Source organism: Enhydra lutris, unplaced genomic scaffold (assembly GCF_002288905.1).
Source record: "Enhydra lutris kenyoni isolate GAN:26980312 unplaced genomic scaffold, ASM228890v2 scaffoldscaffold27, whole genome shotgun sequence".
NCBI classification, from domain to species: domain Eukaryota; kingdom Metazoa; phylum Chordata; class Mammalia; order Carnivora; family Mustelidae; genus Enhydra; species Enhydra lutris.
This window is the reverse complement of record NW_019154111.1, coordinates 27,367,285-27,432,988: the sequence shown is the minus strand read 5'-3', so window position 1 is coordinate 27,432,988 and position 65,704 is coordinate 27,367,285. Positions and strand designations below refer to the sequence as shown.

At 40.2% G+C, this 65,704-nt stretch overlaps 2 protein-coding genes across 3 annotated transcripts; both read left to right on the top strand.

Annotated features, from left to right (window-relative positions):
* Positions 1-19,625: 19,625 nt before the first annotated feature.
* LOC111152066 (interferon related developmental regulator 1) lies at positions 19,626-41,464 on the top strand. Of its 2 annotated transcripts, none has more exons than XM_022510356.1 (12): positions 19,626-19,969; positions 24,532-24,636; positions 24,783-24,867; positions 25,522-25,646; positions 27,359-27,516; positions 30,381-30,431; positions 30,548-30,726; positions 30,816-30,924; positions 33,970-34,104; positions 38,299-38,427; positions 38,857-38,952; positions 41,166-41,464. In XM_022510356.1, the coding sequence occupies exons 1-12, from the start codon at positions 19,879-19,881 to the stop codon at positions 41,253-41,255; spliced, it is 1,353 nt and encodes a 450-aa protein (XP_022366064.1). In that variant the 5' UTR covers positions 19,626-19,878; the 3' UTR covers positions 41,256-41,464. The 2 variants fall into 2 exon arrangements, with proteins under 2 accessions (XP_022366064.1, XP_022366065.1); XM_022510357.1 differs by lacking the exon at positions 41,166-41,464 and adding an exon at positions 39,665-40,079.
* An 8,566-nt stretch (positions 41,465-50,030) lies between these two features.
* LOC111151853 (leucine rich single-pass membrane protein 1) lies at positions 50,031-55,723 on the top strand. Its single transcript, XM_022510068.1, has 3 exons — positions 50,031-50,154; positions 51,854-51,982; positions 55,593-55,723. The coding sequence occupies exons 1-3, from the start codon at positions 50,031-50,033 to the stop codon at positions 55,721-55,723; spliced, it is 384 nt and encodes a 127-aa protein (XP_022365776.1).
* The last annotated feature ends 9,981 nt before the right edge of the window (positions 55,724-65,704 follow it).

Here is a 65,704-nt window from a genome sequence, read left to right as displayed (position 1 = left end):
GGGGCTCAATCCCAGGACCCTGAGACCATGACCCTGAGACCATGACCCGAGCCGAAGGCAGAGGCTTTAACCCACTGAGCCACCCAGGCGCCCCAACCTATACCCTCTTTAAGCTGATAATAGCTTCAGACACACAGAACCTGAACCCAACCCTGCCCATCCCCTTTCAATTCATTCTTCTGATTAGTAGATTAATCTTATAAGAATCATCAACATCATGTCAGTCCTCTCCTCAGAAGCTATTGTTTTCATGTCAGTAGCCTTTTACCAACCTGGCAATTTTGCCTCCTCTTTCTAAAACTTTCTAAAACTGTCTCCCAACAAATGTTTATAGTTTCAGAAGAATAACTTGACCTGTCTGCCAAAGAGCCGGTACATCATTTACAAATGCCCTTGGAAGACTTACCTACTAAAAGTTGCAATTACTCTGTTGAACTTTCTTGTTCATTACCACTCTTCTTTATTTTTCTTTTCTTTTTTCTTGTTTTTATACTAGTTGTGGCTTTTCTACCTCACCCACTTGTCTAATGTCAGACTTGCCTGTTCAGTATTAACTGGTGTTTGGAATGTCTCATGCCTATAGAAAGCTTTCTTGCACAAGCCAACATCACTTTGCATTTTGGCCATGGTGTATGTCTACACTGTGATTATGCTTTAATATTCTGTTTTTGATAATGTTGAATCAAAGATTGTTTGCTCTCCAGAATGTTCATTCTGGGCTATAAACCTTTGAACATTAGTTATGCAATAGTTCCAAGATTTGGACTATAATGTTGCTGTCATCTGCAGTGACAGCTATCTAGGACCATTCCCTCATTTGGAAGAAGAGTTGTATTCATTGTTGTTGGCTACATCACCACTTGATAATTTATTTCTGAGGGGTTTTCTGCTCTCTGAGCAGCTGCTGTTCCATGTATGAAATACCTAATTTCACTTCCTAAGCATTTTCCCCATAATGCACCTTCTGCTTCAACAAATTCTCACTCAGACATACTAAAATGGGACTCATAATAATCAGTTTATTATTTTAGCAGCCTCAGTAAACAAGGCAGTCTCACTGTGTTCTTTTTCACCATGTTCTTTTTTCTTTAGGGATAAGGCAGGCCTAGCATTTTTCTATAAAAGAACATACTGTATGGCCTCATGTTACAAAATTTCAGCTTGGTTAAATTGTAACAGACAGTCCTTCAATTTTTCCTGTAAGAAGATCACTTATTATGGATTAAAAACTGTTACATTAAAAAATCAAGAAAGAATGTTAACATCAGGAGACTACTGTGAGATGGAAAGCATGATGGTGATGTTTCACACCCAATCTTTCTCCTCTTCTTCTCAGTATCTTCCTGCTGCTTCAGTCTCTCCCTCTGTCTCACGTTGGCAGGTACAGATCAGAGGTGTAGTGGGCTTGACGGCACCTGCAGAGGCCCAAGGACTTCTCTTGTGTAAACAGATTTAGGTCTGCCTGCCTTAATTCTGTAGAAGGAGTAGTGAACCCAAGGAGAGCAAAATATGAGAACACTAGGAAATGTGGAGCAGATGCACCATAGGGCAGGATGAGGACTTGGAGCCCACTTCGTTTTTGGAGAAATACTGTTTTCTATAGTGTTATGTCCTTTTCTGTCAGCACAGTCCTTCTGATCTTCGTGATGCTTTGAGGGATTCAGCTAGGAAGCAGAGGGGGAAGGCTGGCAGCAGCCCGGGGAGGGTAGTTATGACATAGGGAGCTGTCACCTGCTAAGAGCCAAAGGGCAGCCTGGCTCTGGGCTCTGGGCTGCTCCATGGGGACAGACAGTGGGCTGTGCAGATGTGCAGAGCAGGCCAATGCTCTGGAAGAATTCTCCCAAGTACCTGGAAGGACAACCTGGAACAAGAAAAATTTCCTTTTTGTCACACATGACAGTAGCTTTAGCTTTGATCCTTGTTGCCCTTGGAAGACCAGAGAAGTCTTTTAACATCTGGCCTACCCAGAACACACAGTGATGAATGCATGTCCAGAACGGGGCTAACTCCCCACCTCCCTTCCACATACACACTCCCTCCCAGCTGCTGCTCATGCCACTTCTGTCTCTTCCATTTGGAGTTGCCCCAGTGGAAGAGGAAGAATAGAAGATATTTTACATAAACAGAACAAGGAGGATGTCAGATGCTGACCACCTGTTTGTAGCTTGGTACCCCCAAAAGTGGCCCTGGGCCCTCCTGAGGTCTGGTGTTTAAAATAGAATGTTCTCTCAGCATCCTGTTTCTTATAGGTCAGCATCATATTTCTTTTTTTTTTCTTTTAATTGACTATGCTTGCCATTTTCCCCCCTTTAACATTTAATTACTTGTTTGTTTGTTTATTAAAGATTTTATTCATTTGACAGAGAGCCTAAGCAGGGAGAGTAGCAGGCAGAGGAAGAGGGAGAGGCAGGCTCCCCGCTGAGCAGAGAGCTTGATGTGAGGCTCAATCCAGGATCCTGGGATTATGACCTGAGCCAAAGGCAGGCAATTAACCAACTGAGCCACCCAGGCACCCCTAACATCATATTTCTCAGCCAGTTAATACAAATGCCCCCCAAAGACCGGTGGGAGTGAAAGGGCCATTCCTCAGAGCTCCTTTAGCTCAGTGTTTTACATAATTAGTCCTTGATATGGCTGGACCTTGTTAGGTTGATTTATTATTTCTTGCCTTTCTTCTCCCTCCCTTCCACCTTCTCTCTACCCTCCCTTCTTTCCTTCTTGCATAATTGGTCCTAGAAAATTTTTTGTTCATAATTTTTCAAGTAGTGTTGCTGCTGCTCCCTATGTCTTGTGTTCCCTGTTGTGGCCAGAAATCTGCATCCATCATTAAAGGCTTAGAGGGGATACAGGAGGCTGAGTAAGCTTAAGGATAGGTCTTGAGGTTACTGCTTAGACTGCCAGGAAAGGCTTGTATGAAGACCTGTAGCATTGTTTTTACTCTGTGTCTTATTATATTTTGAATTAAGGATATCAATATAAGGATGTATGACGAAATTTAAATTGTTAATTCAACATGACAGCCCTGGACTTTTTCCTCCTCTTTGATTGATAGTTACTCCAGTATGGCTTATGGACTCTACTTTCCTATCTGTCTTGGTGAACAACAATGACACACATCAGTATGGAAAATTTAGGTGAGATCACCAGGAAGCCAGGTTACAGATGAGGTATAATCATTTATCTTTAGACTCATGGTTACAGTTTACCCTCCCTCCACCCAGAATTCATTTCTACAGAGCCTTCCTTCCCTTGGTGCTGTAATAATGGGAGGGTATATCCAGGGCAGTAGGAACCTCCCTTGTCCTGACCTCCAGAGTCATGGCTCCTATACTCTCTTATTTACGACAAAGATCAGAGGTGCTACCTCCCTCTGTCTAAGTGGGTGGGAGCAGACAGGTCACAGTTATGGAAGTAGTATTTGAAATAAAGAGGAAAGGGGCTATTGAGTGTCCTGTATGTTCTCTGTGATCTTTTAAAATCTATTTTTACATGGAAACTTGAGTCATCTAAGGCCTCAGAGTCTTGGAAAGCAAGCACCTCCATGTTAGTCCCTGACATAGATGTACTTGTTCATAAATATTTTATCCGTTTTGGTATCCTCCACTTCCTAAGTACTCAGTAAGTATTTACTAAACAAATAAGTGACTCTTGCTGCCTATAATCGTGTTACGTTGGAGGTGTGAGCCCATTTTTATGGTAGAATGTTAGTCATCAAGCCAGCCATGTAGCCATGTCCTCTCTTGCCTATTCCAGTAATCACATGATAAATACAAGGGTGTGAATGCCCATAGCACTTTTTGCATCCTATTTTTTTTCATATTTATTTGTTTTGAAAGTCAAAAATTAGTTATTTGTGACTACTATGTACCAGGCACTGTAACTGTGACTGGCACTTTTGTACATTCTTTCTAATTCTCACAATAGTGCTCTAAGGGATTATCTTCATTTTTTATTCATTCACTGGTCCATTCAACACCAGCCAGGCTCTGTGTTAGATGCTAAGGACAAACGGTGAATGAGACAGATAGCATCCTACCTTCATGGTGCTTAGAAGCTTAGGCATCCAGAAGTAACTGGTAGTTAGGGATCATAATAAGTGGCCAAGCCTGAATGTAAATCTGCCTGTTTCCAGAATGCTGAGAAATAGTGGCAGTCTGCTACAAAGAACTTGCTAAGTGTCAGTCCTTTCTAACTCAACTCAGTTTTAAACCTTCAGACCAATCCCATGTTACCTCCATTTTCCAAGTGAGGAAATGGGACTCTGGGAGGTTAAATAACTTGCTCACGATCATAGAGCCAGTAGACAGCAGGACCAAGACCTGGATGAGGTTGGCCTATCTCCAGAGGCCATTTTGCTTCTACTTGACCATGCTGTTGCCCTACATAGCAGAGAAGACAAAGGTCCACAGGCCCTGCCCTGTAGGATTTTATAGGCGAGAAAAGCAAAATATAATTACAGTGCAAAGCAGAATAGCATAAGGCCACAAGAAGAACATAAAGAAAGTGCTTTGAGGTTGAGGAGGAATTATTTTAGTCTAAGGAGTCCTTGAAAACAGAGGACAAGAAAAAATGCTCTATTTGATAGATCTACAGGGTGTCATCTTTCAAGTAGAAAATAACTTATTATTCTGAGTGAAATATAAAAATAGAATTTAGAATTATTTCACTTCCTTAATTTTTTTTTTTTTTTTTTGGTGTGTGTGTATTCATTATTCATTATATAAAATTTATTGAGTGGTTGACTGGGTATAGCACTGTAAGAAACATCAGTTTCAGAGATGTTAAATAGTTAAAAAATGTGGATCTTAGAATCAAATACAAATACATATTCCGAACAAGAATATATACAGTCTTTGTTCAAAGTATTTTCTATAGGAAATGTATGGAAGAGTCCTGGGTATACTTTCACTTCCATTGGCACCCAAGTGGGGCTGCTGTTTGCAGTTGTATAATTTGTGTGATACACAAAGGTATCCAGCTGAGGAGGTGCCAAGGGGTTGAAACCCAATTACATTTCCCATACCAAACAATGCTCCCCATTGGAGGACTGCCTCCCTCTCTCCAAGAGGAAGGGCATCTTGGTGACTTTTTAAATTTTGTAGAAGTTAGAAAAGATTCTCTATGTGCTAGCAGTGACCTGGGTCCTAGAGCAGGAATGCTGGTAAGAGCTCTGCAGCAGCCGGAGTTGAAGTGTATTCGTTATTCTGAAATTGAAGGATAATTGACATACGGTATTATATTAGTTTCAGATGTGTAGCATAGTAATTTGATACTTTTATATATTATAAAATGGTCACCTTGATAGGTCTAGTTACCCTCTGTGACCATGCAAAGTTATCGTGATTTTATTGAGTGCACATTATCATCCCTGGGACTTATTTATTTCATAACTAGAAGTTTGTACCTCTTAATCCTCTTTACTTATTTCACCCACCCTCCACCCATACCCCTGCTCCCCCCCACCACAACCACCAGTTTGTTCCCTGTATCTATAAGTCTGTTTCTCTTCTGTTCGTTCATTTGTTTCTTAGATTCTACATGTAAGTGAAATCATATGGTATTTGTCTTTCTCTGTCTGAATTACTTTATTAGCACAATGTCTTCTAGATCTATCCATGTTTCATTATTTTATATGGTGAAGTAATATTGCAATATTATGTATATATGTTGGAATATTATGTATATATGTACACGCACATAACACATCTTCTCTATTTAATAATCTATCAATGGACACTTGGGTAACTTCCATATCTTGGCTATTGTAAGTAATGCTGCAGTGAACATAGCAGTATATATATCTTTTTGAATTAGTACTTTCATTTTCTTCAGATAAATACCCAGAAATGGAATAGCTAGTTGTATGGTAGTTCTATTTTTAATTTTTTGAGGAACCTCTATATTGTTTTCTATAGTAGCCTCACCAATTTACCTTTCTACCAACAGTGCTTGGAGTTCCCTTTTCTCTACATCCTTGCCAATACTTGTCTTTTTGATAATAGCCATTCTGACAGGTGTGAGGTGTATCTTGTGGTTTTGATTTGCATTTCCCTGATGATTAGTGATGTTGAACATCGTTTCATGTGCTTTTTGCCCACCTGTATGCCTTCTCTGCACATTTTTAACCAGGTTTTTGTTGTTGTTGTTGTTGTTATTACCGAGTTGTATGAGTTCTTTATATATTTTGGGTATGAACCCCTATCAGATAAATCATGTGCAAGTGTCTTCTCCCATTCAGTAGGTTGATTTTCCTTTTGTTAATGGTTTCCTTTGCTGGGCAAAAGTTTTTTAGTTTGTTGTAGTCCTAATTGTTTGTTCTTTATTTTGTTGCTCTTACTAGAGGAGACATATATAAAAGAATGTAGATAAGATCAATGTCAAAGAACTTACTGCCTGTATTTTCTTATAGAAATTTTATGGCTTCAGGTCTTATATTTAAGTCTTTAATCCATTTTGATTTGATTTTTGTATATGGTGTAGGAGAGTGGTCCAGTTACGTTTTTTGGCATATTGTTGTCCAGTTTTCCCAACACCATTTGCTGAAGAGACTGTCTTTTTCATTGTACATTAAAAAAAAAGTTATTTATTTATTTATTTATTTGAGAGAGAGAGAGAGAGAGAGAGAAAGAGAGATGGTGGTGGAGATAGCAAGAGAGAGAGCATGAGCAGGGAGGAGAGGGAGAAGCAGCTTACCCACTGAGCAGGAAGCCCAATGATACAGGGCTGGATACCAGGACCCTGGGACCATGACCTGAGCAGAACGCAGACACTTAACTGACTAAACTACCTAGGCGCCCCCCTCATTGTACATTCTTGCCTCCTTTGTCATTGATTAATTGACCATATAAATGTGGGTTTATTTGTGGGCTCCCAATTCTATGCTGTTATCTATGGGTCTATTTTTGTGCCAGTACCATACTGTTTTGATTACTATACCTTTGTTTTATAGTTGAAATCAGAGAGCATAATACCTCCAGCTTTGTTTTTTCTCAAGATTGCTTTGCCTCTTGGGGGGGTCTTTTGTGGTTCCATAAAGATTTTAGGATTATTTGTTCTAGTTCTATGAATAATGCCATTGGTATTATGATAGGGATTGCAGTGAATGAAGTGTACTTAATATGACAACGTTTTTTTTAATGTCTACTAATAGACCTAAAAGTGATATATGACTTTATTAAATCCTAAATTAAACTTAAGATTAAATTAAGTAATTATTAATATCACTGTAAAATCTATTAATGAAAAGTTTTGTTGATTCCATGCTATTACATAAAGACAAATTATAATATGGGATAAAATATAATTTCAGGGAGTCCACAGCGCATCTAAATCCCATTTTTGGACCTCAGATTAGAATACCCATAGAATTGTATGGAATAGTTCAAAAATAATTGAACACTTAACAATATAAACATGGGGTTAAAACCTAACACTTTCCCTATGGCTAGACAGTTAAAAGGTCACCCATGGTTTAATACATATGTGATTGTACATTACCTGGTTACTGAGTAGTCCACTTTGGAAGGTGTTCAATATTTTTTGAATCATCCTGTATCAGATTATCAACTTCCTCTGAGAGGTTTTAAGTGCCAACTTGACAGTGTCAGTTTTGGGTGCTCTTGCACCATGAATATGTATTTACTATGACTCACTTTGCAAGTTGACATTTATGGGTTGGATTAATGATGAACAGAGTAATTCTTTATTGGATGACAATAATTTTACTCTAGATTTCAATGAGTGATGATGGCATTACCTCCCTACAGCAATACTCAAAATCAGATTGAAAATATAACTTCCCCCAGATCGGATCATCTCTTAAATGTTAAGAATGCTCATAGTGTCCATGGAATTGTAAGCTATTCTACTGTGAGAGAGAATAAACTTTCCCAGGAAACAGTTATTATTAAAGCAGAGCCTTTAAATGTTTCCCTCATTAGACCTGCCAGGGTGCAGCTGTGAAACATGCATCTGACAACATGGTTTCCATCACTCGCTGGAGGCTGTCTTCCACTTCACAGACTGTTTCATGAAACTGTCATGTGAATTGCTTGTTTTTCTGGCCAAATGTTGTCTTTAAGAAATACTGTTTCATTAGAGAGTTTGCTGAGAGGAGACTGGCTTGAGGTTTTTTTTTTTTTTTTTAAGATTTACTTATTTGAGAGAGAGAGAGTGAGCACCCGTGAAAGGAGGAAGGGAGAGGGAGAGAGACAATCCCAAGCAAACTCTACGCCAAGTGCAGTCTGACGTGGAGCTCAATCTCATGACCCTGAGATTGTGGCCTAAGCTGAAACCAAGAGTCCAAGGCTTATCTGACTGAGCCACCATGTGCCCCTCGCTTAGAATTTTTATCGTAATCTAGAGACTACAGGTAGAGGGGCTAGGGGACCACTAGTTCACTAGTTGAAATGCCAAGTGATCTGACTGCAACTATATATACATGAACTCTATCAGCCAGTATAAATTAAAGTTGATCTTAACAGCAGTGCAGTTATCTGGTCAGTTTAGATAATAGCTCTTTGTAAAATTTTAATTTTATTAATAAGAACATTCATATGTTAGTGTATCATTTATTTTGAAGTGTTTTATTCATTTTACTCTATTGATACTTTTCTTCGTGAAGGCATCACATAACATTGACTAATTATAAACCACATTTCCTTAATTTTTTCATTTTCAAAACTTGCAAATATTCCTTCAAAGAAGACATGTTTTAACCACGAGTAAAAACTGAATATAAGCAATGCAGTATGAAGTCACCAGGGCAGGGCGCCTGGGTGGCTCAGTTGTTAAGTGTCTGCCTTCTGCTCAGGTCATGATCCCAGGGTCCTGGGATTGAGCCCCACATCGGGCTCCCTGCTCAGTGGGGAGCCTGCTTCTCCCTTTCTCACTCCCCCTGTTTGTGTCCCCTCTCTCTCTATCAAATAAATAAAATCTTAAAAAAGAAGAAGAAGAAGAAGAAGTCACCAGGGCACATGGCAAGCATTTTGCTTCATTTTCCAGAGCAACAAGGATAAAAGTGATTGCAGGCAGGATTTGTGCGCTAGGGATGTTCATGATCAGTGATTCAGTGGGTGGCAGTTTTCCTTGCCCAACACATAGATGAGCCATAATAGTTGTTGACATTTTGTTTATTTGATAAATATTTTCAGCGTGCTTCACCTGTGTCAGTCAGAGTTCAGTGGTTGGGACACAGATCAATAATGCAGGGCCTCTGTGTGTTGCATCCCAGGTAGTCAGCGCTTCACGAAAGAGGCAAAAGATAGTGTAGGAGCACAGAGGAGGGAGGGATCAGTTCTAGCTACAGCGTTGCCATGAAGTTTGGAAATGCAGATAGATTATTTTATCCTATAATGTAATAATCCCAACAAAACTATTATGTGTTTGCCTGTGTTTCTGGACTTGGTGGCAAGTTTTAAGATGGTCAGGAAAGACTATAGGAAAAGATACTTGATTTGGGCCTCAGACGTCAAAAGAAATTCACCATATTAGAAAAGGGCCTGGGAGGACATTCCCAGTTGAAGGAAATGTTTCTTTGGGAAGCTATGAGTTATCTTGCTTAGCTGGTATGTAGAAGATGAAGTGAGACCGATGTATAGGAGGCAGGTATTGGAAGTTTTGTAAACCATGTTAAAGTGTATGGATTTTATACTATAGGCAGTCAGGGGCCAATGAAGGGTTATGAGTTAGGCAGTAACACAGTCATTCAATCAAAAAGTGTTCGTGTAGTGCCTACTACCTTTTAGGCCAGTGCTAGATGCTGAGCTACAAAAATGAATTAGATGCAAGTAACTCATAGCCTGGTAAAGAAAAATATAGAGAAGTTGGTGCAATGGAAGCCATAGATTTTCTATAATCATAATCACAGCATTATTACATTTATGGAATATTTACTGTGTGCCTGGCATGTGCTAAGTGCTAACATGCATTGTCTTATTTAATTATCCCAATAATTCTAAAAGCACTATTGATTGGTACCGCTTTTTAGAAGAGGAAACTGAAAGCACAGATTCAGTAACTTGCGTCTGGTAAAGGGTGGAGCCAGGGTTCAAATCTTAACAGTCTGACTCCAGAAAATGCACTTTTTACCACATCGGAGGGGACAGTCCATTCTGCAGGGACAAAGGTGGGATTTGGAAAGTCTACATGGGGATAGTGATGGGTTTGCCTTAAGGAAGATTACTCTTTTTTTAAAGATTTTATTTATGTGCAAGCGAGCACATAGGCAGGGAAGCAGTAGACAGAGAGAGAAAGAGAAGCCAGCTTGCTGCTGAGCAAGGAGCCTGAGGCAGGACTTGGTCCCAGGACCTGGGGATCAAGACCCGAGCTGAAGGCACAGGCTTAACCAACTGAGCCACACCCAGGCGCCCCAAGGAAGATCACTCTTAATTAGGAATGGCAAAGAGGGAGAAAGAAAAGGATACTAGGGGGGAAAGCCCAGAAAGCACTCTCATACAATCATAGTGGGAGTGAAGGAAAGGAAATTCTCCAAATAAAGAGTTTTAACAGGGTGTCCTTGGACAGACTTCTGTGGAGGCGGCATGAAGTGGGCAGTGGCACTATGTTGGTACATTCTAAGTACAAAACAGCAGATGACAGGAGTGAGGATTTCAAAGACATTTTCTTTCTTGGAGCATATGGAATTTTTAGGGTTGTAGGGGAATAGTTGAAGAATTATTTTTATTCAACTCACTTTTAAACACATATAAGAATGTTAGAAATTGCCAAATGCTACCATCATTTTCAAGAGATTGTTAGATATAGCAGTATCAGTCGGGATCCTTTTAGCCCCAAGTCACAGAAATCTCCAGTTAAAATTGACTTAAATATTAAGTACTTTTATTATCTCACATAATGAGTGCTCTAGAGGTGATAGGTGATGCTACATGGTAATTGAATATCTCAGAAATCTCATCCAGTTTCTATAATCCTTCTGTCTTATAGTTCCTGGTATGTTAGCTTTGTTTCCTGTCATTGGTCTCAAATGACAATATCCAGAGAAAGAGAAGACCACCTTTTTGTTTGTATTTCTTTTGGAAAAGAGAAGTCTTCCTGACAAACCCTCAACTCTCACACTTCGTTGGTTAGAATTATGTTGTGTATCCAAGACTGAACCAACCATTCATAGGAGGAATCAGTCACGGGATCATTCATGACCCAGTGCTTGGTGCTGGGGCCAGGTCCATCTTTCCCTGAAGCCCATGGCCTCTCAAATGGGGTTGGAAATCTGGACAAAATTGCAGTTTTATGAATGAGGAGAGAGAGCTGGATAGATTTGGAGTAGGCAATCGATGGTGTCTGTTTTAAATTAACTACGAAAGTCTTAATTAAATGGAATGACAAAATAATTATTAAATGTATCTTATTAATAAAATTTTCAGTCTTATAGCCATGTGTTCAGTAGCCAATTTTCTCTTATTTTTAATAAAATAATTATAATTTTAGAACACCTAATAAAAATATTTCAATGCAATAAACCTGTTAAGGTCAGTTCAGTTTGGTTTAGGTTTTTAAACTAACTCTTCAGAATTCTTTTGGCTGATGATGGTTCATGGTAAATATCACTGATGATGAATGAAATTTGGCAGTTCACTCATTCTCCATAATTTAGGAAAATGCTAAAACACTAACATGCCTCTAAAGTGTTGGAGAATCTGTTCCTACTTCCCACCACCTTTCATCTGAGAGTAGAGGCTCTGCAAGTCCCGTTTGCAACTGACTGAATAGTTTTCCTGGGTCTCCAAGAAACAATCACTCAAGGAAACGGGAGTGCCAAGAAGAAACTATCAGTTACTCCAGCCTGCAAGAAATGGAAACTGACTAAGCCTAAACCTAGACCTAACTTAAGCCTAAAGAAACGGTTTACTTTAAAAGTTCAGGGTTGATCATGGAACCCAAATTCAGCTGAGTCTTAGGAAGTTCTGTTCTCTGAAAGTGGAACTACATCGGGAGCTGGGAAGTTTCAACTCCTGTCCCTGCTTCTCACCGTCGTGCTGTTTGGTTCTTTTCTTTCTGCAGACTGACTTTGTTGTTTTTTCAAGTCTGTGGTGGGCAGATGATAGCTAATTTATATTCCTTGATATCACGTCCCCTCTGCTCAAAAGACTAGTCCAAACTCTGAATGTCTCTACATTCTAACTCTGAATTTCCCAGGAGAGAGAATCTAATTTACAAATGGAGCTGTGGCTTAAATTGAGTATCTTGCACAAGATCACCCAGCTAGTAAGTGGAAGATAAGGCCTTTTGACTCTAGGTCAGTCTGGATCTAAAACCTGATGACTTTCCAACAAAATATGTGGCCACCAATTAGATTTTCAGGAGCAGTGCTGGATACCTTGTTGATTCAGTCTGGTCTTGTCCTTGCTGGTAAACCTGATTTGGGGTCTTGGTACAGATCAAGGTCTAGGTATTAGTTCCTAGCCAAAAGACCTAAGACCTTGCCTTGCTGACTGGTATCTATAATTCTATCATGAGAAGAGTCATGTTTTTTCTTTGGCTTAACACATGGAATATCTCATCTTTACAGAATATCTGACAGGTTACAAGGATGATATAATGATCTCATTTTATTTTTACAACAATCCAGTGACATAATAGGCAAGTTTATTTACTCCTATTTAGACATAAGGAAATGGAGGTTCACAAGAGGAAGGTGATTTCTTCCAGAAGAGAGAACTGACCTCCCTGGGGAGCCTGTGAACTAGTTGCTTTGAGGTAGCTGAAGCATCTCATTGGTCACATCCCTGTGGAACATTAAAGTATCCCTTCCAAGGGGGTGCAGGACAGCCACAGGCCACTTGGTGCTGAACTGCATAGACTGGGAATTTTGTCAGGACAGACACTATTCTCTACTCCTCTCTTTGTTCTCAGGTTCTAGCATCATATTTTGTGAATTGCAGACACTTGATGAATGTTTATTGAAGGAATATGGGACTTCTTAAAATGATAACTCTAATATTGGAGTGATCTGCCTTGAAAGTTGTGTGATTCTTAGCACTGGCAGAGTTTAAGAAAAGATGGGTAAATATCTCCTTCCTAATATTAAAGACTAACATTTATTGAGTGTTTACTCTGTGTTGGGCACTGGGCTGAGTGCTCTACATAGTAATATTTCATGTATTCCTCATTACAAGTCAATACAATAGGCTCTGTTATTATTCTCATTGAAACCAAGACACAGAGAGGTGAAGTGATTTGCTCAAGAATCCATTCAAGTGGCCAGGATTTGAATCCTGGTAGACTGAGTTAGAGATCAGGATCTCAGTTGTGTTGCCAAAGCATTTCCTAGATGAGACAGGAGTTTAAAGTAGATGACCTCAAGTCTTTTTTTGATTTTAAGATTCTCTGGTTGGTTGGCCAGAAGTTTGGTGCTCCCAGAGAAACTGGGGAAGGAGAACCGACTGTAGGTTTTAGATTTTTTTTTTTTTTTTTTTTTTTTTTTTGACAGAGAGAGCACAAGTAGGCAGAGAGGCAGTGGGGGAAGCAGGCTCCCTGCTGAGCAGAGAGCCTGATGCGGCAGCGCTTGATCTCAGGACCCTGAGACCATGACCTGAGCCGAAGGCAGAGGCTTAATCCACTGAGCCACCCAGGTGCCCCTGTAGGTTTTAGGATAGAGGGGTCAGCAGAGAACAAATTGATTTTGATTTTGATAAGGTTTGGTATGAAGTATCAGAGGATATCCAAATGAAAGAGTCCAAGCTTCTTTGAAGCTTTTTCTTCAAAAAAAAGAAAATCCATATGTATGCTGTTTTCATGAAAAGCCCTTTCAATACATCGTGTGATAAATGTTACTGTCTGGCCATGTATATTATAGTATTTATGCCTCACAGTCCTCTTCTAATAGAGCCTTATACTGTAGTATTGATAGAACCACAACTTTGTGAGATAAGCAACATTCTGAGAGGACAACTGACAATCTTATTTTTTATTTTTCAGGAATTTCATTAGAGAAAGTGTATGCAATTTCAGAACCAATAAGAGATATGTCTCCTGGGGCGCCTGGGTGGCTCAGTGGATTAAAAAGAGATATGTCTCCTACATAACAAAAAGAAAAAAAGCAAACAAAATATATTTGGAGGCTTAGGAGTTTTAACTAATTTTGCCACCGTATCCCTTCTTATTTTTTTAAAGATTATTTATTTATTTATTTATTTGGCAGACAGAGATCACAAGTAGGCAGAGAGGCAGGCTGAGAGAGAGGAAGGGAAGCAGGCTCCCTGCTGAGCAGAGAGCCCAATGCGGGGCTCAATCCCAGGACCCTGGGATCATGACCTGAGCCGAAGGCAGAGGCTTTAACCCACTGAGCCACCCTGGCGCCCCCTTCTTATTTTTTTAAAAAGATGTTTGTTTGTTTGTTTATTCATTTATTTATTTATTTATTTGACAGAGAGAGAGAGAGAGAGAGAGAGAGAGAGAGAGAGGGAATACAAACAGGGGGAGTGGGAAAAGGAGAAGCAGGCTTCCCGCTGAGCAGGGAGCCCAATGTGGGGTTCGATCCCAGGACCTCATGACCTGAGCTGAAGGCAGATGCTTAACCACCCGAGCCACCCAGACACCCCACTGTATCCCTTCTTAAAAGAAATAAACAGGGACTTCATATTTATCATGTTGTATTATCATCTTCCCTGGCAATAACACAAAACTTGCAAACAGATAAAGAAAGCAACATACCTAAAACGTAACAAATGATAATCACTTTAAGCATTATTTGGTTGAATAACATTGTTATTTAAAAATATAATTCTGCCAGAGTCTTTGAATTATCAGAAAACTCTAAATCTGCCAAACGATCAAACAAACAATAAGTCAACAACAGTAGGCATGTAGGGACACTACAAAAGCAGGGAACAAGACAAGATTCTGCCCACATGGCATTTCCTAGCAGGACTACATACATAACCCATGACTCTTGGGAAGAAGCATTCAGGTTGCCATGTGGCCAAGGTCAGCCAAGGACAACCTTGGAAACAGATGGGCCTGGGCTTTAATCACAGACATACTATTTACTAATGGTACAACCATGGGAAAGTGACAAAACCTCTCTGAGCCCAGTTCTTCATCCACAAAATGTTACAACTAATCTGTCCTGCATATGGTCATTGTAAGAAGTGTATGAGATGTATGAGGTGAACCTACAATTAAGTGTTCTTATCACACTCACACACAGGGTAGGAGGAAATTTTTGGAGGTGATGGATATGTTTATGGCATTGATTGTAGTGATGGTCCCACTGGTGTATACTTATTTCTGAACTCATCAGGTTGTATCCATCAAACAAGTACAGCTTTTTGTATATCAATCATACTGTAATCAAGTGGTAAAAAAGAGAAAAAAAACCTACAACAGCACCAGCAGCGGAGGGGACTTCTGATAATTATTAGTATCATCCTTTCCCCCCACTTCAGTTTCTATCTTTAAGAAAACTGCTCTGATATAGAGGAAATCCACCCCCTCACTGAATTAAACAGTATTATCTATGAGAGCCACTCTGTACAAATGGACAGGTTGTTCCCTGATGAAGGGAGAAAGGGGGCTGAGTTCCAGCTCATTATCACCCATCAAGCTGGATGCCCTGGCCTCTCTTTCTAATTTGCACAAAGGTGCTACATGTAAAGCTTAGGTACTTATCAGGCTCTGGTGTCTGATTTAGTAATGATGATCTTGGGCTTTGCCCATTTTGTGTCTGATGGGGAAATGGTAATCAAGAATTACATTTAATGTAATTACATGTAATTAATGCTATTCTAAGGAGGGCACTATGGGGACATAGAAGAGAGACATTTAAACCTGATGGGCTGGGGGAGGGAGGCCCAGGATCTGTGACCTAAAGGATGAGAGGAATTGGTGGAGGAGGATGTTCCAGGCAGAGGAGTGACATTCAGTTATTTATCCGTTCAGTAAACATGAATATCTACTGAGAGCCAATACTGAAGATAAAGCAGTGAATAAAATGAAATCTGTTCTTACCATCATTCTGACATTGTAGTAGGGCCAAGAGAAAATAATGACTGAACCTGAGAAGCATTAGGTGGTGAGATGTGCTTTAGGAGAATAACATGCATGGGGTGGTGGTAAGTGGGATGAGGGGACCATGTCTGAATGGAGAGTAGGGAGGCTCCTTAGGGAGGCGTCACTTGAGCTGAGAACTGAATGGCAATTGTGGAAACTCAGGGGTGAGGGACGGCTGTTACAAAAGTCTTAAGGGGGAATGAACTTTATATTCTGAGGTGGCAAAGGACACACTTAGGCAAAGTGTAGTGGGTGAAAAGAGGAGTGGGAGAGGTAGCCAGGCGTTGAGCATGATGAGCTGTGATACCTGCCAGGATTTCCATATGGCAAAACAGAAGATCTCTGGCTAGGGGCTGAGAGGTAAGAGGAAGAACTTCTAACAACACAGTCCCTTCCTTTCTGTCATATGACTATTGTTAGGTGATGAGAAATGAGTTGGGAGAGACAGGCAGGAACTAGGCTATGGTAAGTCTCAGCTGGATCTGGGAGACATTTAATTTTGCTTAATGCTATGCAAAGAATCCCAAGGAAGCCATGACTAAAGTCATTCAAAGACAGGCTTTTATTTTTATGTCTTCAGAGGAGGTTTGAATACCAAGTCTTATTTGTGTTAATTAATTGTTCTTGAACCATATTTCTCAATATACAGATCCCATGAGAGCTTGGAACTCTTCTCAGCTGTGTCCACACATTCAGATTAATGTACAATTTATTTTTGCAACAATGAGTTTATTTACGTGATAGTGATATCTGTTGGAATGTTAAACTGAATAGGTTGTATTTTATAGGGGGAGGAAACATCTTTTTACTGCTAAGAGCTGAGACAGCACATAATGTCAAGTTGGTAACAAATATGTGATATTTATTAGAGCATGGGAAAACTTTGCCTCATAGTACATGAAGGAGACCCTGCTAGCTGCTTACCTGACATCCATGATCTCCCCCTTATTCTTATTGACAGAACCTTAGATTTGATTGTCAATAAGCCCAGCTGAAAATACTCGTCTTCTAGACTCCCTTTGGGTCAGGGATCATTGTGTGACAAAAGTCTGGCCTGTGAGATCTACGCAGAAGTCACTGGAGAATGAAAAGGCAAATCCTGACAAGGAAAAAGCCCTGTGTCCTCTTCCCCTTTCCTCCTGCTATTTGTAGTCACTTGGTGACTCAGTGTTGTTGGGAGTCTTGTAATTTCTTTAAATATGTTGTAAAGCCAACATGTTGAGTTAAGGACCACTGTCTTATGAGGACTGTGACTAAATCTTTCTGGCACTTGTACTGGTCTGAAGTAACTATACACATAAAAATATAGTAAGATGATTTTATCAGAAGTACCTCTCAGAGTTCATAATTTGAGGTATCTTCAGTGTATGTCATGTTTCTTCCTGTTTTTGAACTCGAGAAATATAGTCAACAATTATTTCTTAAACGTTCATATAACATATGCTGACTATCTATAATTACGAAGATAACACTTTTTTATGTGCTGTGAGGAATAGAGATGATGAGACCAAGCTTCTTGTTCTGGGGGAGCCAACAATTTTATTAGATGACAGATGTGTTCATAAATAAATGTAAAACGTGTATGCGTATCATGTGGTAGGCCATGGCTGGGCCTGCCCCAGAAAAGCCTCTAAGTGGACATGAACATGGATGCAGATAAAAGGAACATGCTCCCAAATGCAGGCAGAGCACATGTTCAAAGCTTGGAACCTGGACATCCAGCCTGTATGGATGGCAGTGGGCTCACACTGTGGCAAAATTATTGCCTTAAGTGTAGTATTATTTATTTCTGTATGATGAAGAGCCTGGTGTTATAAAAGGTATGTAGTTCTGTGTTTCTTTAACCTGGGTTCGTCTCACTCAGTGTGGCCCAAGGTTGCTAGACTTCAGATATGTAGTCACGGGAGGGATGATGGAAGGAAATCATGGGAGCTGTGTCCACCAATCTGCATCCTTACCTGGTTTACATGCTCTATGTGGCTTACTTGCTGCCTTAGGATTAAAGAAAGTAAAAGCCATCCTGAAATATGGCCCCTGGAGAGCATCTTTGAATGGGCTGTGTGACCTGTAGGGATATAGTAAGTGACAACAGAGCATTACAAAGAGCACTGAGTTGTGAGGAGGAAGAAACAGTTCTGTTTAGGGCTTCCCTAAGGCTTCATTCACATGGCTGAAGAATGGGATGTGTATGGGGAAGCAGTGAGAGATGAAGCTGGAAAGGGAGTCCAGGCCAAGCTAAGAGGTTTGGCATTGAACATATTGGTAATGGAACCGAAGAATGTTTTTGAGCAACTATTAAACTAGTGAATTAGTAAAACAGGGGATCATAAATAAACCTGACATCATTATCATGTGTGAAACCTGAAATCTTCCAGTCATTTGAAATGACTGGAAGATCCCTTTAGGTGCCCAGGTTTGAACTGAGGCCATGTGACTGGAGAATAGTACATGAATTTAGAGTTTATCATAAAACCGATTGTTTTGGGGAGCACTAAAGAGAGTGGGGAACCACATATGAAGTTGAGTTTTTGAATTTGGACATAGAGGATAGTAGTACTGTGAACACACAAAGGGCACAGGAAGAGGGAAACAGTTCTTGTTTTAGTGATATTGGATTGAGGTGCTGGCGGTACATTCAGGCAGAAATGTGCTACAAGTAGAAAATAAGAGAAGGAGCCCAGGAGAGAGGTGGAGTGAGGGATGAGCCACCTATGCTGGGGTGAGTCAGTGAGTTTGGGCATAATACATGAACCTAATGACAGGTCCCAAATACATGACAAATGTAACAGGGAAGACATACCTAAGAGCGCCTTGGAAAATAAAAAACACTGCGATATTGGTATTTATAGTTTATATTTGTTTTACCAGCTGTTGAATTCTCAGAAACCAACTCTTATCCCAGATTGACCTCCTAACTGGCAGAATTGTCAAAGGACTCATTTTTGTGTAGAAATGTGACTCCTGTGACACTGAATCACCAGATCTTTCTAGTCTATACTAGGAGAAATAGACGAACTACACGACTAATTAAAGCACGCCTTTTTTTGGAGGTAGGGGGCACACAGCCCCTCAATTATAGGTAGTGGTGATCACTAAACTAATTCAACAACTAAAATCTTGGAGGTGTTCCGAGGAGGGGTATGGCTGTGCCTGGACGGAAGCTGCACGGAAGCAGGGGAGAGGTTAAACAGAAGAACGCGACCCGCGAGATAAAGATGAGCTAAGCTGATTGCGTAGCTCCCAGTTGGAAGCTGGCCGTCGTCATCAGGCATACTGGCTTCATTGCTCATCGCCCGGGAACAACTCAGTTTATTCCGAGGCGGGGCGGCTGAGAAGCAGGGGAGGGGGCACGAGTAGGGAGAAAAGAGCGCAGAAGAGCCCGTTGGGCGGAGACAGGAGAACTCCCCCCCGAAGATTTACTACATTTCCCAGAATTCAGTGCGGCAGAGAGGAGTTGATCGGTGTTCGCCGCTGGAAGATTTGCGACATGGGATTGGTAGTCAGCATCCATCGGTCGCCGGAGGTAGGACTCCGGTGGGGAGATCTATAGGGATTGGCTAATGAGAGTTCGAGTCCCGCCCACAGATGGTGACGACAGGCGGCGGTCTTGCTACTTAAGGCGTCGTGGCCCAGCCCGCCCCGCCTTAGCTCCCGCGCTAGAGAGAAACATGTATCGTTTCCGATCACAGCTCTTCACGGGGATTTCTGCTGCTGCCACCGCCCGCTCGTACCCCCGCCGCTTCTCGCCTCTGTTGTTAGCTGAAGACTCGCCTCTTAGCCGCCCGCCGCACAGACGCACGAGTAAAAAGTGCAGCTCCATCGGCTGATCCTCGCTAAGCTCCGAGTTTAGGCGGCACCGGGCGTCCCACGATGCCGAAGAATAAGAAGCGGAACACTCCCCACCGCGGTGGCAGTGGTGGCAGCGGCACAGGGGCAGCTGCAGCGACGGCGGCGACAGCAGGTAAGGGGGTATCCCCGCCGCCGACATCCCAGTTGCCGGCTGGGCTTGCGAGGCTCAACCTCGGGCGCCGTGGGATTTGTAGTTCCATTCCTCTGGTCATATGTGTCGGCCGCGCTGTTTGCTTGACTGGCGAACTACAATTCCCAGCGTGCCGTGGGGGCAGTACCTCGCGCGATTTGGATCTGGCTTGCGGACCGAACTCTTTGGCACCGGCCTTGGGGGCGGGGAGGGGCGGCACGAATAGGTTCTAGGGCCTGAGAGTGGATCCGGGTCCGGGGTGACGGATTGTTGGGCGGGAGAGGAACTCTTCTCAGAAGCGGTGCTTGCTCCTCAGAGCTCACCCTGACGGAGGGTGGGGCCAAGAGAGGATTTGCGTCTTGCTGTCAGTGGTTGCCTTTGACCCACCGACCCCAACGTGGAGTTCTGGGGAATGCCAAAGGTCCGGCGCGTTTGGCCCTGCTCTTGCGTCACGAGGCCCGCCCTTGCGCTGTGCGGCCCGGGTGACGCAGAGGCGCCGGTGTGGCATCCCATCCCGTTGCCGCCTTGAGCATCCCGCGTGTCCACCTGGCTGGGCGGAGGCGTGGAGGCTCAGGGCCACTGTCCGAGCCTAGGGTCTATTTCTATTACAAACTGGCACCTGCAGAAACCCCGCGCCCCCGCTTCGTCTGCGGGGGTGGTCCAGCGACCTTCTCCCGGGGGGGCAGAAACCGCGTTTTCCTTTGTGCAGCGTTCTGTAGGTTCTGTCCCCTGAGGCCGGGATGGGCGAGGTGGTGGGGAACTCAGGTTGCAATTGGCCAAAAGTTTAGATTTTTTTGTGTTCTCATTGCAACGTTGAAGCTTTTCCTGGATGGGTAGGTGCTTAAATGAACTCATGATTCTCTACTACTAACTATAGGGTTAGGGGAAAAGGACCTAAAAGAAAGTCTTATGAGACACCACTAAACTTAAATCGAGTATTAAGTTAAACTGGGTGAAATCATCTCATTTAGTAATTTTTTGGTCGAGATTTTGAAGTTAAACATTGGAATTCTCAGACTTCAGCTCATCAGAACTAGTACTAACCATTATGTATTTGTCAACACAATTGCTGATCCGACCCTCGTAATGATACGCCTCTGTTCATTAATGAATAGTCCGGTTTTCTTGTTAAAGATAATAGGAAACTGGCGTTTAAAACGCTTTCCTGTAGGATTTATAGCAGCATGAAAACTTATGTTCTGTAGTAAACATTTAATAATTGACAATAGAAATGAATTATAGTTGCAGTTTCCCCCCTTTTATGTTGCTCTTTATTTTGATTGTATGCCCTCGATACTCATGAAATTCATTCTTGATCAAGATGTAAAATACAAAATTAGTTTGTTGTAGCTCAGTGTGAATAGGGGGTACCTCTATTTTCTGTATTTTAGCTTTTCCTCCTCTGAAGTCAATTTGAATTGTCTGGGAGGTCCTTATTCATTTTATTCTTCTTTAAGTTTTACCTTTTGTTGGTGGAACAGATGATGGTGAAGCAGCAAGCAGTCATTTTAAAAGTTGTAACGGATGTTACTCATGGCTTCCTCGAATCACAAACAAATCTTTATCCCCTCAGAAACTCTGAAATTTCCTTTCTTCCTAGGGCTAACGAATAACCACAGGTGGTGGTGGGGGATTACTTTTCAAATTTCACCTCTCCTCTTTCCTCATTTCTCATCAGCCTTATTGCTGTTGCCTTTTTTTTTTAAATTTATTTTCAGTAGAAAAGGTAAACTTAAACACTGAATTTTAGCATATTCAAACGAATGGAAAAGAATTCTTCGTTGAGTGTATAAAACTGTACAGGCTTTGAATATTTTGGGAAATTTACACTAGGACTTGTTATCTGTGCTTACCTCTGATAAGTTGGTTATGCAGTGGGATTTACTTTTTTAAAACGTTAATTTGGTTCCATGTGGATGTATTACTTTTTAAATAAAGGAATAAATAATAACTGATTAGAAGAGATGGAACATTGTCACAAACTTGTACTTACTTAAAAGCCATTTACTTTATTGGTATTTTTTAAATGACATCCAGTAGAGATGGGATTCAAACGAGATCTTAACATGTACAATAAAAAGATAACCATGTTTCCTATCACTTTAATTGATTTTCCATTTAAATTCTTTCTCTTTTAAGTTATGCAAGGTTTTAGAAAGCTGATAAAATTGACAAGTATGCTTATTTTTCATTGCACTTAATTGAAAGAGAGCATTTTTTTAAAAAATGAAAGAACAAAACCTTGTTAGTAAACCCCCAAAGATATAAGGACTTTATGTCTAGAGTGCTACCTAATTAATATTACTTGGGATCACACAGTGGGTGAATTTGATCTAGATATCAGGCATTCATACAGGGTTCTTTTTCTTGATTTGTTGTTGTTTGTTTAACTTCTCTTTCCTGGAGTCTTGGAAACTGAGACTTAGGGAAAGGAGTTGAGTAAGAGGTGTGTAAGAGTACTCTTCTTGGCGGTTTAGAAGTAGAATATGAATATGAAAAGTAGAAAATATGAATTGACTTGTGAATGTGTATTAGTAGAAATCAGATGACTCTTAACTATTCCCATGACTTCAAATCATGGAAGACAATGAAGGTAGATCCAGAAATAGAGTATGATGTCATAGGTCTTGGTTTATTTGTTTATTCCTGGCCTAAGCACTCTGATTAATATGTTATGGTAGTCTGGCTTCTTAGCTTATTTTTTATGCCGTCCTACCTTTATTAGCAAAGTTATTCCCTTGGAATAGCAAGCAAATTTGAAGGCTGCTTGTCATCTTGTGTTGATTTAAAAATTAGCCAAATTGTATTTTGATTAAAAAAAAAACTTTATTAAAAAATACCACCCAAATACTAAACTTAGGAAGCTTAAACATAGAGGATTGGGAAAACAAACAAACAAACCACCTCTTTTTAAGGGAATAAGTGACATGAATTTCTTGAACATAGGCACCTGGTGATATTTGGTACAATCTTTGATTTTACTGATAAGGGAACTTGGACTCAAAGGTGAATCAGGTGACTCAAAGTCACTTTTGGGGCAGATTTTGGGACGTACTGTAACTCAGCGCTGAATGTAATTCATGACAGAGCAGTACTTTATTATTAAATTCCTGCAAAACAAAATATAACTAAATTTTTTTTTTTGAAGATTTTACTTATTTATTTGGCAGACAGATCACAAGTAGACAGAGAGGCAGTCAGAGATAGAGAGGGGGAAGCGTCTGAGCAGAGAGCCTGATGCAGGGCTCGATTCCAGGACCCGAGCCAAAGGCAGAGGCTTAACCCACTGAGCCACCCAGGCACCCTGGATTTATTTTTTAAGTTAATTTGAGGAAAGATTCTAGTTACAAAAAAAGATTTTTATTTTGGGGTTCTTGGGTGGCTCAGTTGGTGGAGCATAGGATTCTTTATCTTGGAGTTGTCAATTCAAGCTCCAAGTTGAGTGTAGAGATTACTCAAAAAATAAAATCTTTAAAAAAAAAAGATTTTATTTTTTAGTAACAGCCCTGATGTTTTTAAACTGTTGGGTATGTTAACCTTTCTTTTAAAAGTGAATCATCTAACAGGCTTTTCTACTATATCAAAAACCACAATTTCTATTTTATTCCTTCCCCCACCTTTTATTTATTTTTTATTTTTATTTTTATTTTTATTTTTTAAGATTTTATTTTTATTAATTTGTCAGAGAGAGAGCACACAGGCAGGCAGAGTGGCAGGCAGAGGCAGAGGGAGAAGCAGGCTCCCTTCTGTGCAAGGATCCCAATATGGGACTCGATCCCAGGAGACTGGGATCATGACCCGAGCCGAAGGCAGCTGCCTAACCGACTGAGCCACCCAGGCGTACCCCCCACCTTTTTAAATAAAGATTTTATTTATTTATCTGTTTGAGAGAGAGAGAGACTGCGTGTGTGTGTTTGTGTGTGTATGTGCAGGGTGAGGGGCAGAGGGGGAGAGAGTCTCAAGAGGACTGCAGACTGTGCTGACCCCAGCATCCAGAGCCCCACATGGGGCTTCTGAGATCATGACCTGAGCCGGATGTTTAATTGACTGAACCACTCAGGCGTCCCCCCTCTCCCCTTGCTTAATTCAAGTTATCTTTAAAACTACCATCTCTTAATGTCTTATTTCTTCACACAAGGTGTGTAACTTAAAAATTAATCCATTTACCATGTTTATGTTTACTAGGCTCAGTCATTCTCCTTGAAAAATATACTTATTCTTATGACCTATTATTTCATACTCTATTTCTGGATATTTTATTGTCTTCAATGAAGTCATGTTTTGGAAATACTTTTTCAACCATAATACCAGTTTTTGATACATTTCTGAAGTTGATTTATATTGTAAAACAGTAGTCTGAAAAACAGGTGAATTGACTTATTTTAGAATATTTAAATATGTTTATTTGTAGCATAATCATCCCTTCTAAATAAGGTTGGGTTTTCATTACCAAATTTCTCCTAAGTAGATTTAAAAATTCCCAAGTGAAAATTTTGAGCATATGGCAGCACAGTCATCTACTTCCACCCTCTTTTACCTACTAGGTGGCCAGCATCGGAATGTTCAACCTTTTAGTGATGAGGATGCATCGATTGAAACAATGAGCCATTGCAGTGGTTACAGCGATCCTTCCAGTTTTGCTGAAGATGGTATGAGTTTTAAATTTAAATTTGCAACTTTAGATAAAAAGATGTTTTAGGTAAAAGAATTCTTATAGCTAAGGCACACTATCGCTGTTTCCTATCTGCTTTTTTCCTACTTAAATTAACAATGTTAAGTTTATATTATTCCTTAGGACCAGAAGTCCTTGATGAGGAGGGAACTCAAGAAGACTTAGAGTACAAATTGAAGGGATTCATTGATTTGACCCTGGATAAAAGGTAGGAGATACTGGAAACTTCGTTCTGTGTGATTCTGATCAGCCACTATGTATATTATATGCAGTTCTGTGATTTAACAGTATATTTTTCTAAAGCCTGATTTGTTTACTTTGGATCTTTAAATGTTTCTTGTTCCTTTGGACTTTTAACGTAGATAGGAACATGCCACTAGAATTTAGATTGTCTCAGATTAGTCATTATTCTAGCATAATAAATAGCATATAACTGTATTTGATTGCAATTGAAATGGGTTTGTTGGACTAAAAGTTACTCTTCAGCTGGAAAGAACAGCTAAACTTTGGCCTCTTGCCCACTAATTTTATTGCAGATGTGAAAAATAGCAAAGCTAAATTTTCTTATTTCGTAGTAGTTCTAGAGCTGACTTAAACAGAAGTAAAAAGCCCTAAAGATGCAAATGCGAAGTCCAGACTTTTGTAGTATCAAAAAATTGTGAGTTTGCTTAAATATGTAATACGGGAGAATATGTCTTCTGTGTAATGAGGTGAATTGTGGATAGAGCTTGATGACAATTCTATAGAAAGAAACAATCTACAAATGTATAAAGAGAAATGGAGAGGGAAATAGTGTAGTTTTTATAAGTCATTGTTAACCCATGGTACACACCAGATTGATCTTCTGATTTGTTTTAAATAGTGCGAAGACAAGGCAAGCAGCTCTTGAAGGTATTAAAAATGCACTGGCTTCAAAAATGCTTTATGAATTTATTCTGGAAAGAAGAATGACTTTGACTGACAGCATTGAACGCTGCCTGAAAAAAGGTAATATACTTATTTTTGAGTCAGAGGCACAGAACTAAAAAGGAATTTGCCACCTTCTTTGTAGTAATATTTATTAATGGAAATGGAAGATTGGCTCACTCTTAACTTTAAAGTTGTCAAGGAATACACTATGCTTATTCAATTCAGAATGAGACTTGTTAGAAGCTTTGTTTTTGTTTATGTAAAAACAGCTTGAAACTAGGATTGTGATGGATTGTCATCCATGTTTATATTGGAACAGGTGATTGTCATTTTCATGTATAAGAAAATCTTGAAAGCTTGTGTCAGATTTTAACAAAGGTATTGAAAAAGCCATCCTACTTCATTTTCCTAATTTAAGAAGTATTATAATCACATAGCTCATTTTCCCTTGCACTTACTAAAAACCTCAGTCATACCTGTGGATGACATCATTTTCAGGATATCCCTTGAAATGTTTAAATTCTAGAACTTTGTAATGGAGATTCTGGAAGTCATATTATAATCATAGAACTTTTAAGAATGAAGAGAGACCTTGAAGATTAAGTCTAATATTAACAAACTTCAGTTTTAGGAACCACTAAAATTACAAGGATCTGGGGCTGCCAGCTTAATTATTTTGTCAAGTAAGAACATTATGAGAATAATGACCTTCTATCATTAGGTCTTTATTAACAAAATATTTCTAGCACCAGAAATGTGGGAAGCACACATGCTCTTTTTAAATTGAATGAGCTTATTACCTTTATCTTCTTGTTTTTCTCATTTTACCGCAGGTGAAAGCTTTGCAATAGAATGGATATTTGCAAACTTTTCAACCATTCCATCTCTCTCATTGTACAGAATAAAGGTCTAGGAAATGTGAGATTGGTCTAAGGTTATATAACTTCTTAGTGGTATAGTTGATAGCAGAGCCAACTTTTTTGAGACTGTTTCCTATAATGGTAGTTGGATTAGATGACCTTTAAAAATTCCATTCCAATCTGCTTTTTTAATAGATTTTTAATTTGTCAGGTAATAATTTGGTATCTGCAGTTTTCGTATGGTTTTAAAGAATTCTTTCTTTCTTTCTAAAGATTTTATTTGAAAGAGAGAGCATGGATGTATAAGCAGAACGGGGAGGGGCAAGCAGACTCCCCTCTGAGTGTGGAGCTGGATGCGGGGCTGGATCTCCGCACCCTGAGATCATGAGCTGAAGTGAAATCAGGGGTTGGATGCTTATCGACCAGAGCCACCCAGGCGCCCCAAGAATCCTTTATTTTTAATCCCTTATTTGTTTAAAAAAAAATTGGGGAAGGAGAAACCTTGAAGGTTTAGTTTACTTCATGGGCTGCATACATCTGAAATGGTTGAGAAACTAATTCAGAGTCTACCTGAGCACTGTTCTATGAGTACATGAAAGATCTGGAAGGTCAGCTCAGCTTGAAACACGTCATTTTGCTGAATTGTTACAGTGCTCCCTTAAGACAGATGTTAATCTCCATTTCACTGCTGAAGAAATACGTTTTGAGAATAAGAGTTGTAAGTCATTTATTTGGCTAACAAGTGGTGGTTGTAGGGTGAGGTTGGTTTCCAGAGTTTGAGGTCACTAGGTTTGCAGCTCATGTTAGCATATTATGGGGTTATATAAACGGTAAATAATATTTCGGTGAATTGTACAAATTTGGGAAATTGCTGTCTTAATAAGTTTTCTCAGAACAATTTTTCATGGTGTACCTTTGCTTTTTTCCTAGGTAAGAGTGATGAGCAGCGTGCGGCTGCAGCATTAGCATCTGTTCTTTGTGTTCAGTTGGGCCCTGGAATTGAAAGTGAAGAGGTTTTAAAAACTCTTGGACCAGTCTTAAAGAAAATAATTTGTGATGGAACAGCTAGTATCCAGGCTAGGCAAACTGTAAGTATATGATTTTTTAATTTATAAGTCTGTCCAGGCATGACATCCAGATACTCTGATGAATGGTCTAGGTTACATTTTTTAAAATAATAGGTTTTTAATTAACGTTTTATTTGCATTTATCTTTTACTTTGAGCAGACTTAATAGGACAATTGTTTTCTTAAATTTTCTGAGATACCATAGAATATCCCAGATAGAACAAATCTCGAAGTCTTCGAAATCAAAGGTCGTAAGCTGATAGGAAATACTATCTTGAGTTCTTCAGGATGATTGAAGAATAATTTTTGTTGTAACTTAAATGATACAGAAAGTGCTTATTGGGTGGTCATTTTTTTATTCTAAGAAATGTAATAGGTATTTTTAAAAAACCTTGGCTGTTGTGGCCTAGAAGTCCCTATGAAAAAGCTGAATGCTTTATTTCGTAGGAATCTGTAACTTGTGAGATACTCATCTAGTCATGTCATGAGGTTTGAAAGACCATGTTTCATTCTCTAATTATTTGATACTTGTTACTCATGACAGTTGACTTTAGATTGTGGATTTTGTTTGTTTTTGGAGTGCTTAGGTAATTATCACAAACATCTTTCTGGGTTTGAAAGTGGATTTGAATCATAATGGATCTTAAGAATTTAATCTTAGTAGATTTGAATGTTAAGCTGTTGTTGTTTTTTTTTGTTTTTTTTTTTTTAATAAGAAACCAGTTCAGCTTTGAGACTTTCTAATAGTTTTAATAGTGACTTTTCACATTAGCTTTCTCTTTGGTATTACTATTTAGTATTACATTTAGATGACATTGATCTTTCTATCAGATAAACCCTGAAATCTTAGGGGCTTAATAAAAATTTATTTCTTGCTCATATCACTGTGTAAGTTGGCAGAGTCCCTGGGTATCCATCCACATCTCTGTGTCCTACCTTTACGTCTTCCTTATGGCAGCTATGGTGGCAAGATGGGGAAAGAAAAAAGACAGGTGCTCAGGCCAGAATGCATCACTTTAGTGGCTGGTTCCTTGGTTTACCAACTATATGGAGGCTGGGAATAGTTAAGCTGTTTCCCCAGAGGCAAAAAAAAAGTAGAATTTTGGTGACTTCACAGGAATCTCTTGCCCTCTAACAGTTCATAATCCCAAAATAGCTAATTAAGCTTTTGCTGTTTACATTTTTATCCCCCTTTTTTGGGTTTTCATGAAACTTTTTTTTTTTTTTAAAGATTTTTATTTATTTATTTGACAGAGATTACAAGTAGGTAGAGAGGCAGTCAGAGAGAGGAGGAAGCAGGCTCCCCGCTGAGCAGAGAGCCCGATGCGGGGCTCGATCCCAGGACCCTGGGATCATGACCTAAGCCGAAAGCAGAGGCTTTAACCCACTGAGCTACCCAGGCGCCACCTTTCATGAAACTTTTAAATCATGCAGGACTATAGGGGTATTTTTGAAATGTTTGACAGAAAACACTGTTGCATGGATACTTGTAGTAAACCCTTAATTTCCCTTGCATGTGTGTTTGTTGTCATTTTTTAAATAATATGTTTGATGCTTGCTATGAATTTAAAAAAGTACTTGATAATCCTCATATTAGCAGAAGGAATGAAGGCAGTTCTAGTTTTCAAGCTATCTTTTCTCTCTTAGAGGCATCAAAAGGAGAGATGTGGCTTTGCCTCTGCTGCTTGTTTAGGATGAGGGATTACAGATTGAAAGTTTCTGTTACTGAGAATAATAACTCGACTACTTTTTAATTTTAGCAATATCCAGTTTTACCAGGATGAAATAATGAAAATAAAATAATGACTCCGAGCAGATTAATCCGCAAATATCCTCATGATACCAGGAACTTGGCTGTGTGAACTTAAAGACTTCACGCTTTAGTGGCACTTAGAACAACATGAGAGGATTTTACTGAAAATGTGGCGAAAAGGGAAATGGAGAATACAGAAATCTCACAAATTATAAGTTGTTTTCATATGATTTATTTGTGTAGAGCAGTGTTCTGAAAACTAATGGTTCCTGTTTATGTTGCAAGCAGATTGTATATAAATTTTGTATTCTGAGCTCCATTTTATTAGGTAACTTAAACCATGGTAGTCCTGTAGTGTCATCATTTATCTAATCTCTTTTCCCCTAACAAAAGGAAATTATAGGATTCCTGACTGGTTTTCAACATAGGCAGAAAAAAGTGAAATTTGAATGAATTAGACCCCTTTTTAGGTGGCAAGTTTGAGGATAGTTAATTAAATTTTAGATTTCTGCTATTTCTTGGAAACTGATTTCTTTTAGAAGTTTTCATAGTAGAGTCTTTATAAAAAGAGATGAATGAATATAAATGGTTTTAAATACTTAAAAGCTTATAACAAACTTAATGTGTTTAAAGGTTTTTTAACAGAGTAGGCTTCTTTATCTCCAGTGTGCAAACTTCATCTCTGTCTTTGAGTTGGAGTTGGAAGTTTAAAAAGGATCTGCTGGATTAAAGAAGGAAGACCCAGGAGAAATTGAATAACTTTCCTAAAGTCGCATTGTTGGTTTGGTAGCAGAGCTTGGGCTAAAATCCACTTCTGTTAACTCTTGATCCTATATTCTTTATCTCTTCATATTCTTTTTTTGAAAAAGATTTTTATTTATTTGAGAGCGAAGGAGAGTATGAGCATAGAGGGGGCTGTGCAGAGGGAGAGGCAGAAGCAGACTCTCTATACCAGGACCCCGGCAGACACTTAACCCACGAGCCACCCAGGCACCCCTTTCTCTTTTTATTCTGTGCTTGGGAGCAGTGTCATCATGTAGTTGAGAAAATTTTCACACTGAATTATAAAAGCAGGAAAATACAGAAATAATAAAAAAATTACCAGCATTAATGTCTATTTTTTTCTTTTTAGTGTGCAACTTGCTTTGGTGTTTGCTGTTTTATTGCTACAGAAGACATTACTGTACGTAGAACACCCTTTACTCTTGCACATTTCAAATTTAATTAATTAATTAATATACTTGCACATTTCAAATTTAAAGTGGTTACCTTACCTTACGTCATGTTCTGATGCATTAGGAGCTGTATTCAACTCTGGAATGTTTGGAAAGTATCTTCACCAAGTCCTATCTCAAAGACAAAGACACAAATGTTATTTGCAGCACCCCTAATACAGTGCTTCATATCAGCGCTCTTCTCGCATGGACATTATTATTGACTATATGCCCAATCAGTGAAGTGAAGAAAAAGCTTGAGATGTATGTACTCTTAGTTTCATATTTTATAAAAACAACATTTATTGATATGATTGGTTATGTTCACACAGTAATGACTAACTGTTTTTTAGGCATTTCCATAAACTTCCAAGCCTCCTCTCTTCTGATGATGTCAACATGAGAATAGCTGCTGGTGAATCGTTGGCACTTATGTTTGAATTGGCCAGAGGGATGGAGAGTGTAAGTGTCTGACGAACAGAGGGAAAAGATTGTGTCTCAAGGACCATTATTCCACCATTATATTCATAATTAAGAATTGGATGATAACTTTGGAGTATGGCCAACTTGAGAATCAAGTGACTGATTGCCCTGCTTCTTGGCAGTGGTGATATAAAAATTTTAAGAGTGTAAACTGGTAGGGGTTGGTAGAGCAACATTTAAGTCGTTTATTACACTTAACTCTTGCTGTCTGTAGAACTCAAGTTTAGGGACACTGTTACTTGTGGAGAGAGTTGTCTACGGCAGTCTGTGCGGCTCTGCTTGGATGTCTCAGACACAGGCCATAGTAAGGTGACTCAGGCATGAGTGCTTTATAATAAATGTCAGACAAATGGATGAAATACTTAGTCGACATAGGTTTGAGATCAAATGAGTTTAGTCACTGTTGTTTAACCTTTCTAAGCCAAAGCTGAAAGCAAACATCCCCCTTTAGACTGGGCATTATGCGCTTTGCAGTTCCCTACCGACTGTCCGTCCATGGATGTTTATTACCTCAGTTTGGCTCTCAAAAGTAGTTGAGTTTGTGATAGCTGACCAGCTTTACCAGTTCGCCTGGTTCTGTTGTTTGGTTAGCACGGAAAGTTCTGTGTTCCAGGAAACCTTTCCTTTCAAGCTAACTGGGACATTTGGTCACCCTGGTTTGTATCCTCTCTTGTGAACTTTGGCTTACTTATTAGCTGCTTTTTAATGTAAGAACAAAGATTATATTTCTGGAATGAAACCTTTTCAGGAATTAAATATGTTATTTAACAATGAATAATTCCATTCTAGTCCCGTGTTTAAAAATATCTGGGAAGTGTCTTTTTTAGGCTTACCCCAGCCTCTCCCTTTTTCTTTGAAGGATAGCAGGGTGGGAATGAAAAGAAGTTATTAATGCTTTCAGTAGCGAATGAATCTACTTATGTGAGAAATTGAACTCAAGTTTAGCAATCAATTTAATTTTATTGCGCTAGTTAATGCCTCCTTAACCTCAAGGCATAGAAGCCAGATGTCCCACTTTTTTAATCTTCTGTTCTTCTACAGGCCAGAAATGGTAATTTCTTTTTCTTTTTCCTTTAAAGTGTATTTTAAAAGTAAAGTAATAAGGCAGTTCAAGTTATACATGTTGAATTTTTAAAAAATTTTGTAAATACACTTTTATTGTTGCCCACGTAGCTTATATTCTCTGGGTATAATAAATCATATGAGAGAGCTAGGAGAACTCAGATAAAATTGAACAAGTTTGGGTAACTATTTGTTTAAAGACAGAAGTGACCTGGGTTACGAAACAGAACCTAGCGTTTTGTTTGCTATTTTTGTTAAGTAAGCTTTTTGAAAGGAGTGAGTGTGTGGCTGTAGTGGGGGTAGTTAAGGAGTGTTCAAAAAATTAAACCATGTGTTGATGAATACATAGGCTGATTTAAATTAGGGTTTTGGAAGCAAATTCATGGCATTGAAATATTCAGAGCCTTTTGCTAACGATTATAAGTTGACATGAAGAATTAGGAATTGTTTGTGAGAGCTCTCTGTGTTCGCTCTACAACCAAACAGGTAAGAGTGCACTCTGCACCACACTCCCGGGTTCAAATCTCTTTTCCACCCTTACTAGTTGGATAATGTTGGGCGACTTCTCTATGCCTCAGTATCAGTATCTTTAAAATGGAGAATAAAGTAGTAATTACCCCATGGGGTTGTTGAGAACATAGATACAGTGTAAGTGGTAGCTATTACAGTAACTGTTCATTAAAGTGAGGATTACATCCCCCTCCTGGTGGTGATCTTTTGGTAGTGGCCTTTTAGGGGCTCTCTGGGATAACCTATAATAAAACAAAGACTATTTACTGGGCAGAGTTACAGGTCTTGGGAGCCACATAATGTGCTGACTCAGGAAACTATACCAAAATAGAATATAGACAGATCTTCCCCAGTTCTTCCTTTTTTGTCCCCACCTAACCTGACATGGGAAGTGCTGCAAGAACAAGGTAGACAGACAGACACACAGACACACACACACACCCTTCTGTGATAATGATCACGCTGTTTTCTTTTTATTACTGATAGGAGTTGAGGTGTTTATTTGTATCTCCAAGAGCCCATTTGTCCCTGGGTATATAGTTTTACTGTAGAGTTACCCTAAACTCTAGTAAATTGGCTTTTGGAAGCTATTTATGGACTATTTTTATGTCTTAAATTTACTTTCTTTTTAATGCCCCAACATGTTATGGATATGTTTCCCTATAATATTTAGTATTTAATTTTTCCAAGTTAATACTGTATTAAACTCATTGACTCAGACTGTAAACTAGATTGAGTTTTACTGATGGCAGAGATCAATTATAGTGGGATTTCTCAATCTCTGCACTGTTGATATATTACTGGGCTGGATAATTTTTTGTTGGAGGGGAGTCATATCAAGGTAATAGCAAATAGTAATACATTTTGTGGCTTCCCTTCAAAAGGGATTAAAATATCTTCTTAACTTGAGTAATTTAATTACTTAAATTGTGCACCAGATTTAAATTGTATTGCTTTTTTGAAATATGTCCAGTATATTTGAAGTTAGGTGCTTTAGGCATTACTGATAGCTTGTACTTTCGGAATAAGAATATTTGGAATTCCGGGGTTGTGTGCTTTGGGGACTGAAGAGCCAAAGGATAGAAGCTATGTTGGTATTTGTGGTATTCGGTTTCATGGAACTACTTTGAAATCCTAGGAATGTCTCGAATATGGTAGGAGCGCACTAAATATTTATTGAATGTATCTGGATATACTTGGAGGGGGAATGTTAATTGTTTAGTGGTAGTATATCATCTTGTAGTCAGCATTTCTGGATTAAAACTTCGGCATGATATTATAAATGCGTTAATGTGTTCCTGTGCGCCAAGATCTCTAAAGAGCTCAGAGATTTGTGGTGCTGTTTTTACCCCTGCTGGGTATTTTCCAAAGTAGAGTGTTCTCTTTTAGCACTAGGAAAGGTTGGGGGGAGGACCCAATAATGAACTAAACAAAATTGTTTTTCCTGACCAGGATTTCTTTTACGAAGACATGGACTCTTTGACCCAGATGCTTAGGGCTTTGGCTACGGATGGAAACAAGCACCGTGCCAAAGTGGACAAGAGAAAGCAGCGGTCGGTGTTCAGAGACATCCTGAGGGCAGTGGAGGTAGGTCTTTTAATGCTATAATGGCTACTTTCATTTACTTATTTATTTATAAAGATTTTATTTATTTGACAGAGACACAGCAAGAGAGGGAACACAAGCAGGGGGCGTGGGAGAGGGAGAAGCAGGCTCCTCACTGAACAGGGAGCCTGATTTGGGGCTTGACCCCAGGACCCGGGGATCATGACCTGAGCTTAACCACTGAGCCACCCAGGTGCCCCTCCTTCCTACCTTTTTTTTTTTTTTTTTAAAGTAGATTCGATGCACCCACCATGGGGCTTGAACTCATGACCCCGAGATCAAGAGTTGTATGCTCCACCAACTGAGCCAGCCAGGCGTGTGCTACTTGTTTTGAGATGAGATTGTTTTAGGCTAAACTGGACAATTTGGGTCATTTTTTGATTGAACTTCAGTTTTGGACAAAACAGTTTCCTCCTTTTAAGCAAGGTTTTTAACTACATACATAAAGATGACTTTCTTTTTTTTTTTAAACAAAGGAGAATTTAGTTCTGATGCATAAAGGTACTTTTTTTTTAGGTTAAAAAATATGACAATTTCATAGTTAAAAAAGTGTGTTTCACTTTGTTGTACTTGCCATCATTTAAGCAAAGGTGCTTAAAGGTGGTATTTTTTGTGAATGGTAAATTATTGCCTACCCTTCAGTACTTTAAACAAAGACCTTTGTCTGGGAAACCTGAGTGCTAAAAACTGAAATAACGAAATCCAACCTTTACACTTGATCTTAGCCAAAAGCCGAGAAATGATGAAATCCAGCCTTTAAATAAGGGTTTAAAATCGTCTGATGCTTGAGTATCTTCTATAGTCTTCTAACCTGTTTTAATCTACCTGGCAAATAAATTGATTTAGAAACTTTCAGGGATTTGGATAGAATGCATGGTTAAAAGGAACTGCAGGGTAAGAGCAGTTTTACTGTGGAGAATACCAAAGTGTTTGTTTTGTTTTTTGTTTTTTGTTTTTCTTAGCTAGATAAGAATTATTTCTTGGATATAAGAATAAATATCTCAGATACTTGCTATCTGATAGGGCAGTTCATTTAAGAATTAGTATGTCACCAAAGAGTCATCAACCTGACATGTATATGAAAACTTAGAATGGGAATTAAAAAAATAAAGATGCTAAGACCCCATTCAAGTCCAGTTTTGAAATGTTCCAATGATTCTCATACAGAGACTACTTAAGAACTACTTTCTTCATTTTAATCTAAGTATAACCTAGGGTATAAGTATAGAGGTCTTCTGGGACCTGAACATTTTGGTTAATGCTAACTCTAATTAGAGTAGTAGTTTATATTTACTCTGGTTTTTATAACCTAAAACACAGAATAAAATTCCCGAACTTGAGCAGACATCTGTATTAACAATTGATCCTTTTGATCTTAAAATTTTAGTGTGGTGGTATCCTCAAATTGAGCCATTTTCTTGAATGACTGCAAACTACTCACCTGCGTGGGTCAGTCAGTAAAGCATCTGCCTTTGGCTCAGGTCATGATCCCAGGGTTCTTGGATTGAGCCCTGCATTGGTCTCCCTGCTTGGCGGGAAGCCTGCTTCTCCCTCTACCCCTCAGCCTGCTCGTGCGCGCTCTCTCTCTCTCTCTCTCAAATAAGTAAAATCTTTAAGCAGCCTTAACAGGTCTTTTGTGTGCCCGTCGCTCTTGCCCAGCAGTACAAAAAGTAAAAGCCCTTTCTTCGCCTCATAATTCTGACCTGTGGTGCTCTCCTTCCCAGACCTTAAACACCCTCTCCTCTCCGTCTCAGGATTTCTCTTCCTCCCCTCCGTCTCAGGATTTCTCTTCCTCCCCTGCCCTTTGACCGGCTTCGCTGTGCTCCAGCTCTGCTTCACTATACCTGCCAAAGAAAGGTCTGGCCTTCCAGCCTTGTTGAGTGTTGCTGTTTCTTTGCTTTTACTGGAAGCCAGTTTTCTCTGAAGGACCCTGTTTCCTGGATGGATGGAGGTTGTTAAACTGCTACAGAGGAGAATTCTCCATTTTAGGCATAGTTATTGCTGCCTGTCATTTCTTTTCATTCAGGAGTCATTCTTTTAATACTGTGTATTTCTCAAGTTAGCAAGCATTTAATAGGTTAGGTACCTTGACATACAGTTTTCTTATTTTAATTCCTTTATAACTCTTAAGCAACAGAATTAACTTTTTAAGGAAAAAGGAGTTTACTAAAGGCATAAAGAACTTTCCAGTAGGAAAGCTGGAATTTGAACTCACTGCACTGTGGTATCTTTCAACAGGTCCAAGTACTGCAGATGGGCAAGTGAGAGAGAGTCAGAGTGTCCATTGGATTTGTCAGTTAGGTTGTTGGTGGGTGACCTTTACAAGTGCAGCTTCAGTAGAATGATGGCAGGAAAGCTTGATGGGGATTGATTGAAAAGAGAATGGGAAGTGAAGAAGTGGAGATGGGGTGTCTTGACTGTTCTTTTTTAAAACACGACTGTTCTTTTTTTAAACATGGCTATAATTGGAAGGGGAAGAGAGTTGACCACCGGACTGTGGGAGGGTGTGTTACTGTGTCTTGTTTAAGATGCTGGATGCATTTTATGGGAGGAGAAAGCCATGGAGAAGGGAGCATTTTAAAATATAAATGAAAGGTTGAGAGTATGATGGAAACAGTATGATTTGCCTTGAACTGGAGAGATATAGGAGAAGAGTAGGTAAGGATGCAGTTGAGTTTAGAGGGAGTTCTTTCCTGGTGTCTCAGTGTTTTCTGAAATAAGGAAGGCTGAAATAGTAGAACCCTTGTGGGTTTTTTGAGCTGTTGTAACAGATCAGCTACTGTATGTGCTTCACACACAGACTTTGTCTTACACTTGTAATAACTGGTAGAGGGAGGAAAGCCCCACTTGACAAGCAAGGGAACAGACCCAAAGGGGTTAAATTACTTGGCAAAATGACAGGCCAATGAGTAGCATACTTGTGTGAGTCTGGAGTTTGCATTCTGTTCTTCCATGTTATATGCTGTGTCTGTTGGGAAAGAAGGGGGCTACGTAGGTGTGGGGAAGACAGTTGGAGTGATCAAGTTCCGTCTCTTTATCCTGTCTCCGGTGACCCGCTGTTCTCTTCCTGGTTATTCTTTCATAGTCATGATTCATCAAACAATGGAGTGGCCAGTGTTTTTCCTCCCAAGTTTTGCCCCTAGTCTGTGTGACTCCTGTGCATTTGGAAAACCCTATCCTGTATTTGTTCGTGATCTTTACTTCCATTTCCTTTATTTCCATTCACTTGATTCTCTCTCAGGGTTATACTTTATAAAATTGTCTTCTGGCAAAATTATTCCATCTCTGAAGTCTTAAACTCACCTATTCCCTCTCATTTTCTCTTTCTTTCTTTTTTTTTTTTTTTAAAGATTTTATTTATTTGACAGCACAAGTAGGGGCAGAGGCAGAGGGAGCCCGATGTGGGGCTCAATCCCGGGGCCCTGGATTCATGACCTGAGCCAAAGGCAGATGCTTAACCAACTGAGCCACCCAGGTGTACCTGCTCTCATTTTCTTAATAAGCCTGGTCTTAAACCCTTGGAACCGCCTGGTTGCTGGTCCTCTTCTTTTTGGTTGGTCTGTTAACCCCGTTTGTGTTCTCTTGACCCTGCTTCCCCTCGGTTTCACCACTGGTGTGTGGGGTCATCTTATCTTTGATACCTCCTCCTCTTCCCTCCCCACCTCACCCCCCATTTGTAGACCGGTAGAGATAACTTTTTTTCCTTCAAGTTTTCTTTTAAATTAGCATATGATGCATTATTTGTTTCAGGGGTACAGGTCTGTGATTCATCAGTCTTAAACAATTCACAGCACTCACCACAGCACATACCCTCCCCAATGGCCATCACCCAGCCACCCCATCCTTCCCACTCCACCAACTCCAGCAACCCTCAGTTTGTTTCCTGAGGTTTCTTGAGTGCTACTGAAATTTAAAGACATTCACAACAATGTGGTTTGCCAGTAAGATTTATCTGAACTCAGTTGTGCCAAGTCTATGACAACTAGATGAAGTTCTACACCCTTATTAGGATAGTAATTTCTAGTCTATTCACATCTCAGGGATGGCAGTATCAGTTTAAACCATATTGTTTTCTTACCTCAGCACGTAAATGTGTCTATTTAGAAATTGTATTTATGTAGGATCTCTTTAAGTCCTCTTAATTCCTCTTAAAATTTTGGTTCTTCTGTTGTCTAGGAACGGGATTTTCCAGCAGAAACTGTTAAATTTGGCCCTGAACGAATGTATATTGATTGCTGGGTCAAAAAACATACCTATGACACCTTTAAGGAAGTTCTTGGATCAGGGATGCAGTATCATTTGCAGGTGAGTGAGTGACCTCTTTTCTGTGTGTTTGCTTTTAAATTAGGGAGCAGTTTTGAATGCAGTTCACTGAATGGGCTTTTGAAGTTAGCGGGATATGCAGAATGCATTCAGGATGATACAGAACTACATTTTATTAATCAATTTTACATTTATATTTTAAAGTAGAATTCAATAAGTAAGAAACTCTTCTGTTTGTATTGTATAAATCCGGTGGAACATCTATAAATTCGGTAGAGCGCTGTTGCTCTTCTCATAACTTTACTGGATTCAAGGCATTTGAAACAATTTAGTCTTACAAAGAGAAACAGAAAATAAGTGACCTATGTTCTTATTTATAAGCTTCACATTACTTCTGTTAATCATTTCACCTTATATAAAAAAGAGCTGATGTTTAATAATGAGCTTTATTACGTTTCTATTTTACTCAAGTCAAATGAATTCCTTCGTAATGTATTTGAACTTGGACCCCCTGTGATGCTTGATGCCGCAACACTTAAAACGATGAAGATTTCTCGTTTTGAAAGGGTAGGTTTTGTTTTTGTTCTCATCAGAACCAAATGCATTGAAGAGAAGCAGAGCTGATGCTTCGATTCTACCAGGCGATAGGTGTTGAGTGGAGTCTGTGGGCCTCGAGTGCCTCATGCTGTTTCAGACACAACAGCTGTATTAAAATTGTAGAAACTTCATTGCAGTTAGAGTACAGAGGGGTTGTATTGAATAATTTTATCCTTAGTCCCATTAATATAGAAATTTTCCTTTTTTGTTTTCCTTTATTCTGTTAACTTCTATTAAAGAATAAATATTACATAGTGCTGCTTTTGTATCAGATAACTAAACCTACTTAATAAGTACCAGATTCATTTGCAAGTTAAGGAAACAGGCTTAGAGAGTTTGTGACATTACTTATAATTTCACTTAACCTTTCAAAAATCCTTAAATTATGTTTTTACTGAGGTGAAATTCACGTAACAAACTGTTTTCAGTCATATAATTCAGGGCTTTTAGTACAGTCACAATGTTGTACAGCTATCTGTCTAGTTTCAAGATATTTTCATCTCCTCAGAAGGAAGCTTATACCTTTAAGTATTCACTTCCCATTCTCCCCCTCTCCCCCCCCCTCCCCCCAGCTACTGGCAACCACTTGTGTGCTTTCTGTCTCTGCATTTACCTATTCTGGATATTTTGTATAAATAGACTCAAATAACATGTGACCTGTTGTGTGGTTTTTTTCATTCAGCATTATGTTGCCAAGGGTCATCCATGTTCTAACACATACCAGCACTTCAGTCCTTTTTGGGCTGAATAATACTCCATGGTGTGGAGTATTATTGATTATCCAGTCATCCATTGATGGACATTGAGCTTGTTTAACACTTTTTGGCCATTGTGAATAATGCTGCTATGAACATTTGTAAGTTTTCATTAGAGCACCTGTTCTTAATTCTTTTAGGTATAGGAATGGAGTTGCTGGGTCATATGGTAGTTATATGTTTAATTTTTTAGGGAACTGCCAAACCATTTTCTGTAGGTCCTGTACCATTTTGCATTCCTACCAGCAGTGTATGAGAATTTCAACTTCTGTATCCTTATCAACACTTATTATTCTAGCTTTTTTGTTTTTGTTTTGTTTTAAATTATAGCCATACTAGTGGGTGTGAAGTGCTTAATCATATATACATATTTGTAAATATATATGTTTATCTCATATATATGTTTATATATATATTTCTTATATAAAAATTATATTATAATATAACTTATATATTATATTATATATAGCATATAATATAATATATGTTATATATTATTATATTATATATAATATAATATATTTATAATTTATTATATATATAATTATATCTTATATATAAATATGCTTTTTTAAGATTTTATTTGGGGAGAGAGAGAGCGCATAAGTGTGTGATTTGGGGGAGGGGCAGAGCAGAAAATCTCAAGCAGATTCCATGCTGAGTGCAGAACCCAGTGTGGGGCTCAGTCCCATCACCCTGAGATCACAATCTGAGCCGAAACCAAGAGTTGGAGCTTAACCAACTGTGCCACCCAGGTGCCCCTGAATTGTTTAATTATATTTTTATAGACTCTCTATAGTTAATCATTGTTATGGTCATATAATTGATGAGTATTTTAATATTAGCATCTTTACATGTATTTCTCCTTTGAATTTTTTTCTCAGAAGAAATCTGTACATGGGAATACAGAGTCAATTCTGACTTATTTGATATGTACTGCCAAATTACCTTCTAAAATTATTGTCATTTTTAATTATTTCTAGTAATGAATGAAGGTATATAGCTATTACATATTTGACAGCATTGAATTTTAGGATTTAAAACATTTGTTAGTTTAATTGGCATTAAGATGGAGCCTAATTTTTTTTCCTTGCTATTTTAATTAATTGGATATTTTGGGTATTTTGTTCACTTTGGTACATGAATTTTTTTTTTCTTTGATCAGATTAAATGTTGATGCATTTTTAAAAAACTTTTTGTTGGAATTTGGTATTTTACATATTTGAATAATACTTTTTCTTAATACAGAATATCTGTCATCTATTATGTGTTAATTTTCCCCCTTGTTCTTTGTGTGTGCTTTATAAACTTTTAAAATTGATAAGGTTGAGTTAGCTCATTTCTTTGCTTTGTGATTTTTAATTCATCCTTTATCAGAGTATCTTAAATTTTAGTGATCCGCATGTGTTTTCCTTTCCTTCATTTCAGCACCTGTATAACTCTGCAGCCTTCAAAGCTCGAACGAAAGCTCGAAGCAAATGTCGAGATAAGAGAGCAGATGTTGGAGAATTCTTCTAGCTTTTCAGGATTGGAAGACCACTTTCTAAATTTTTTTTTCCCCTTTGGTAATTCCTAATGTATTTAAACTAGGGATAGTTTTTATCTAGGGTCAGCATAGATAGCTTTTGTAGCAGTATTATAATTTAATGTACAGTATTACAAATGGTGAGTTCTGATTATTGAATATTCTCTGTAAACATAAACATAAATAAAATGTAATGTTTGGCCATTTTCTGTTTATGAGGAGAGCAAAAATAACGATATTTCATTTGATTTCATAATGAGGAAAATTATTACCCAAGGTTAAATTTCCTATACTGTGGTTGTCCAAAAATATTGATTATAATGTTGTAAATATACAAGGTATTTAAGTTGTTAAATAGGTGAGTTCTGGATACGGTTTTGGGAGCTAGTTCTTCTGGAAAAGCTGCTATATTTTAATTTTTAAATGGAACCTAATTTAATTTTGTCACTGGGATCAACATAGAGAATTTATACCTTACAGAATAGACCTTACAGATGTACTTAAAGGTTATTCATTCCAGCTATGGGAGTTCATGAACAATTAGCATATGCCAGAAAGGCTGCTAACCTTGACCTCTGAGGGTACTAATACATTTTATCTGCTATATTCTTGTATTTTGAAATAAAGATCTTTTCACATAAAAAGTGCTTCTTTTCTAATAGAAGAAACATTTCTGGGTCTGAAGTAGAGTTCAAAATGACCAAGCTAGTAGGGAAAGAGTGAGAAGAAAACTTACTCTGTATATTTGGACAACATGAAAATAAATGAAAAAAAAAGTAGCAATGTCATTGGGAAAATTAGAATAATATTGTAGCATATCACTGGGATTTTAGTTACTGATTTCTTTGGTTTTAGTGCAGAGAACAGTAATAAGAGGCAGGAGGGGTGGGGAAGCATGTACAGTGTAGAGAAGAACCAAAATCAGTGAAGGTACTTCCCAAACTAGTGTTCTTCCTCTCCTGCATTTTCCACATCTCTGGGAGGTCTGATGGGGCCCCTCTGCTGCGCTCGGCTGGCCTGTGGGGGTGCTCTTGGTTGCTGTGAATGTGTGGCGCATCCTTCAGATCTGTGCAGAGGAAGACTGCCTTGGAATCCAGAATTTGAGTTTGCATGCTGTCACCTCCTTGTGCTCCCAAGTAGGTGAGAATTGTGGAAAAGAGATTGCAAGTAGTGTTTTCCCCCCTAAATGTTCAATTTCCTGTATGTATACATATTTTTAAATAATGAATTTTTATTAAAGCGATCTATATACATAGCTTAATAGTACCACAAGGATTGTAAGGAAAAATGTTAGCTCCTGGCACCATCCTTTTCCATTTCTTTTTTTTTTTTTTTTTTTTTAAAGATTTTATTTTTTTTTTTGTCAGAGAGAGAGAGGGAGAGAGAGCAAGCACAGGCAGACAGAATGGCAGGCAGAGGCAGAGGGAGAAGCAGGCTCCCTGATGAGCAAGGAGCCCGATGTGGGACTCGATCCCAGGACGCCGGGATCATGATTGGAGCTGAAGGCAGCTGCTTAACCAACTGAGCCACCCAGGCGTCCCTCCTTTTCCATTTCTTAGGGGGCATTTCAGCCTTGAGGTTTTTCCTAGCACCTTGGTTTTATATTTCTGAGTGGGGCTTATACTGCTTATTTATTAATTTGCTATGTTTAGAAACATCTGACAGCTTCCTATTTGATAGATGAAGGTTTCTGGCTTTTTACTTTTTTCTCATTCTCCCAGTATTTTTTCATTAAATTGGCATCATTGTATTATAGCGACCATATTTCTGTGTTCATTCCCGAACTAGTTCACTGTGCTTCTGTTTCTGTTCCCAACATTTTGTCTTGGTTTTACATACACATCACTACTTCTTCCAAAACAGTCCCAAATAGGTAAAACTTTAAATCTATTTTTGACATGGTCAAAGCTCTACTGTGTACTTGTTTCAGTATAAACTAAGTTCTTTCTTACCCATGTATACAGCTGTTTCCTGAGACTTCATCATCCTGGGATTTGTTTTTCACTCGGATTGGAGTTCGCGTTTCCTGGACCCTGTGTCTTGGTTATTAGATTACTTAATTGTTGAAGTGGAACACTTCCTTCAGTAACTCCAGGAATGGGTGCATGGGAGGTTGTTTACTTTGAGAGTACTACATGTCTTAAAGGTAGTATGGATTGGTATATAAAACTTAAGGTAGATAATCAAGATTTTCAAAGGCATTGCTCTATTCTAATGAAAGTGTTGTGATGCACAGTATTTATTTCTGATTTCTTTTTTTTTTTTTTGTTAGAGGTTTTTTAGTGTTCTAAAATTGTGTGATACTGTGCTTTGGTGACCCCTGGCAATCTGGAAAATAAAATTCGTAAGTTCTTGACCCTGCCCCGCACTGCACCCCTCCCCAAACCAAAAAAGCCCAACTGGACACACACGCACATACACTTTTCTTTGTGTCCAAACCCCATGACATAACTAAAGCTGCTGGATTCCTTATTTTTCATTCATTTTTCTTTCTGGGGGATTTCTATAATGTAGTTTTCCAATGTTCATGAAATGACCTGCTCGTGTTTCGCTCCATACTTCGTGTTGCCTCCAATTCTTGAGCCCGCCTGGACCCTGCAGGTTCCCTCACTCATCAGTGATGGTCCTCTGGAGGCCTGTGAAGGCAGGCTAACAACCACGGTCTCGTCCATATTTAATACATTTGTTGAAATATTGTTCAGTATTGTTTCTTCCTATCTTCTTTCTTGTGGTTTTGAAATCTTTATTCTGCCTTTTAGCTGGGGTTTTAGGAGGAAGAAGAGATGAGTGTTTATCTGCTTCTTACGTTTGTAGGTGGATACATTTTCATGCAATTTATGGATGTTTGCTCAACAAGGATTAATGGGGATTCAGTGTATACAAATGTTTGAGTTTTCTTGGAAGTAGTAAAATGGTGTATGACAGACGAGCTCATTCCTTGATTCTTCGTTAATCTTGCTGGTTTAAAGGAATTTAAAATGGTCCCTGCCTACTAAGTTCTTTGAGGCTCAAGCATTAATTTTGGAACAACCAGCATTCCATGATTCAAGTGGCATCCACTGAATTTTCTGGGAATTGGATCTAGATAGAATAAAGTATTTGAAATAAAAACCAAATACTTAAAAATGCCCCCAGATTAAACAATTCAGGTGAGAATACCTATTTTCTTGTGGCTTTGAACTATTCCTGATGTGTTCTTTCAGGTATGTAATAGATAAAATGAGGTGTGTCCTCTTGCTCTTAATGCAGTTCTCCAGAATTGGGAGACAATTGGTCATAAGCTATAAAAACTTTCAGCCCCTTCACTGGTTTAAAAATTCAGGGGCACCTGGGTGGCTCAGTTGGTTAAATGTCTGCCTTCAGCTCAGGTCATGGTCCCAGGGTCCTGGGATGGAGTCCTGCTTCGGGCTCCCTGCTCAGCAGGGAGCCTTTCTCTCCCTCTTCCCACTCATGTTTCTTGCTATCTCTCTCTCTCAAAAACATAAAATCTTTTTTAAAAAAATGGTTTTACTCAGATTTTGGTGTAAGGAATTGCTTAGACTCCATTTTCCTCATCCCTGGAGGAAATTGATAATTCACAGGCATGTAAGACTATAGGAGAGAGAAAAACAGTAAATGCTCAAAATGAGGCCATTCTATTATTTTTTCAAAGATTTGATGGTTTAAGACAGATCAGGTAGTCAGGGGAGTATTTAAAAAACAGGCTGGTAATTAACAGCAAACATTTTCATTTTTCATGGAATTTGGCATAGGTTTTTAATGTACAGGCAGTTATGAGTTATAATGTCTTCTGCATGAATTGGTCCTCTGGTACAGATGAAGCCTAAGAAAATGGCTTTCCTTTCCCCTAAAAGTAGGGTGAGGTCTGTACTGAATGTAAAATGTAAAGGAAGTTCTGTGAAGCCACTATTTTCTCACTGACATACAAAATGTTTCAAGGACAAAGAATGTCTGTCTTAGACGTGGCAGTGGAAGGTGGGATTAGAAATGACTGCGAATCCGTTTAGTACCCAGCCCTCAGCATCCCGCTGGGAGAGTCTGTCCCTGTGGCCTTCAAATGGGACTCACAGGGACGGCAGGACACACTGTAGCTCCTTTTATGTACAGCAGAGGGCAGAAGCTCCTTGTCATGTGCGTGAGGGAACCACACAAGAGAAAGCCTGACACTCCTGAGAAAGGAGGATGCCTAAAAACTCAGAGTGAATAAAGCCTTCCAGTAGACAGGGGGGTGGATGAGACAAAGTGCTTCCCTCTCCTGCGGTGGGTCTGGAGCCACAAAATCTCCCCCTCACAATCCTGTTTCCTAGTGACTGGACGCCCTAGGGGCTTTCTGACGTGCCATGCCCCTAGTTAATACCACAACCTTGTTCTGTCCTTGCTGATTGCCATCCTCTGCCTGGTCTGGAGTCCTGTGCAAGGTAGTTGTCAGGATGGCAGCTCCAGTCCGCTAGTGGACATTTATATATGGCACGTACCGTGGCTGAGGCGCTAGAAATGTGTCTGCTTACACACACACACACACACACACACACACACACCCCAGCCAAATAAGGACATTAACTTTGGTCCAATAAGGACCTCATCAGTTACCAACTGAATCAAAGCATGGTGGCTTTTTATTTTCAAAGCATGGTTTCAGCAATACATTCACAAAAAACCTCAGACATTTTGAAAAAAGTATTTGGCATCTTACATTGCTTGGCTAAATGAACACTAAATATAGACTGACATCAAGCTGGGGTTTCTGGGCCTTGTAGGAGCACCTGTGCGCTGAAGGAAGGCAAAGAAAGAACCACAGAATTTGTAAAGTTTTGTTGCAGTTGCTTCTGATTAATTTTTTTTTTTTTTCCTGGCCTCCTAGCAGTCAAAGCTCACATTTTTGTAAGTAATTTGCATGTTATTATTCTGCCGACCTGCATTATGATTCTTGAGCCTGGGATGTGTTTTGTTGCATGCACTCTGCTTTAAACTTTTGATAGAAATGATTTAGACTTGATTTAAAAAATTAATTCCTGAATGTGAAGAGGCACTGACTCTGAAATGGAATTTAAAGAACAAATTACCATGACTCACTCAAAGCTTCCTGTTAGCTTTGAGTTATGCCCGATTATAACAATTCTGATCCTGTGGCAAAGCAATATCGGTGTGTTACTTCAGAGCTTTGAGACCGAGCACCTTTGGTTAAAAAATAAAGAGCAAAGCCATTTTTCATAGACAACTATTCTGTCAGAATATTTGTAGGTAGTGAAAGAGTCCTTACATGATGAAAAGAATCAGTTGTGAGCCTTGATCTAAGCTGGAAGAAAATGAAATTACTTACATGTTTTAGTGCCAGGTATCAGAAAGGGCTCCATTAAAAGGATACTGCTTTGGTCAACCTTAATGAGCAGATTTGCACACCAGGATTAGGGAGAAGGGCTGAGCTGGGGTGATGCAGAATTTAGTAACCAGCCCCGCTGATTGTTGCCCTTCTACGGAGGAGCCACACATAGCAACAACTGGATGCCAACAGCCATGGGGCCTCATTTTAGGGCCATGTGATCCTGTATCCATTTACTTCCCGAGTCATTGGTGAGCACTTGGTGGCCGTGAACCACAGACGCCCAACTCTGTTTTCTTGGACAGGTCTTTATTTTCCATTTGCATGTTGTAGTTAAAAATACATGAAAATGGCATCTCTTTATATTGTGACTTAATCCTGAATAAGAAATTTACTTTCAGGGCCCTTCATAGCTTTCTCTTAAGTTGCTGCCTTAGTGCTTTTGGACTCCATGTTGCCCTGAGTCACCTTTGTAGTCAGCAGTAGCAAGGCTAATGATTTGGAGATTTAATTAACTGCACGGCTCTTGGGTTCGCTTTCGTGGCTGTGATTTTCTAGTTGGCCCTCCACTTTGTAAACATCAATTGAGCTTCAGTCTGAGATTTGAGCAATACGAATTCCATTCCTAAAGGGGAAGCTAAGGCTCAAGGACATTAAGTCAGAGATCCAAAAATGAACCACGCGTCAGTCACCAAGCCTAAAATAGGAGCCATGGCTGGAATGATGATCTTATGATGTGAAACATATAACCTTTAGTCTTCATCAAATTTTAGTATTGGGGAGAGTAAAGTATACGAGATGATAACACACAAAACATCTCTGGAAGAATAGAAATCTGTGACCATGCCTCAGTCACTATGGTTTTACCTGTGAGAGGATAAGATTTGATTGATCTCTAAGGCTCCTTTATTTTATATGCTGCTGCTGCTTTTTAAAAAATGACCACTCTATGTCATTCCCTCATGAATGCTCCATGGGTCTATTTGGAATTCAGTAATATCAATATCTCAGGTGTGCTTCAGTAGTAGCTAAACTACCCAGAGAATTATGTATTTTTGTTAATTAAAATTAACAAATTTAATTAAAATTTCATCCCCCACTCTCAAAAAACACCTTGTTCAGTCTTTAACTTTAGTTGAGCAAAAGTTTAATGAGTCCATGACATTTTTAAAAAAGATTTATTCATTTTAGAGAGAGAGAGAGCATATGTGGTGGGAGGGACAGAGGGAGGGTGAGAGACTCCTAAGCAGACTCCCCGCTGAGCATGGAGCGGGAAGTGGGGCTCGATCCCACAACCCTGAGACCATGAACCAAAGTTAAGAGGTGGCCTCTCAACTGACTGAGCCACCCAGGCGCCCCAGGTCATTCTGAACTCGCTGTTTTTCTTAGGACTTCAGGAGCATTTTTTTTTTTCATAAGTCCTAGTGGGTTTCAGGTATCACTGGAAAATTCCTGGTTTTTAATTTTAGAATATAATTTAATCTACTTAGTAAATGGCTGATTCTTTTTTCAGATCTTCTACAGGTGTTCACATCTTTTTTCCCCCCTGAATTTGGTTTCTCCTATTTTTCTTCATTCTGTAATTGCTATTGAAGGAAAATTGTAAAATGTTTATGGGAAGTAGTGTGTTGCTTCATATCAGCAGGCACAAAGCTTATTTAGTTTACCAGAGGCCAGTTAGATATCACATGAGGATTTTTACACTCAGTTTTATTTCTATTAGTGTATTTATTATTAACTGCCTTAAATTCTTTTGAAAATGGTGAGCTTCAGCTCTTGTATAAAATATGTTAATTACTCCCACTTACTGTAAGTCACTGGCTTATACATTTGACACTGGGCACTTGGAGAATTTGGTGCTGACCCTCAGGAGTTTTCTGTCAATTGGGAAAGTCAAAGATGGGAGCGATAAATGTTGTAAAACAGGGTAAGTGTTCTGGTGGAAGAAGGTACTGCATCCAGCACAAGCACAGAGGAGAAGCAGGTTGATTCTTAGAGGAGGTGAGAGATTTGAGCTGAGGTTTGAAAGAGGGTTAGGGAGGGATGCGGAGAAGAAAGGGACGACGCAGTGAACTCTGAAGCAAGAGGCCCGCTTCCAGCTCTGCAACTAACTAAATGTATGATCTCAGGCATTCCCCAGCTCAGCTTCGATTTCCTCACTGAGGGAAGAATGGGGACCAAACCAGAGCATGTCTACCATCCCTTTCAGATCAAAAAGCCCGGTATCACTATCAGACTCATTTTATGAAAAGAGAATTGTGAAAGAGACAGCTTTGATAGTAATTTGAGTTTGTCTTCCTAGTGCTCTGTATTTCATGTAGTTAAAGGGCTGTCATTTCTCTGTTGTGCTGGACAGACAGCTTAAAATAGACCTTTTTAATCCATTCAGGCTTTTCGGGGTTGCTTGAAGTGGTGCTGTCGTTAGAAAATGTAAGCCTCACTTTTAAAATTCTGTATTATGTAAGTGACCTTGATCTAAGGAAACTCAGAGGGAAGAGACCTCAGATGTCCCAGAGTCTGGTCTCCAGCTCTCCATAGGGTTCCTGTCTATAGCTTCTAAGCTTGTGAAGATTTCGTCTTGGGACTCCCAGCCAGCAACTCAGGGCTAACGGGTACATTTAAGGTAGAAACTCATATGCCATATTGAGGGAGAATATAAAATATAAAAATGGCAGTTTTGTGCTGTTGGTTGAGCGTCTGCCTCTCAATTTCAGCTCTGGTCATGATCTCAGGGTCATGGGATTGAGCCCTGTGTCGGGCTCTGTGCTCAGTGTGGCATCTGCTTGAGATTCTCTCTCCCAGTCTGCCTCTGCCCCATCCCCCACTCTCAAAAAATATATATATAAATAAAAAAGAAATACTAAAAAAGAATAAAATAAATAAATAATATATTTAAAAAATAAAGAGTTAAAAGAAAATTGCAGTTTTATTTTAAAGCCTCATGCAGTTAGGACAGTTCCTCCTAATACTCTCTTCTCCCCTCAGAATCTTTGGGCCCGAGGCTGACTAGCTTAGTTTTATTTTTCTATATGTTTATACATACTTTTCTTGGGCAAACGATTTGAGGCATTTCACCAGAATATAAACAATGTAATAAAAGAAAAAAATATTTTAAAATAACTTAGAAAATAAAAAAAGGAGGCCCGGGGAAAATAGAACTGAGGAATCAGCGGAGGAGGGGAAGGATATTCAGAGAAGCAAGGTATAAAGGGCTCAGACTGGGCCACACACTTGAGTCTGAGCTTCCTGGCAAGCCAGGCAAAAAGAGTAGATACGAAGTTGTCCCCACAAGGAAAAATTTCCTTCTGGACAAGCACAGCTCTTCTAGACCTTTGGCTGAAAGGAATGTATGTGGAGGGTTCTTTATGAGCCTGTGGCCTGTGGTTCTTGTGACGGGGGCTCCTGGGCCCAGCCATCTGCTTCATGTCACTCTTTTCTTCCAGGAACAATGAATCATTCCCAGGACATAGGCCCTGGAGGCATGCCTGAAGACAGAAAACTTTATATTGTGGATTCCATAAACGACTTAAACAAACTTAACCTCTGTCCTGCGGGATCACAGCACCTGTTCTGTATGTGCGCCCTCCCAGGCTCGGTGGCTCTTCCTGGCTTCCAGGCCACCTAAAAATAGCAAATGCTAATCTGGACCTGGGGGTGTGGGGGGGGCAGGGTGGGCATTAGGAACAGCTCAGTGACGGAAGTGCTATTTATTATTAGGCAATTCTTGTTTTTGTTCTTTTAATACTTGCTAGGTGTAGGGGCTTTCTTGGCTCCTAAGCAAGATTTGGAATCTGTCTTCAAGGGTTCTGAGACTTTCCTGTGGAGTGTCTCTCCCAGGAAAGTGTTGGAGGCTGTAGGTCTTCCAAGAGGTTTGCTCCTCCCTCTGGGCATCTGTTGCACCTGCTGGGGACACCATCCACATCACCAGTGGGGCCCACTTCCCTAGAGAGCTCTGACTTCATAGTGGATTCCTGGAAAATGCTCCACACATTCCTCCAGCTCTTAAAAAGGCATTAGAATTTTATTGGGCAAAGAAATCAACTTAATTTTCTACTTACAAATTACAAATGGCCCCAACTAAAGGCTTAAGAAAGGGGGGGGGAGCAAAACAAAAATCTGCTAAATATTAAATGTAGACTTTATTCCCTAAATATTGTACACGAGCTCGATCAGATCATTCTGAGCCCCATTTTTCCAGCTTAAACTGTGACATTAAAACACAGGCCTTAATTTTCCACTGGCCATTTGTTCCATTCCCGTTCTAAACTCTGACTGTCCCAAATTTACACCTATTATTCCCCTTTTCCATCCTTCCTGAGGTCTTGCTTGTTTCTTCATTTTAATGCGTTTGGGTTTTCACCTGCCTTTACTGGGTCAGTCTCAATAGACACAGGTGTTTCGATGCCAACTTATCCCATCGCTTTGATTAGGAAGCAAAGGTTGTTGTAGGGTGACTTGGCTCAGGACACAAGGCACTCACCCAGCTACAATCAAGTAGCACCCTGTGTGGGACTGATGCCAAGGAGGAGAGAATACAGAAAGGAAGTCATTAGTCTTCCCAAGTCTATTTCTTAATGAATTTACTTTGGGTGTCACTAGGCACACGGGCCTTACAAAATGATGGCCGCATGCAGACACTTCATGCTCTGGCGGACCCAAGCTGCCTTAAAAGCATGGTTGCAGTCTCAATTTAACTTCAGAACATTTAAAAGAACCTTGTTTCCAGAGCAGCTTGATCCCAAAGATGCTTCTAAGAGACGAAAATACATTGGAGCCATTTTTCTGCTTAAATGGATGTGGGCTTCACTGATGACTCCCATGATGCAAGGAGACATCTCTGTCTTTGGGTGACATCCCAGAGTAGTCTGCCTTCTGCTTAGAAGAGGTGTCCCAGCCAGCTGTGTTTTACTCCTGGTTCACACTGGCGGAAGGTGAGACAGAGCCTCCAACATTCTGAGCCTTTAATGTATGTAGCTTCCTCTACCCAGCCCAGGAAAAGCCCTGGTCCTGCTCCTTCAGTGTTAACACCATCTTCAAAGAACTTTCCAAAGAGATTCCTTGTTTTTTGAATACCAATGTTGAAGAAGGTAAAAAATTCACAAAGACCACCAGCCCAAAGGCATTCTTAAAACCTAAGTCACTCTCCAGGGCGATCACTGGGGAAAACGGGTGTATCCCTTACTCACACTCTAATCATGGGGACAGTTCAGGTCTGTGGACTAACCATCTGCAGAGGAGTTTTTGTCATTGTTTTTGTTTGTTTCCTATCAGCCCTTGAGGAGAAAATCCCGGATGTTGGCACTAACTCAGGAAACGGAAGTCATAGTCTGTTTTTTATGGGGCTGATAATTGTGCTGATTGTCAGCCTGGCACTGGTTTCCTTCGTGATTTTTCTAATAGGTAAGTACCACCGACATGTTCTCATTACTCAAAGGCTCTTACTTCATGGCTGGTTGTTTAACTTTGTTCTGGGTGGAGTCGTGCTTTTTGGCACTCACAGCTCTGCTGAAAGAGGTTGTGCGGTGGCCCTGAGTGAGCCCTGCGGCTCCAGGAGGATCGTGGGGACACAAGCCCATGGTGCCCAAAGTTCACAAACACCTCCTAGGACTTTACTCTCTTACTTGGAGTCCCTAGCTGTCAAATGGCCGGCGGCTTATCCTTGGTGACTGTCGGTTTTCTTGGTCCAGTGTAAAACGGTTCTATTAAATTCAGGTCTGTAGCAGGGCTCTGCAGCCCCCCCCCCCCTCCCCCGCCGACCTGGGGAGGCAGTGTTAGGAAGGCAGTAAGACCACTTCTTTCCTGTCTGATGGTGCCTGGGCTCTCCTCGCTGCCCTGCCTGCTCTCAGCCTGGGCTTGACCTCTCCCGTGGGGACCTGGGCTGTCCCACACAGCTCCTCAGCTGAAAGACTGCCCCACGCCCTCAAGCCCACCAGTGTTCTCTCACAGCTAACCCCTGTGGGTCATCACTCAGGATTTTTTTCAGCTTCCTCCCAGCCCCGAGAGAAGAGTGAAAGAAGCCCGAGTGGAGGGAGTCATCTTTGACACCCTTTCCCCCTGGATCCACCACACTGTCATTCTTTCTGCCCTTTCCTACTTTGCAGGCCGTGTAGCCTTTGAAAATCTGCATTGAGAAGTGGAGCCCATGTCTTTGGAATGCCCTTAATTTAAATTCATTCAGGATTAGAGGTAGGGCTGGTGGATGGGGGGAGACAGGTGGGCAGAGGACGTGACTCTTTGATAGCTTCCCACCCTTTTTTCCCCCAAACTCCCTCCTTCCAGCTAAAAGGTTTTTATCCAGCCTGTAGGTGGGGGCAGGTGGGGAGGCATCATGTTTAATCGCTTCTCTCTCGCCCAGCCCTTGCCTTCTTGCACTTAGAAGCTGCAAGGGCAACCTTCCTGACAAGGTGCCCTTGTATCTGACCGTCGGCTGGATGTGGGTTGTTCCTGAACCTTCAGGACCATAGAGAGCCTATGGATTACCTTCTGACATGTTACACCAACAAAAATGAATGCTCCAAATATCATTCTGCCACACCCATCTGGGACAGTGACTGAGTTAAACTACCATGCCCAAGGTCCACAGCTCATAAGTGCCCAAAGACTCTCCCGCCCTACCTCAAAGAGCGTGACTTTATCAGCATCCTTATAAATATGGTTTATTTTATATTTGCTGCTGGTGTTTTATATTGAGGGCAAAGTCATATTAACAAGTGGAAGAAGACATGAATAAAGGATGTCTTTATTGGGCAGTTGCTCTGTGCCAGACACATAAATTCATTATCTTAATTTTTACATCTTGAGGTAGTATTTAATATTTCTATTTCATCAATGCAAGACTAAGGTCCAGAGAGTTGACCTCTCCATGTTTACCCTGCTAATCAGAGGCAGAACCAGGATCCAAAGCCTCATCTGTCTGGCTCCAGAGCTCCCCTGCCCTCCATTTCCTGCATTGAAGTAATAAAGTAAGGACTTCCTCTGGTTTTCAGACAAAACTTAACTCAAACTAAGACCAGAGTTGGCACAGGCATCTTGAAATGAACTTGGCCTGTGCTCCTCTTTAACAAGGAAATCTTTTTGCTCTCAGTGGGATTGAGTGCAGATTTGTAACCTTTCTCTGAAGTGGAAGAACTTGTATTCTTTAAAACTCTGGTCTTTTTACATGAGAGAGAAGGCTTATTTTATGCCAATTACTTTCTTATTAAACCATGGGGGCTTGGGACACCTGGGTGGCTCAGTCAGTTAAGCATCTGCTTTCGGCTCTGGTCATGATCCCAGGGTCCTGGGATCGAGCCCCAGGTTGGGCTCCTTGCTCAGCCAGGGCATCAGGTTCTCTTTTTCCTCCCAGCTTGTGCTCTATCTCACAATCTCTGTCTCTCTCTCTCAAATAAATAAATAAAAATCTTAGAAAAAATAAAACCCCAACAACGGGCCTTAGGTTTTTGTCATAATCCCTCTCCGTAAAAGGAATAATAGCTAGGGTAGATAACTATGGATGCCTCTGGTAGCAGTTTCTAGTGGCCAGGCAGTGTGTTCCTGAGAATACTGGGCACATAGGATGTTATTAAGTGTTGCCTGAAGAAAAAAAGGATCCTATGGTCAAACGCACCTGAGAATTGCTGAGTTAAATAATGCTCTTTTTTTTTTTTTACCCTCCTCTGAGTTTCCAAGGGGCAAGTCAGTATATAATGTTTCTGTAACTTTTTTGCACATGCAACCCTTTTTTTGGGGGGGGAATTTAATTTGGAATCAGTGTATTGTGGAACACAGTTAAGCCAACATGGCTGCTGCTTCCTTCTCTTTGTGACTAATGTTCTAGGAGGTTCCCAAGAGGGGAAAGTGTCTCATGTGTTAGGAATTTACTTCAGTTTCACATTTTTCCCCAGAAGCAAGTGGTATTCCATCTTGCTCTGCAGAAAATCTCAATTAAGATCCTTCCTTCAAGTTTTGGATCATAATTCATCCAGCGTAATTTTTCAAACATGGGGAAGAAGCAGCTTCTGAACAATAATTTGTCCCAAGCCTGGAAGGGGAAGCTCTAATGTCTAGTTTTCCTCCCCATATTAGTTTATTCACTAAGCCTCGTGGCATGTTACCACCATTATTTCCTGACCGATACCTTGGAAAAAACTTGCCTAAAATGGAAATCAAGAAGCTCAAATAATAAGTGTGGATTTTGTGCTGCATTTCCTGGAAATTTTAACTCTGATCAGCAGACCTAAGTGTGTTCCGTTCTGTAGCTGACTTTATCACCAGGAGTTTGGTTTATTTTGAAAATATTGTCTCTGTTCTCAGGATGGTCTGAGGGGAATTCTTATATATTCATTTATGCGCTGGTAATCCAGAACCAGCAGAGCTATGTCAAAAGAGACCAAAACCCAGGGGTGCCTGGGTGGCTCAGTGGGTTAAAGCCTCTGCCTTCAGCTTAGGTCATGGTCCCAGGGTCTTGGGATCAGATCATGATCCCAGGGTCCTGGGATCGAGCCCCACATCAGGCTCTCTGCTCAGGGAGCCTGCTTCCTCCTCTCTCTCTGCCTGCCTCTCTGCCTGCTTGTGATCTCTGTATGTCAAATAAATAAATAAATAAAATCTTAAAAAAAAAAAAAAGACCAAAACCCAGAAAACCTCATTTCCTGATGAGGAGCCAAAAACCTTCTGAGAAGAGGTCTCTGAAAAAGACAAAGTAACAATCACTTCCCTGACATGCTCATAATGAGACATGCTGGTGGTTTCCCTTGGTTGCTCACGGTGATGTTTCTCAACCAAAATCTGTGCGGAGCTTCCAAAGGTAGTCTAGGCTGGCCCCAACAAATTGTAAAAATAATCCACTTGGTAGATAACTTTAGTCTTAAGCAATTCCTCTCCCGGGCAGCTGGGCTGCCTGGGAGACTGGAGCAGGGGACTGGCCAAGGGGTCCTTTCAGCACTCAGCTAAGCACCAACACAAGGCACTAACCAGTCCTGACGGAACAGCCTGGAAACCAGTGTAACACAGTCTGTTTTCTATTTTGAAGTTCAAACTGGAAACAAGATGGATGACGTGTCAAGAAGACTAACAGCTGAGGGAAAGGACATAGACGATCTTAAGAAAATCAACAGCCTGATTGTAAAGCGACTCAATCAACTGGACGCTGAACAAAACTAAAGAAATGAACATCTAAATGCAGCTGCTAACACCGGAGCTTCGCACTTGACTGGGTGTAGGCAGGGTTATGAACTGAGCATGCGCATTTCTGCAGGCAACAGACTATCTGATTCGGATCCCAACCCTGGGGCCAACTTTCTGCTGCAGGGTTGGGAGCTACTCCAACGCAAAGGGCCATGGGGGTACTATGCAGAAAAGGGCTCATTTTATGCTAGGGTCCTTCTGCTTCATTGGGGTTAAGCGTGGCTGACATGAAGGAGAACCAAAGGTTAGCAAGAGAATTCGGCTCCTCACCTACACCTTCTCTTACAAAAGGAGCTTTGTCATCAGAATAAGTTCACTGAGCCAGTGAGGTTCATGGCACCTCAAGCACGCTTATGAATTCCTGTGACAGCTTGATGAATCCAGTGAATTATCTGTATTCAAGGGAACCAGGTGATGACTCTTCTCAAGAAAAGAAATTCTGCTCAGGTGATTAAACTCTGACTCATACTTTTCCAGGGACAGGGGCTGGGCTGACTTCAGAGCCAGTTGCCTTCTGGTATTTGTTAGTAGTACTGGTATGTGTATGGTAGGGTGGGAGTCAAAAGAGAGAGCCTGAGTTATTTAACCAATGTTTATTGAGCTCTTTGTGCAAACCGTCTATCTACTTTAGAAGAGTTCACATTCAACTGGGGAACAAGGGAAATGTATGGTTATATATATAAGTTATATAAGCTTTGTTGGCTTCCTTTCTCATGCAAAAAACCCTCAGTGTTCTGCTGATTAATTTTGAAGAAATCTGATAAGTTTGTGGTCTTTACTAAACTACAGGAGGAAATTGTATATTTGGAATATCTGGAACCTGCCCTGTTTTAGCTCAAAAGGTCAGGTACACAGTTTGTGATATGATATGCTGTGATATAAATGAGCTTAAAAAGCATGTGAGTCTTAGAAAATCTTTTATGTAATGCAAATATATTGTGCAAGTTTATTGAAGAATGCATTGCAATTCTCTCATTTTGGGCTGATGAAAACCCTGTCATTAACTATTAAACACAAACACACATGTTTACATTTTACAACACTAGTTGATGAAATAAACACAAGACATTTTACTTACCTATTTTTGCACTCAAAAGCATTTGTCCTGCATACTCGCTTCTTAAAATTGATAGATATCGTATAGAACATTTTAATAATCTAAAATTTGTGTATACTGAAAATTATTACTGAACTGTTGTTGGGTTGTGGCAAAATAATTTATCAGGAAGGAGAGAGATGCAGGGCTCAATCCCAGGACCCTGAGATCATGACCTGAGCCAAAATCAACAGTTGGATGCCCAACTGACCGAGCCACGCAGGCGCCCCTTTCCTTTCTTTTTAAATAGCTTTCTTGAGTTATAATTGACATATAAAAGTTGTATATATTTAAGGTATACAACTTGATGTTTTGATATACATATTGTTGGATGAGCACCACAATTAAATTAATTAATATATGCATCACCTTTATAGTTACCATTTGTGTTTGGGGGATTTAGGGGTAAGAATATTGAAGAGCTCTCCTCTTAACACATTTCAGGTGTACAGTACGGTGTTGTTAATTGTCATCACCATGCTGGACACGAGGTCTTGAGAACGAATTCTTCTTGCATTACTGAATCTTTGTACTCTTTGCCCACATAGCAGTCAGATATGGCGGCTGAGAAATGGGCTGGGGAACCCAATTTCCTGGTTTCGATGCTGCTGCCACTGTTTACTGTGAGTTTTGGAAAATTAACTTCAGCGAAACTGGGTAACAAATCTATTTCTTAATATTGTTGGGAGGCTTAACAGAGCCTTCAGTGCTTAATAAAGCACTGAAAACTAGCAGAAACAAAGTAAGTATGAGTTGTTATTGTAATTATTATTTTTAAAAATAGTAAGTATGGTTTGGTGGAAATAACTCACTGCATTTAAACCTCTGCATTAAGTCTTTGGGACTTAAAGCCAAAATATTTTTTTCTGCTGCAGTGTTTAAGACCATAACATCCTGATCTCATCCGGCCAAGGATGATAGGGCGAGGGGCTTTGTAGCAAAAAATTTACTGTGCTCTAGGAGATGATCAATAAATGCAGGAGGGTTTTATTGTTTATCAAATAATCTAGTCTGACGAACATCAGGGTCCACATTTGCTTACCTGAGATGGAGCCAAGAATCTGTCTGTCTGTCCAGCACTAATAACGTGCCACAGGGTTCAGTGGAAAGAGGGAGCACGCAGAGGAGAAAAAGAAATAGAAAAGACAGCTGACCTGAGACATATCCTGATAGGAAAAGAAAAGAACATTTGCATCATTCTTTGGACTCTGTATGTGTTCACAAGGGGCTTAGAGAGAGAGGTTTTTGTTTTTTCTGGCAATGGGCTCCACTGTGATAGAAGGATTACACACACCTTCTGCCTCCAGATCCCAGGCCATGCCCTTTCTTTCTTTATTTTTTAAAGATTTTATTTATTTATTTGAGAGAGAGAGAGAGAGAGAGAAAGAAAGCATAAGCAAGGGGAATGGAAGGCAGAGGGAGAAGCAGGCGCTCACCCTGATGCGGGGCTTGATCCCAGGACCCGGGACCACTGACCCAAGCCCAGCGCGGACCCTTATCTACTGAACCACCCAGGTGCCTCAGCCATGTACTTTCTATTCCACCTTCTTCTTTTTTTTTTTTTTTTTAAAGTTAATAATCTCCGTTTTGGCTTTTTTTTTTTTTTTTAAATTTTATTTATTTGTCAGAGAGAGAGGGAGAGAGAGCGAGCACAGGCAGACAGAATGGCAGGCAGAGGCAGAGGGAGAAGCAGGCTCCCCGCCAAGCAAGGAGCCCGATGTGGGACTCGATCCCAGGATGCTGGGATCATGACCTGAGCCAAAGGCAGCTGCTTAACCAACTGAGCCACCCAGGTGTCCCTCTATTCCACCTTCTTCTAGCCCCTCAGAGTTCTGCCTTGGCAACGGCCTGCAGGTGAGCCTAGCCCAGCCCTTCCCCCAACGCTCTGCTGTTGACACATGGAGGCACGTGGGAACACGCAGCGCGTTGGAGCACACTGGGGCACGCAGCAGCCTGAACTAGGAGGCCCCAGCTTCCCAGTATGGTGGCTGAGCTCCAATTTAGGGGACACACATTACTCATTTCTCCAGAAAAGACCAAGACCCTCTGTCTAGGGACTGCCTATCTGCAAAGGGGATGCCAATCTGCAAAGCAAGGCTTTTGGGTAAGAACAGAGCAAACCTGGAGAGTTAAAAATAACAAAAACAATTGCTTATTTTACTACTGACAGCCCGTGGAAAACGGGAGGGTTTTGGTGCGCATGCCATGTCGACTAACCGAGGTGTCTTAGAAATACCAAACCATTGGGTTCTAGTCCATTTTTATTGCTTAGCAAGATAATTTCAGTGAAAACAAGATTTCTCTGAGTTAGGGGGTATAAAATAATTTTATTCCAGCTTGACATAATGACCCCATTTAAATTCAGACGAGGATGAGGGAAAGAGAGATCGTCAGAAAAGACTGGTAATCTATTCCCTTTGTAAACGAGTTTGCGCAGAAGAAGCTGTGAAAGGGAGACAGGGCCATGAGCTATCTTTTCACGGAGTCCGGATGTGTATTTTTTTTTTTTTTTAAAGAGGAAAAATGAAATTATTCTTATTGGAACCTGTGTGCCCCCTTATTCTTACTTGGTGAAGATAAAGCTTCTTAGTCAAAATTTTTATGGGGAAAACATTATAGAAATACCATTCTTCTTACTGTGAAGGTGAAAAGGATTTTTAAAGATGTGATGAAAAAGCAAGTCAGAACAAGCTTAATTCTCTATAACGAGTGGGATTGGAGCGTCTCTGCCGCACTTGGTGGTGTGGGCTGTGCTGGGCTTCCCTGAGCCCGCGCTGCAGAGGATCTGAGAGGAGGCTAAGGTGTGGTCCTCCCTCCAAGTGGGCTTCTGATCTATGTCATCTGGTATGTTAGTAACAAATTATTTTCCAAACTGGGAAGATAGGTGGGACATTACTTTTGGTTGGGAATGGACGGCGTTTTGATAAGCGTATAGATTTTATGAGAACAGCTGATCAAACACATCCACGTCAATTACTTATAATGGTAATACTTCCAGCACCTGATAATAATATGTTGTCTCAATGTCTTACTCAGAGAGGCCTTGATGTTTAAGATTTTTTTCAAACGAAATTTTGTTCCTCAAACCAAAAGATTTGGTTAACACCCCCATAGTTCTTGCTTTTAAAGTATGAAGAGCCAGAGAAAACAGACGGAAGCATTTAATGTGTTGTGTGGCTAAACTCCTGGCTCTGTGCTGGATTCTTTATATAATTTTTTAAATCACAAGAACCTGTGAGGTTTCTTAAAAATAGATGATGTGGGGCGCCTGGGTGGCTCAGTCACTGACTCATCTGCCTTCAGATTGGATCATGATCCTGGGGTCCTGGGATCAGTCCTGCATGGGGGTCCGTGATTAGTGGGGAGCCTTCTCCCTCTCCTTCTGCCTTTCCCTGCACCACCCCACCCCGTGCTCTCTCTCACTCTTTCTTTCTCTCAAATAAATAAATTTTAAAAAATAGATTAGATGATTACTTCAGCCTGAAAAAAAATTTTTGTTTTCAATTTGGTTCTTCAGAACAAGTGAATTGCAATTATTGGAAATGGGGATGGGGGGAGAATGTTTGTGCAAATAAGACATGAGAAAAAGGTATTGGCCTGCAACCACAAACAGGAGATAGCAGTTTCCAGCGTGCTCACTGAGGGCATCACCAGGAAGACTTAAAAAAAAACAACAACCCTGAGTTCCGATCCTACTCTCAGACATTCTGAGCTGGCAGGCGGGGGGGGAGGTGGTGTTGGGAGTTCATGTTTTTAAAAAGTTGCTGTGATGATTCTGGTGCTCTGTTTGGACGAGTGACTATACAGATCACGGATTTGGAGTAAACTTGGGATTGGATTCTGGTACTATGCATGAGTAAGAGTGTAGCTTTGACCTCTTTTCATGTTGTCAACTTCCCTGACGTTCAAGGTTGTTCTTGGTAACACAGGAGGGTATTGCTTCTGGTGAAAACTGAGGAATTTGATAGAAAGTTCTTCAGGTTCTGTAGTGTTTATAAGTCACTAATGAGTTGTACATTAAAAAAGGGAACCATCTGATCATTTATGGATGTGATTCTTAATCTCCAAGGAACATTCATGATCTCTTGTCAAAGACCTATTAATGTCTTGAGAAGAACATTCCAATTTCTACTTTTTATTTCCCTCCCTTCCCCCATAGCCATACCTTCTCAACTGCACTTGGCTTAAGTTCCAATTGAAGGGGCTACTTCACTTTTCTGAAGAGCCATTGAGAGCTGTTCTGATAGCGGATGTGAGTGAGAAACCAGGAACCCTGAATGGTAAGGGTCCTGAAGAAAAGCCAGACAGGGAGTCCTGCCCCAGGAGAGCAAAGAAGGATTATTCCTGAAGTGGTAGCTTTGGGATACCATGATGTGTGGGCTTACAAATATGAGACACACAAAGCTGACCAGACAGGTAGACGGTCCAGCAGTTTGTCTTTTCATGTACGTTGGAAAGTGGTATCTTTGACCTTGATCTAAAGACACAAAGGATTCAGATTTTAGATTTCTGGTTGAGATATAGGTAGTTCTGCTCCCGGTGCTGCTTAAGGGAGCATCCTGGCTGGACATGAGAATGACCAGCCCTTGCCCCATCCCCGCTAATTATGACAGAATCCGCCTTGTCTTCATTTCGAATGAAAACCTCCTGTCGGGGCGCCTGGGTGGCTCAGTTGGTTAAGCGGCTGCCTTCGGCTCAGGTCATGATCCCAGAGTCCTGGGATCGAGTCCCACATCGGGCTCCTTGCTCAGCAGGGAGCCTGCTTCTCCCTCTGCCTGCCACTCTATCTGCCTGTGCTCACTCTCGCTCTCTCTCTCTCTCTCTGACAAATAAATAAATAAAATCTTTAAAAAAAAAAAAAAAAAGAAAACCTCCTGTCTTTGACATCTTCTGCTGAAGACATTTTATAGGTCCTTTGACAGACTATTGACATTCCCTAGTGATTAAAAATGCTGTTGAGGAATGGTCAGATGTCCCTCCCCTTTGACGTAATAGTTACAAGGGACTTAGAAATAAGTCTACAGAGGTGGTGAGATAAAGAAATAGAATCAATACCAAAATACTCCACAGTCAGCTGAGACCAGTGACAATCATGGAAATGATGTGAGGCAAATGATGAATTCAGCCCTCAGCACGGAGGAGCAAAAAAATAGAGTTGAAATGAGCTGTGACTCTGTTGATACAGTGTGATGGAGCTCTTCAAAGTGCCGAGAGATGAAAATCGGGCTTACATGTGGAACTTTCTGCCATTGCTAGCGTTAATTGGGGGCAAAGCTTATGTTGCCCCTGAATTTCCCTCACTATTTAAAAGAAATCAAAATGGACTTATAGGAAGTCACATAATTGGTCAGAAGGAAATTGGAGGAAGATTTTACCTTTGTTTCATTTCTTCTTTCTTTTTTTCCTTCAAAGTTGGTCTTGCCAATAAAGTAATAAGGATTTTTCTGTAGACATTTTCTCTCATGCCAGGAATGTGGGGAGTAGGTTGTGAAGGGGATGAGGGCAGAGAAAGCAGCCATGGTGTGAAACAGACTGCCCACGGGCAAGGCTGCAGCATTTGAAATCTTCGCAGATGGAGGAAGACATGGGCCACTCTGTGTCCGCCCAGATAGATGAAGTCATGGGCTGTAGGAAAGGAAGTCATGACCGAACTTTTCCTTGTTTTTTGGTTTCCTCTGACTCTCAAGTCCCTTTCTAAATTTCAAAACATGATGCATTATTCATGCATGAGTCCTCAAAGACACAGAATGTAACAAGCTTGTTCCATCAGGAATATTCTTCCTGATTGTGGAGTGCTGCTGCCACAGAGCATTTATTGTCTGATGAACAAAGGGAGTAGGCCAAGCAATTGAAAAACCAGTTAATAATTTAATTATGGCATCTTAAATGCCAAAAAATGTCTAATTTTCCAATGCCCTAAAGTCATTTTAAATATTCTGTTCCACATCCTCACTCCCCCAAACTCCTTTAATATTAATGAACTGGGGTCAACATCTGAATCACACTTAAGGTCTCAGAAACAGTTTCTTACAGATGCAGAAAATAAACAAGGAAGGAAAAAGACATTAGGTCGCCTTTGAGGTACAATCTGGGACCTATTTTTAAACCTTCATTCAGTATGGATGATAGAAAATCCAAGTTCTTTCCATATTTACTTGTAGAAGTCACAAAGGACTTCTAATCATCACATTCCATAATCATTACCCCCAACAGTTTGATGCCATCTATTCCTCCTGTCAACTAGAACTTGATTTGAAGCTCTCTGATTTTGCCTTGTCATTGTGTGCTTGTGTTGTACCCTTTGCATTGCTCTCTCATCTGGGTGTCCTATGGGGATAGTATGTTGCTCGATAATGTGAATTTGTGTAATTGAATTAAGCTAGGAAGGCTTTCCAGTTTGCTTGCATTGCCTCTGATTTGCAATTAGAACAAAGTGGTGCTCACTAATAGGAGAGGAGGGACACCTGGTGGCAGTTGGTTATTTCAGAGGAAGGAGGTCACTTTGAAAGGAAGAAAGAAGGCAAAAGTTAAAATAAAATTTGAGATATCCATGAGAGAGTGAAAGGTTGCTTCAGACATATGACAGCTCAGGGTTTATGTCTGGGGAAAAGGCTCTTAGGCTAGAAGGTCACCTAGATAGTGGTGAAGACGGTGTGTTTTAGAGTTGAAGGACCTGCCTTTGAATCTCATTCTGTGCTCATTAAATGTGTGAGTTGGCTCTTTACCTTTTCTGAGTGTTGGTCATCTTACTACAAAATGGGAGTGATCCTACCTAATAAGGTTGCTGTAATAATTGAACAAAGTGATACCTAGTACCTGGTAAGCACTTAACAAAGGAGAGTGGCTGTGATTTTTCTTATTCACAGCAAAATGCTGAGAGTGGGGTTTGATGCCAAGGAGTGGTTTTCTGCTTGTTCTGGTGGGAACTTCATAATTTTTTTGAATTTTGGGAAAGTCCATAGAGGTGGCCTCTTTGATCCCACTTTTATGAAGGTCTTCACAAGGTAACCTTGCTTTAGGTCTGTCGGAAATTATCTCACAATGAAGCAGAGGAATTTATGCAGCTCCTGAAGTGTCTTTTCACCACTCAGACATTCCAACCTCATGGAGCTTACCCCTAAGTGGGAAGATCAGATCATCACACAATGGCAAAGCAAGAAATAAGGCATAACAATTTGGGGCATAACCCCAATTTTGTGACCCAGAGAAAAAGAGGGAAGGCATGTCCCTGAGCCCACGATAGTCTGACCAGCTGTTCTGCAAAAGCCTCTGTCCCCAGCAAACTGGGATTTTTGTTCACTCTACCTTCAGAGTGAATACCAAAGCCATCAGGAGGGTTTCTCTGAGTGGCCATCATTTCTCTCTATAGACCTACCTACAACCCTCCCCCCAACTGTGGCTTTTCCTTAAGACTCATGTCAATGTGCACCGCCTTCTGTCTTTGATCTTAGTCTCTTTTTCTAACCTGGTACTATGATTTCTCTATTATGTCTGTTCTTTTACACTAGCTCCTTCTTGATACCCATGTAAGTCTCTCCTACCCTAATAAATCCTTCTCCTGCTATCTCCTCTAGCCGCTTCTTCTTTTCTTACTTCTCCTTCCTGCCTAGAGTTCTCAAAATGGTGGGCTATACCCATTGTCTCTTATAGTTGGAACTCCCATCCATTCCTCACTACCTGCTGCAATTGGACATTCACCTCACCTGCCTGTGGAAACTGTCCTTTCTGAGGTAATAGAACTTATGACATCATTGCTAGATCCAATGCCCATTACCCAAACTTTTTCTTAGTGAACTTTTTTGTTGGATTTAACCTTATTTTTATTTTTTTATTAACATATAATGTATTATTTGCTTCAGGGGTACAGGTCTGTGAATCATCAGTCTTAAGCAATTTACAGCACTCACCGTAGCACATACTCTCCCCAACATCCATAACCTAGCCACCCTATCCCTCCCCTCCCATTCCCCAGCAACCCTCAGTTTGTTTCCTGAGATTAAGAGTCTCTTATGGTTTGTCTCCTTCCCCGGTCCCATCTTGTTTCATTTTTTTCCTCCTTACTCCCCATGACCCCCTGCCCTGCCTCTCAAATTCCTCATATCAGAGAGATCATATGATAATTGTCTTCCTCTGATTGACTTATTTCTCTTAGCATAATACACTCTAGTTCCATCCATGTCATTGCAAATGGCAAGATTTCATTTTTTTTTTGATTGGTGCATAGTATTCCATTGTATATATATACTACATCCTCTTTATCCATTCATCTGTTGATAGAAAAGTTCTTTCTAGGTGCTTTCCATAGTTTGGCTATTGTGGACATTGCTGCTATAAACATTCGGCTGCACATGCCCCTTCAGATCACTACATTTGTATCTTTAGGGTAAATACCCAGTAGTACAATTGCTGGGTCATAGGGTATCTCTATTTTCAACTTCTTGAGGAACCTCCATGCTGTTTTCCAGAGTGGCTACACCAGCTTGCATTCCCTCCAACAGTGTAGGAGGGTTCCCCTTTTTCCACATCTTTGCCAACGTCTCTCGTTTCCTGACTTGTTAATTTTAGCCATTCTGACTGGTGTGACGTGGTATCTCATTGTGGTTTTGTTTTGTATTTCCCTGATGCCGAGTGATATTGAGCACTTTTTCACGTGTTGACTGACCATTTGGATGTCTTCTTTGCAGATATGTCTGTTCATGTCTTCTGTCCATTTCTTGGCTGGATGATTTTTTTCTTTGGGTGTTGAGTTTGATAAGGTCTTTATAGATTTTGGATACTAGCCCTTTATCTGACATGTCATTTGTGAATATCTTCTCCCATTGTGTCAGTTGTCTTTTGGTTTTGTTGACTGTTTCCTTTGC

Coding starts and splice junctions, on each gene's coding strand:
- LOC111152066 (XM_022510356.1), top strand. CDS start 19,879: ATGCCGAAGAATAAGAAGCGGAACACTCCCCACCGCGGTGGCAGTGGT. Junction 30,727..30,815: donor GTGAAGAAAAAGCTTGAGAT/GTATGTACTCTT, acceptor ACTGTTTTTTAG/GCATTTCCATAAACTTCCAA. Junction 38,953..41,165: donor AGATTTCTCGTTTTGAAAGG/GTAGGTTTTGTT, acceptor CCTTCATTTCAG/CACCTGTATAACTCTGCAGC.
- LOC111151853 (XM_022510068.1), top strand. CDS start 50,031: ATGAATCATTCCCAGGACATAGGCCCTGGAGGCATGCCTGAAGACAGA. Junction 50,155..51,853: donor GGGATCACAGCACCTGTTCT/GTATGTGCGCCC, acceptor GTTTCCTATCAG/CCCTTGAGGAGAAAATCCCG. Junction 51,983..55,592: donor CTTCGTGATTTTTCTAATAG/GTAAGTACCACC, acceptor TCTATTTTGAAG/TTCAAACTGGAAACAAGATG.